Genomic DNA, 72,089 nt, shown 5'->3' with positions numbered 1-72,089 from the left:
AACTCTACTCAGAATTTGGGCAGATATCAGACTACAGTTTTCCAAGCCATGTTCTTCCTTTAAAAATATAGCCATACAATTCTTATCCCTGTGCTTTCATGAAAGTGACAGGATTCCTATTGCAAACAATGAAAGATGTACAGAGTTATGATTTGAGAAAGATAAACAGACCCTCTTTGCTATTATGTCCTAACAAGGCTTCTGTTATACATTACTAATTACTCTGGAAGTAACTCCAGAATGTTTAATACTTTTTCAAGTGATTTTAAGAAATTTTCCTCACTTTCAGAGCTTATTGATTTTTTTCTTAAAGCTTTGAGTTTGGCATTAAAAATCAAAGCCTGTCAGTTGATGCTGAAGATAATCATTGAAAATTACAGCATTTAAATTGGTGACACTGCTGGTGCAGAAATAAACACAGTCCTGACCTACCCAGTGCTCTTGTATCTTCTTTGTTTTACCAGTACAGATTCTTACTAGCAAATCTGAATTAGCTACTCCAATTGCCTTTCCAGGATATGGTCTCTTTCCTCTTAGCTGGTAAGAAATTTTTAAAATACTTCCTTTGTCTCAATCAGAGTATGAGTGATGAAATTTAAAAACAAACAAACAAAAAACACCTTAGATTTCTTTCTTGTCTGTCTGCACAAACCTCCTTTCAACTTCATGATTGTTTCTTCTAACTGGATCTGGTTTACCAGGACACAGGACTAAGCCACCCACCCTCTTGATACACTCAGGTTTGAGTTAGAGGCTGTCACAGCAGGAAGAGATCTTAAGATTGTTTAGTTCAACTCTCTCATTTATAAGATGATGAAACAGAACCAGAGATGTGAAGGGACTTGTTCAAGGTCCTGCAGCCAGATAGTGGTAGGCTTGGTTTAGATTTTGGAGGTGGAGTGGGGCATTCTTCATTATACATTCATTGGGTTATGCACCTCCTCTTCTTTATAATTTTAATTGTTTATTATGTAGATGTTGTTGAAAAATGGTCAAGTACCCCTTGCCTCTTCACTGAACGATATGAACGGAATTTGCTCTGGGTATCTGACAGGCTGATATCTTCGGTGGTGTTGGTTGCCTGTCATGTGTACCCCTTTCCTTCCTGGGTAAGGAAGGAATGGGGTAAGGGATTACCCATTACTCTTGATGTCCACAGAAGTAATAAGTGGCAGGTGCCTGCTATGACAGCTTTTGTAGCAGCCAGAATAAAGGATCATAACCTTAATATTGCCAGACAGTCTCAACCAATAAACCTACACTAGGGCAAGTGATGTGAAGATACAGGGACGAAGATTTGTCCTGGTGTAGGCAGCAGCGATGACGGTTCCTGGGTGAGCACTGGCAATGAGGCCAGTGGCAGGCAATGTCCAGGACTGACAAGGGTAACGTCTGGCGTCCTTCAGGTATGGCCATTATGCCCAACCTGATGTTTTCCGAGGAGCAATTTTAGCTGTGTTCCTGGTACTCAGGCTTTCTTGGTCCCTACTCCTTTCCTGTGCTTAATATTCTAGTTTTCCTGGAAATTTTGTGAATATCTAGTAACCTTTTTGAGAAATTCTTTTTGGATTTAGCTCATCCAGAGTCAGTTCTGCTTACTTCCAAGAGGAACTCTGATAGTTACATGGCTTGAATAGAGAAGTTTTGTTTTCTGGATCTTGGAATACCCAATAAACATGCTTGCTCCAGTATAGAATTCACTAGCAGAGAGATGAATCCAAAGCCAACTGCCAGTAAGTAAAGTGATGGCTGCCATTCTAGCCTCTCCAAAATATTCCATATATAATTAGCAAAATATTTCAAGTTAGGTATGTTTCTCTCTCTTTATTTCAGGGATAAGGTCAGTTATTCCTTCTGTAATTATGCCAAAGACTTTACTTTAAAAGCTGTATGCATCATGCACAGATCTAAAAAATTTCACTACATTTATGTTATGTTCATAAAGGCCTTCCTCCCACTATTGTTCTTCCTAAGTGATAACAGCACTAGACCAGAAGTCTGGAGAATATAGATCCTAGTTCTTATCCTTTTTCCAATTAATTTGTCACCTTTGTAAATGATGTCATCTTTCTGGGCATCAATTTCCCTGGTGTAAAATGTGGGAAAGGAAAACCTGAGGAAAGTGGGTTGTATCACTGCTTCTTATATTATTACTTCTTGCTTCACAGACTCTGATTTTACAAGAAAATGTTGGAACAGGGAAAAATCTGTCCTATTCCTTTCTCCCCATCTCCCCTAAGAAAGGATCGTTATCCATCCGTCAATAAAATACAAGGAACAATATAAGCAGGGGAAAAAAAAAAAAAAACTTGTGTTTGTTTGTTTGTTTTTTATATAGAAGCTCATGAAATACAGCAACTCAGTTCCAATTTTCTGGAGCTTTGCACAATAATTAATCTTAATTATTGCTTAGAGTAAGCAAACATGCACAAGTCCAAGTTTTAAAAAGAATTCCATTCATTAAGATAAAGGAAACAGGCACAGGTAGAGTGATATTTTTTATGAAGCACTTGACTTGAAATTTTCTAACATCTGTAGAGAGTTAAAAAACAATCACTACAGTCATCTTAGTTACTCTGAAGCCAGCAATACATGAGTAATCCTTAGGCACTTTATAGATCCTACAAAATCATCAAATAGATCTTCAAAAGTGTTTGCAGGAAGAACCACACCTCTTTTTTTCTAGGCATGGAAAAAACCACGTAAAATAGACTCTCAGTGAAGCCAGCATTGCAAGTAACAGAGTTTATTTTCAGAGACTGGGTTGCTATTAGGACATAGTTGGACACTTTTTAGTCTGATTTAAACATACAAGAAATACCTTTCTGATCATTTTTAAAGTCTTGTCTCCACCCTACACAGAATATAAGATGTAAAGGTTCTAATAATAGGGACACAGTTAAATGCATTGACGGGTGCTTTCTCCTTTAACACAATTAATTTGGCCTAAGCAGTATCTAGTTAATGAGGCTTAAAGTGTCAGGAATGAATAGGTGTGCTCTCCCCTAACTTCAACATAAGGCACTGGCAGACACTGCTCTTTTCAGCTTATTTAAGCTTATTTGGATGCCTTTCCTATTTATTCAGTGTCCCTTTAGTGAGAGTGGTCATGGATTTCGAGCTGTCTCCTCCCTAAAAGACTGGCTTCACTGTCAGGAGTTCCACCCCACCCCTCCACCCTTATTGGAAACTGACACTGTACTGCTAATGAAGAACTGCTGGCAAACAGCTGTTAATTAGGAAGTATAAACTTGGTAGTATTAGGTAAAAGCAGCTTAGTTCTGAATTACCCTTGAGCATTTTTAGGAGGCGTGAAGTACTTTTTGCTTCTAATTAAAACCAGAGGAAATACTGAATGAAGGCCAGCTTTAAATGTAAAGAAGGTGTGTATTTGGACAGGCTTTCTCTCTGCTATTTACTTCATTGAAGACCCGACTTCTCAAATTTCTTTAATAGGGACAAGCCACTTCATTCAAGCTTTCAAACTAAGAAGGAAGATGGCCAAATCCTTAGGAGGGGCAATACAGTGTTTCAAATTCATATTAAAGGACACATGGCTGACAGGAGACTATTTTCTGAAGACTGACTAAGAAGAAAAAGGATAGGAAGAAAAAACCTTAAGATGCTAAGAAACCTTGGAAACTGGGCAGGAAGCATAATTCATCCACCAAGAAACATGGGACAAGCAGGTATTTCAGAGGAAGTTGTAAACTAGTGTGATGCTTACCCATTGGGCTTATTGAGAGGCTGCTAGGCAACTTCTGTATTAATGGAGGCTCCTTGGTCAGGTGTGGTTTGATGTCCAAAAAGTATATCAAACAAATGTTGGCAATAGGAATCGCAGTAGGACTTTTTTTTCTTGTCTCTCTTCACCTCTGGCATGTGAGCTCCTTGGGGTAAGGAGTATTACTGTTTTATTCACCACTAGATTGCCAATACCTGAATGATCTGGTATATATTAAGGACTTAATAAATATTTGATGTAAGAAAGAAGGGAAGGAAGAGAGGGGGGAAAAAGGAGGAAGGAAGGAAGAGTGGAGGACCCCTGAGAGCAACTAGTGGCAGGAAATTTGGGGGCGTGTGGTTTTCAGTAGCCCAGTGAGTGTGTAGGTATCTTTAAGAAGTCTTGTCTGTGATGTGTGCAAACACCCAATACTTCCAGCTGAGTGTGGTTATAAGATAGCTGACACAACATCCTCTTAGCTGAATTTGTCCACTGTGTTCACTCACCCCAAATTCCCTCTGGCTTCCAACTTGCCTCTTACTCCTTAGTTCCTCCCTCATGGAGCATCTAAACAATGTGTGCATCACCCATCAAGCTGCCCTTGACTCGGGTTTGATTGCTGGTCCTCAACTGAGGTCCTCCCTCTTTTTTTTTTTTGGAATTCACCACAACATCTGCAGAAAACCTGTGACTATCCAGGTGTTTTAGATTGAGCAGCAACTTTTATTCTCAACTGTGACCCCAGCCTGGCCATTGCCCGATCTTGTCAAGTCCTGTGTTCACAATGTGGTCTAAATATTAGGGTGAGATGGAGTCTTCAGAGAAGGGAACTAAAGTGTCAGCCTCTGTGGAGCTAGCAACAGCAGAGGCTGAGGAAAGGGGAAGAGAGAAGAAAGGAGTTCTATGGGATGAGGGAGCTCAGAAAAAGGGGATGGGAGTGAAAGAGCTTTACATACCTTAAAATCTGCCTCTGGATTTGTCCTGTCTCAAACGCTGACTGTACCAGCTCATAAAACACTTAGAGAGATGCACAACTGTGCAAATAGAGTGAGTTGCAACCAGTTTTAGTAATTTCTCAATGAAGGGATTGCCCTGTAATTCTCTGTGAACCAATTTTGCAAGCCCAAAGGGAAAATGGTTTGTTCTAGACACGTGTATTAATGCTGGTCCCGTCCTCAGCTGGTTGGAAGGGAGGATTCCATTGCCTTCAAGTCCCTGCCCAGTATGCACAACCATGTTCTCTGGCCTCATCCATAAAATACGGTCAAAATAGTGTCTGCTTCCCAAGTTGTTATTGGGATTAAATGAATCATGTCTAGAGCTTTTAGGAGGTTGTCTGGCACATAGTAAGTATCTATTAAGTGCTAGCAATGGTATTGACTGTGATGATATGAGATGACAGTGATGATGATTATAAGGATGTTAACACAACATTGGCTGTGATTAATTGGACAAGACAATCAAGGCCCAAAGCTTAACCCAAAGCAAACAATCCAGAAGTTGTACATTGCTTTATGATTTATGCAATTGGTTTTGAAAGAGGAGCTAGACCAATCTGAGACCTTCCTCAGACAACCAACCAATGGAGACTGACAAAGGTCAGGGGCTGGAGTAGCCACAGTGAGAAGATTACGACTGGGAGGAGAAACTAACTGAAATAGGGGTGGGGTGGGTGGGTGAAGAAGAGGCATTGTAAGAAATCCTCTCAGAAGCAGGGATACTTTGCATGAGATTGGATGCAGCCAGTACCCAGTCAGCTGTTCTCATTACTTACTATTTCTTGAATGTCTCTTAGGTTCCAACCCTCACTCCTGGCTTTTAGCTTTAAACACATCTGGGTTTGAGTGTCTGTGTTTATGAGTCCAAAGCATCATGACTGAACTTTAAAAATACTTTTTATAGTATAACTAATCATACTACAAAAAAAAAAAAAAAATGAGTCAGATATTATCTGGCTATAGGACTTCCTTTCAGTTGTGGCTTAACAGTTTTAGAGCATACCAATGATCACAAGGGGCTTCCCAGGTGGCACAATGGTAAAGAATCTGCCTGCCAATGCAGGAGACACAAGAGACACGGGTTCAATCTCTGGGTTGGGAAGATCCCCTGGAGGTGGAAATGGCAACCCACTCCAGTATTCTTGCCTGGAAAATACCATGGACAGAGGAACCTGGTGGGCTACAGTCTATGGGGTGGAAAGAGTTAGACATGATTGAGCATGCATGTGCACACACATACATACCCAGAATTACAAGCTGATAAAGATTCAGCTGTTTATGAAAATTAAATTTCTATGGCTGGGCTCTTCTATGTAAGTCTACCCTCATCCCCAAGTATAAGATATTGCTAGATATTAGTGATCTCACCAGTGACTGAGGCGGCAGAAGAAAGCGTCAGCTATACAAACTCTAATGTCTACAGGGATATTAATTCATAGACTGGATGCCATACAATACAGAGTAGTAGGCATGCTGCCAATCAAAGAGGCACACCCACCTGTGCCTTCCCAAAGGGAAGGAGGGCCCACCTGGGCCCCTCCCCAAGAAGGGACTTCATCCTCATATCAGTCTTTTCTTAATACAAAACTTAAATCTGAATACAAAAGCTAAAAATCCAAAACTTAAAAATTGCAACCTTCTGTTTGTTGAACACTGGAAACTATTAAAAAAAAAAAAAAAAAAGACATGGGCCAAAGAAAATGTATCTGCAGACTAAACTTTATCTGAGGCTGTCAGTTTGCTCCCTCTGATACAATATATAGGTTATGAAATACACTCTGGTAAAGAAACAGATGCATCACAGTTTATCACATTTCCTAAGTCCCCAGCCAACTATGTGGTTATACTTTAGAAAGACAAGAGAGGGAAGACTTTGAGATATTTTATCAGAAGTAAATGAAAACTGTATATCAACACGTCAAAAATTAAAAAAAAAAAAAAAGAGTTAGCATAATTTTGTCTGGGGAGTGTGTAATTTCCTCAGTTCTGTATCGTCACACAAAAATTTGAAATGACGGATCAGTGTTTCAGCCCTCGGAAGGACCAGTATTACAGCTCTGTGTTACAGCTCAATTTTATTTAGAAAGCAAAGGAAAATACATCCTGAGGCGTGAGGGCATGCTGACCCAAAAGACGCTAACAAAAGAGAGAGATCCGCAGCCCTTTGGCTCCTCTTTCTATGTGTTTTTTCTCCCCCCCCTGGGCCTGCCATATGTAAATTGGGCTAGCCAGGAGTGCTGTTCGTTTTACCTGAGGTCCTCACTCCAGTCCTTGGACCTTCCTTTGTTCTATTTTCTCAGGCTTTCCCCTTCCTTGTCTTTAGCCACTGCCATTCTGGACTCCTTTTTCCTATTCTAACTACCTAACATTTCCCCCTCAAGAGATGGGAGGCCCAATTGGGAATAGGGGCAACAAGGTCTCTCTGGCTACTTCCTGCTGAACTGGGATGGCGAGGGGCATTGGACCTCCCCCTCTTGCTAGTCTCAGGCCTCAGAGTCCTTCTATCACTGTCCATCTAAGGGTGAGTGATATTTTCTGTGGTCGGCTGTAGTTTTATATATCCTTGTTGAACTGGCACTGCATGTTGTAGCTTATTGACCTGGGCAGAGACAAAATGTGTTAGACAATTGATAATACAGGGAGAAATCACAAGCAGCATCAATATGGTGATGACAGGGACTAGTCGGGGCATTAGCCAACTCCAAATTTCCATCACCAGGAGGATCCCCCAAAGAGAGATTGTGGCCACCCTGAGAACACTTCAGCTCATTCTTTGAGATCCTGTAGGGTCTGAATATTTTTCTTGAGGACAGTGATACTTTCTTTAACTTAGCTGGAGGTATCTACCCAGAAACTACATGTCTCATTCAAGATGGCTCAAGTCCCTCCTTGTTCAGAAATCAGAAGATCTACTTCCTGTCTGTTTTGGAGTACAACCCCTGCCAAGCTGTGTTGACCCTTGAGAGCTGTCCTGAGAAACCTTATCCCCAGAAACTTTATTTTGGGGGTGTTCATTAGAATGGCACTTATTTGTGGTGGTGAATAGGTATCTGAGATCTCCCAGGGGCTCACAGGTGTATTGAGTGTCCTCTTCTGTTTTCTTCCACGGCTTGACTCATGAGTAGTGAATCCAGGAGTCATGTCCTGGTACCTCGACTGCTGTGAGGGTAGAAAGTATTACAGGGAAGGGGCCCCTCCATGTGGGCTGGAGTGGAGCCTTTGGTGACCCATCTTTCCAGACTTTAATTAGGACTTGAGTCCCTGGAGCATATAGTGGTGACTCTTTAGAATCTTTTAGGTCCTATTTAATACCCCCACAAGCATATATCCTATTGGAATTGCCCAATGGCCATGATATAAGACTGGAGGGTCTGAGCCTCTTGATCTAGGAAGAGGTCATTGACTTTAACAAATGGTCTCCCATATAGCATCTCATAAGGACTAAGACCAACCTGTTCCTTAGGGGCAATATGGGTACGGAGGAGAGCTATTTGTAAAGCCACCTTCCATCCCAGGGAGGTCTCCTGGGTTATCTTTTTTATCACTGATTTTAAGAACTGGTTGGCCCTTTCTACTTTTCCTGAAGACTGGAGATAATCTGAACTCCCAGATAAGTGACCTTTGTCTCGACCATCTGTGCCTTAGCACGGGAGACTTTCTATCCTCTCTCTGCCACAACTTGCATGTTGTTGAGCATTTTTCTCATCTAGAGAGCAGATTAGTAGGTTATCTATGTATTGTAATATTTCCCCATTAGGTCCCAGGTCCAGATCTAGGAGATCCCGGCTAAGAGCCAATCCAAACAGGCGGGGGATATCTCTGAACCCCTGAGGTAATACTGTCCAAGTCATCTATTGGTGTTTTTCTCCTGGAGCCTCCCACTTGAAGGCAAAAAGATATTGGGATTCCTTAGCCAGTGGTATGAAAAAAAAAAAAAAAATGCATCTTTGAGATCCAAGACTGTAAACCAATTGGCACTGTGTGGGATTTCTCCCACGATTACATAGGGATTGGGTACTGTGGTGTGGAGGGGGACTACAACTTCATTTATGATCTGGAGATCTTGAACCATTCACCAGGTTCCGTCCTTTTACTTTACAGGGAGGATTGGGGGTGTTACACTGCGAATTGGTGGTGACCAATAGCCCACAGGCAAGAAATGTATTTATTAGAGGCTGTAGTCCTTCCCGAGCTTCTCCTCTGAGGGGATATTATCTCCCATTAGGAAATTGAGTGGGATCTTGAGAACAATGATGGGGTTCAGCTTGGTGGGCTCCTCCAGGAGTCCCCTGGTCCCACACCTGGGGGTTAATTTTGTCCTCCCATAGTTTTTGGTTCCTCTCTATTGGAGAGGGTGTAATGGGTTCTTCAGTAGTAACCAGAAGCTGTAGGGCTCTAGGGGCTGAAAAGCTTCCCATCACAAGGGTGGTCCCCAGTTTAGTGAGTATATCTCTTCCCAATAAGGGAGTAGGACAGTCAGGGACCACCAGAAACTGGTGGGAAAATACTTGTCCATCCCAACAACAAAGAAGTACTCGGTCAATCTTTTAGTAACTGTTTTCCTGTAGCAACCAAAATGGAACAGGTTTGGGAGGAGAAGGCTCCAGAGTAGGAGGTCAGGATAGAGTAGGTAGCCCCCGTGTCAACCAAGAAATTCTTGGACCTACCTGCCACATCCAGTTGCAACCTTGGCTCCAGCCCTGTGATGGTTATCTGTGACAGGCAGGCTGGCTGGAGTGGGCCACTTCAGTTCTGTTGAATCATCGTGAGGGAAGACTTGGTGCTTGACCTTGAGCCTCTTGGGTCCTGAGGGCAGAGTGCCGCCCAATGTTCCAATTGATGGCATTTGTAGCAAGCTGTTTTAGGAGACTTGTCACGGTTTGGATACTCTTTGGTCTAATGCCCTGCCTGTCTACAGATTAGGCATTTGCCTCGTGCCTTGTCCTTCAAGGACTCAGGGTGTGCCTCCTTCTCTGGAGGGCAGCCAGCATCTGGGCATGCCTTGTCTCTTTCCTTTTCTCCCTCTCCTGGGCCTTGGCCTCCCTCTCCTGTTCTCTGTTATAAAAGGTATTGGTGGCTGTCTGGACCATCTCATCTAAAGAGGCAGCAGGGTCCTGCTGCTGTAGCTGTTGTAACTTTATCCTGATGTCTGATGCACACTGGGACAGGAATTTGTCCTTTAAAATCACCTGTCCTTCATAAGAGTCTAAGTCCAGATTGGTAAACTTTTGTAGAGCCTCTTTTAGGCTTTCCAGAAAGGCAATGGGGTTCTCTTTGGGCTCCTGAGTTATTGCTGAGACCCGGGCATAGCTGATTACTTTTTGCTGGGCTGCTTTCAGTCCTGCCTTCACACAGATCGGAAAATGATGTTCTCAGGGTCATTATAATTCCAGTTAGGACCTGAGGAGGGGACTACAGTTTCCCCTACTGGGTATTTGTCACTTGACATGTGAAGCCCTGTTGCATACCTCCGGGCTTCCTTTAAAATCCTAGTATGCTCAGGGTCAGATAAAGTTTGATTAAATTTGACCATGATGTCCTTCCACATCAAGTCAAAGGCCAAAGTAAAGTGTTGGAATGTATCTATAGATTTGCCTGGGTCATCTGTATAGCTTCCCAGGTCTTGTTTGATCTATCTTAGTTCTAAGAGTGAGAATGGCTTATGGACCCGGGTTGATCCGAATTCTCCTCCAGTTTCAACTAAAGGACATACTCGAGTTGGCTTTTGTGGAGGGGGTGCTCCCAGATATGGGGGCACGTTTGGATACAAGGAAGGTGTACCAGGCAACTCAGGAGCTGTGGGAGGTGAGCCTTCACGGGGGCGGGGGGTTCCTTCTCTTGGTTGTCTATGCCTAACACCATTTGCCTAGTAGGTTCACTTTTACAACAATCCCATACTTATGGCAAAGTTCCTTCATATCTCTTAGTCAGAAGAAAATTTGGACATAGAGGATCTCTGTCCATTTCTCTTGTCTTTTGCAGAATAATTCTAGCTGCAGGATGCTATTATAATTTAAACGTCCATCCTCAAGCCAGTGTTTCTTGTCCCCCAGAGGATACCAGGGCCACGCAGTGGCACAAAAGAATTTTAAGTGACTTCTCCATAGAATTAGAGGATCGAATAGCTTCCAGTTATCAAGGGTGCATCTCAAGGGTGTCTGCCAGGAAGTGGATTGGTTATTTCCCATCTGAAAGACAATCATGACAGGGAGGAAAAGAAAAAAAAAAAAAAAAAAAATCTAAGAGGCCTCCTTCAATTTCCATGGGTGGACTTCTTTTTGAAACTTATCCTACCCAGTACTGTTGCAACCTGAGAGCCAGGCATCCCCTGGTCAGGGTGAAGATCCCCAGGCAGGCTGAGGCATGACAGCCTCCTGGAGATCGAATCCCAGGGCAGGTCAAGGCATGTCGGCCTCCTGAGAATTGGGTCTCTGGGCAGATCGAGGCATGTTGACCTCCTGGGACCCTTGGACTGCCATATCCCTGAGCAGGTTGAAGCATGACAACCTTTTGAGGACCAGATCCCTAGGCAGGTCAAGGCAGGTCAACCTCCTGGGACCCCTGGACTGGAGTCGGCCATCCCCAAGGTCTCCCCTGTGACCAGTACTGGGTAGGATTAAGGGGTTGTAATTTTAACTCATTGCCAGTTTGTCCACCACAGGTGGGAATAGATATCATGATGTAAAGCAATCCAAGCCTGTGCCCTGAGACTGGGAACCTGGTGAAGCAGCCATAATAAGCCTTATCCTCTTACTGCTCTAAGGAAATATAAGTCACTGATTTCTTCCCCTAGTCCTCTGTAAGAGCGGGTTAGGGTGTCTCCAGTGGTAAACATTTCACTGTCATAGGCCCATTTTAGGTGATAGCAGAAGTAATGACCAAGGTGTGGGTTATCTGGTCCTGTTAGGAGCATTAAAAGTATTTTAATAATAAGCAGGGTGGAACTATGCTGCCTACAAAGGGGCAGGGTCCTGGTTGTAGGAGTTAGTAAGTGGCTTAAGAACAAATTGATAAGAGGCAATAGAGGAGATGTTCCATAAAAGTGGAGTGGATATTTGATCCAGGGGTATGTTTGTAACTTTAGGAGAAAGGTGGCAAGGGTTTGGGCCCAAATGGCCTGCAGGGCTAACTCCCAAATTGGCAAACACTATCCTCAGAAGCCCAATTGCCCCTGAAGGGATGCCAACAGATGGACTTCTAGCAGACATTGTGTGCCTGTCAACGGCCCTCATGGGTCCACTGAGAGATGCTGTTGTTGCACAGTTGTAGGAAACATGGGAGACGAAGGCCTGAACATCTAGAGGGATTGGATGTTACATAGTATTTCCCTCTCAAGGGCCAGCTATCTTTGGCTGTCCCTCCAGTAGATTGTAGAGGCAAACCTGTGGGCCCGGGTGGAGCTCAGGAAGAGCATGAAATGGGAGGGAAGGGAGCAGGGCACCACTTTTGAAAGAATGACATAGAGCAAGGGCATAACATAAACCGATTAAAATCAGATGGGTCTAAGATGACAAGTCCAATTCAACTAAACCTTAGTCCCCAATCTGCAAGCCAAGTGACATGCCCAAGGGGCAGGACAGCTCCAAGGCACTGTCAAAAGAAGGAGGGAGGAATGGGTGGTTCTCCAATGGTTGGGATGACCCTCCCACTCATTAGCATATGAATTCACCTAGCTGTAAAAACCTAGCCACACCACATTCCACTGCCAAAGCACTTGCCCTCTGCAATGGCCCACACCCTGCGGAATGTGCTTCTCTCTGAATCCGAACAAATCCATCTCTCTTACCTATTGCTGTGTCTCTAACTGAATTTTTTTTGCAACGAGACATCAGAGCCTGAGCTTCATTAAGTCTTGAAACCAGTCATCATGGGTTTTGTCCAGGCTCAAGTCCTGGGAGAGAGGAACTGAAGGACAGAAGGAAAAAGCAGTGGGAAAAACATGCTGAGGAATCCCCTTCATAACCTGCCGGAAAATCTGCTAAATACCTGACCTGTGCTCGCAGTTTTCATTGGCCCGATCCTTGGCACAAAAAAGATTAAGGACAGAAGAACCCCTACCAGCTTGGGTAACAGCTATTGGAGCCCAGCAGATAGTGGAGCCTTTAGGACACGCTGAGGAGTAGCCTCTCCAGAGTCCCTCAATTGCCCCCACTGACACTCGCCTGTTTGCGGGGGATTCGAGGAAACAAGAAATGAGAGATTGTAAAAGAATTAAGATTTTGTTAGGCATATGTCCTTCCAGCCATAGGAGCGAGGGTCTCTCACCTTCACTGTCTTCTGGAATCTGAGACTGAGTTGTGTGAGCCTTCTGCTGAGTTCATTTGCCGCAGTCCTCGTTTCCAGCACGCTGGCCTTCTTGTCACTTCCCCTGCGCTGGGTTTTCTTCACGTTCAGGTTCCACTGCAGGAGCTTTTGCCAGTGGGGCTCCTGTGTGCTTGGCCTCCGCTTTGCAAGGGCCACACTGGGGTGGTTTCAACCAGGTTAGATCCGAGAAATGGCACCATAGATGTCAGGGGAGTGTGTAATTTCCTCGGTTCTGTCTCGTCACAACAAAAATTTGAAGCGACAGACTAGTGTTTCAGCCCTCAGAAGGACCAGTGTTACAGCTCCATGTTACAGCTCCATTTTATTTAGAAAGCAAAGGAAAATACATCCTTGAGGCGTTGAGGGCATGCTGACCCAAAAGGTGTGAAGAGAAGAGAGAGACCCCCGGCCCTTTGGCTCCTTTTTTTATATGTCTTTTCTCCCCGCTCTGGGCCTGCCCTATGTAAATTGTGCTATCCAGGAGTGCTGTTTGTTTTACCTGAGGTCCTCATTCCGGTCCTCAGAACTTCCTTTGTTCTATTTTCTTGAACTTTTCCTTTCCTTGCCTTTAGCCACCACCATTCTGGACTCCTTATTCCTATTCTAACGACCTAACAATGAAAGTGAAAGAGGAGAGTGAAAAAGTTGGCTTAAAGCTTAACTTTCAGAAAACTAAGATCATGGCATCTGGTCCCATCACCTCATGGGAAATAGATGGGGAGACAGTGGAAACAGTGTCAGACTTTATTTTTCTGGACTCCAAAATCACTACAGATGGTGATTGCAGCCATGAAATTAAAAGACGCTTACTCCTTGGAAGGAAAGTTATGGCCAACCTAGACAGCATATTAAAAAGCAGAGAAATTACTTTGCCAACAAAGGTCCGTCTGGTCAAGGCTATGGTTTTTCCAGTGGTCATGTATGGATGTGAGAGTTGGACTGTGAAGAAAGCTGAGCGCCGAAAAATTGATGCTTTTGAACTGTGGTGTTGGAGAAGACTCTTGAGAGTCCCTTGGACTGCAAGGAGATCCAACCAGTCCATCCTAAAGGAGATCAGTCCTGGGTGTTCATTCGAGGGACTGATGCTGAAGCTGAAACTCCAATACTTTGGCTACCTCATGCGAAGAGTTGACTCATTGGAAAAGACACTGATGCTGGGAGGGATTGGGGACAGGAGGAGAAAGGGATGACAGAGGATGAGATGGCTGGATGGCATCACCAACTCGATAGACATGAATTTGAGCAAACTCTGGGAGTTTGTGATGGACAGGGAGGCCTGGCGTGCTGCGATTCATGGGGTCGCAGAGTCAAATACGACTGAGCGACTGAACTGAACTGAACAATTATCATCAAATGATGGATCCTGGTGATTAATAATGCATGCACAATAATGCAATAATGCCTTTCATACTTCAGTGAAATCATATTAAGTCCCCAGCACACCTGCATGCCCACATGTAAGTTTGCAATTGTTTTCTTCATTATGTACAGCAATAGTACAGTACAGGCATAATTTTCAAATCTTTTCCCCTATTTCTAAGGTCACCACTAAACCCTTAGCTTTTAGATTGTATTTAAACATGCTCTTTGACTATGACCAGAAAGTAATTTAAATGATATGCACACATTTTTAAAAATTTCCCTGAAATAACGTGCTCTAGGATTTTAAGTTTTCCAGATTAACCCAATTAATTGAATACATTTTCATTGAAATGAAAAGCATGTAATAGATGATACAACACATAACTTTCACATTATGATTCAGTGATAAGTCTTCTTGTCTTCTTTAACTGTCCTCTTATTTTCAAAAGACTAGGTGAAAGACTACTTTTGATTTCTGTGAAATGTAAATCTTTTATAGCATACTTTTTGCTCTAAATTCCTCAGATTTAAAGCAAAGTCTTTATAATGGAGAGATCATCTTCCTTTCACATCCTCTCTCTTAAACTTATGTGTCTAATGCTGAAGACAAAAACTATGAGAATCAGCTACTGCTATGTGAGAACGATGGATCTAGTATGAAAAATTACTACTTTTAGTGTTGGTCGAGATTACATAAAGAACTTAGAAGTCATTGCTCCTGTCCTTAGAAAAAGAGAAAACTGGAAAAAAAAAAAAAAAATTGTCAATGATTTTAGCCCAGTGAGACCCACACAAATTTCGTGTGTTGCTTTAAGACATCACACTTGTGGCACCTTGATACAGAAGCAATAGGAAAATAAAACATGGATGAATCCAGAGAGTCATACCTGGAGCAGAAACCAGTAGGGCTATCAGCTGGTATGTATGTTGGCTGCTCAGTCGTGTCCAAATCTTCACGACCTCATGAACTGTAGCCCACCAGGCTCCTCTGTCCATGGAATTCTCCAGGCAAGAATACTGGAGAGGGTTGCCATTCCATTCTTCAGGGGATCTCCCTGACCCAGGGATTGAATTTAGGTCTCCTGCATTGCAGGCAAATTCTTTACCGTCTGTACCACCAGGAAGCCCCATCAGCTGGTTGGAACATCAAAACGCTAATTTTTACAAATTGCTGGAAGCTGGGTGTGGACTAGTGAGAAAGTCCTGAGAGCCATGGACCTCTCAGAGAGGTCTTAACATTGTTATGGGTTTCACCACTTGGCTCTCATGATGTAGATCTAAGAAAGATCTCCCGTGGCTCTGGCCAGAGTGGGTGGGAAGACCAACCAACAAAATATACCAAGAGCTTTCTCTACAATAAAGGCTTATAGGTGAGGTTGACCCCTGTGTAAAATATACATTTTATTGGTTTTTCCTTGTACCTTAAGGTGAACAATTGAGAAAATACTGGTTTAAGCCAGTAGTTCACAAAGGTGGGTTCTGGAATAAGCAGCATCAGCATCTTCTGGGAACCTGTTAGAAATGCAAGTCTTTGGAATCCACTTCAGGACTACTCATCAGACACTGTAGCGTGGGGCCAGACATCAGTGTTTTAACAAATCTTCCAGGAAATTCTGATGGAGCTAACAGTTGAGGCATAAGAAGTCTGAGGAAAAAACAGAGCCCAAGACAGATCCTTTGCATTAACAGGGGCTTTTCTGTGATGTAAGGGCATCTAGATGTTTCCTGTGCTTCTTTGGTATAGGGAAGGGGGTGAGGAAGAAGGCTACTGAAAACCAGAATTTAGAAAGATGGTAACGATAACCCTGTATGCGAGACAGCAAGAGAGACACAGATGTATTGAACAGTCTTTTGGACTCTGTGGGAGAGGGCGAGGGCGGGATGATATGGGAGAATGGCCTTGAAACATGTACATTACCATATGTGAAACGAATCGGCAGTCCAGGTTCGATGCATGATACAGGATGCTCGGGGCTGGTGCACTGGGATGACCCAGAGGGATGGGATGGGGAGGGAGTTGAGAAGGGGGAAAAAGAAAAAATAAAAATGCTTGTAAAAAAACAAAGAAAACCAGAAGACTTAGAATGGCCTTTCAGAGTCTGGAATAGATGCGCAGGGAGTAGAAGCCACAAGCAACTCCCCTAAACCAGGGTTTTCAAGGGGTTGGCAGCATCTGAAAGAATCAAGGGGAAGCCAAGGCAGCAACAAGGTGGACTCACCAGCCAGTTTTGCACATACCGGCACCCAGGGAGGGTACCAGTGAGCTTCTGGTGAGGTGTTGATAGAAGGGGAAAGAAGCATAAGCTCTCGGAATGTTTGCATAAAGTAAAACTGTTTTCATGTTTAACATGGAAACATGTGGGTATAAAGTTATACCCACACCCCTTCCCTACCTAAACCCTAACCAGTTAACTTGGAGCTCATGAAGCAGTCACACACAAATTTAAAGATGACAAAACCAACAATTTTGAAATTGTTGTAGAGAGTGCACATATTTTAACACAACTACATAAAGCTGCTTAATAACATTTGGTTATCAAATATTTGAGAATTAAAGTCTTTTTTTTTTTTTTCAGATTTCTTCTCTCAAATAGTCTCTGTGATGTGAATTTGATGGAAATATTGACTACTGAGGGCTTCCCTGGTAGCTGAAATAGAGAAGGTGCAGTGATAAACCAAAACCACTTGAGGGCAGTGAAAGCACATTTCTTGTTTGTTGCAGTTGATTTAATTATAACTTTAACTCAAACACTACCAAAATGCTCTTTTTAGTATTTCTTCCTTGGTCTAGAGTTACACCTCACCTCCACAGTTCAGATTCCTAGAGAATTTCTCCATGTAGGAAAAACAACAACAATTATTTTCAATGCACACATTTTTGTTTGTTTATCAGCTCTATTTTTGCTGTGGCTTGTAATGATATAAATCTGAAACATTGCTCAATTAAGTCATAAGTGCAATGTCTTCTCCTCAAATAACCTATTAGGTTCATGGACGTATATCCCCAAATTCATCTATGTATGTGGACACCCATGGTTGTGTGCATGTGTGCTTATCCAGAAAAGTTTGAGTAAATAAATAAAATACTGGATGTAACCATACAGTGAGCCAGCAGAATTCTTTGCAGACACATTCATAAAGTATCTTTATTCTTTCCTATCACTGTCCTGTAAACTCACTGTCAAAACTGACCTCTTTTTCATGACCATCTTGGATAAATCTTGGGCAAGTCCCATAATTTCTCAGAAGTTAAAAAAAAAAAATTGTCAAGTTATTTTGTTTCCTTCTCAACTTATTTCAGTAAGTAAAATGTCCATCTTATAAAATACTTAAAATTCCAAACTCCGTGTAAAGTTAATCGTCTCCATTTTGTCTGCTCTTGCAGTGGGGAGAGGTGGTGGGGTGGGGACACACGTTCAGGTTGATTTCTCTGCCTAGTTTCTGCTCATCTGGCTGCTTGCTAGGCTGCCTCTGACTCCTGGAGGATTGAAAGAAAGAGAGGGAAGAGAGGTACAGAGATGTCTTTCACTGAAATCTGTGATCCACACTGATTTTCTCTGGCTGTGGAAGAAGTTTATGCCTAATTTCTCTTGAGTGAACTTTTGGGAACCTCGAGAGCTGTGTGATTTCACCACTAGGTCTAGGGCCAGCTTAAGTGGTGTGAGGCCTGTGCAGATTCTCAGGACCACAAGCTTAGGGGGGCCTCAGGCTTGGTTTAATGCCCTGTCATCACCATCTTGAAATTTTTTAATTTTGAACAAGAGCACCCTGCATTTTCCTTTTTCACTGCATGCTTGTGTGCTAAGTCGCTTCAGTCATGTCCAACTCTTTGTGACCCTATGGACTGTAGCCCTCCAGGCTCCTCTGTTCATGGGATTCTCCAGGCAAAATGCTGGAGTAGATTGCCACGCCCTCCTCCAGGGGATCTTCCTGACCCAGGGATTGAACCCCCATCTCTTGCATCTCCTGCATGGGCAGGTAGGTTCTTTACCACTAGCGCCAGGACCCGGCAAATTACAAAGCAAGTCCTAACACCCACTCCAGCTTCAGCTCCTTTGCTGGGCAGCGCCTCTCCTTCAGCTGAAAATCTAAAATCTCCCCCTCGGCATCTTTCTGGTCAGATTACCTCTAAAGCAGAAACCAATTTGGGCGGGATTCCATGAACTGAGACCACGAGCCAATATCCCTACTTAGGTTCTTTTGTTGTAGAAAAGCAATCGCTTTGGGAAATGCAGTGATTGGAAACCTCTAAGCTAGTGCTACAAGTCCTCTGTGGAGCCAAACCCTCCCAAGAAACTTTTATCTTCAAGCATGAGTCAGATGATTCTGTTGTTTTAAATGGCAATGGTCTCACTGAAGCTCTCCTTGAAACCCCCCCTCCTCCAGATAATTGTCAAGTCAACCCTTCGTCTAACTCCCTGACTTCTTCAGCTCAATTCTTTTATATCCTCAAGAGGAATGAGGAGCTGAGGGTCTAAACTTCAGGTTTTGGCTCTCCTATGCAGGGTCTCTAAAGGGGTTTAACTTCTGAAAACTGCTGGTTCTTGCCCTCTGCTCTTCTGTTCTCAGCCTTTTAAGAAACTCGGCAGAAGCAGAGTCCCAGGACAGTGCTCAACCACATCATTTATAACAACAAATTCTTATTTAAAGGGAGAGATGTTGAAACTAAAATACTTGAGAAACATTTTAAGTAGCACCAATTCTATAAAGATATTAATAACCTCATCGATAGAAAGTGAAAGTGAAGTCGCTCAGTCGTGTCCGACTCTTTGCGACTCCACGGACTGTAGCCCACCAGGCTCCTCAGTCCATGGGATTTCCCAGGCAAGAATACTGGAGTGGGTTGCCATTTCCTTCTCCAGGGGATCTTCCTGACCCAGGGATCGAACCTGGGTCTCCCGCATTGTAAGCAGATGCTTTACCATCTGAGCTACCAGGGAAGCTCATTGATAGAAAAATTCCATTGAAATATTCTGAGCATCTCTTTTGTCTAGGAACCATCATTAAGTTCTATTGATATGCAAATTAATAAGACACAGACGATTTTGTGAAGATGGGTGATAATAAAGTTTTGTCATGGGTTTTGTACAAGTTTCCTGAGCTTGTGGGTGAGACTGGGGTTGTGGAGCTTCTTCCCTGAAGGTTCCTGGTTGATAGATCGCTTTAAAGAACCTCTTTCATAGAAACACCCCTCATAGCTGAGTCTCTGGCTCCATGATATCCACAGTGGAGTTGGTACAGGATGAAGTCCAAACTTACACACTTTTTGACAAGGGGTTCCATTTTACCCATAAACTATTTTATGCCTATTCAAAACTAAATTCCATAACAAAGCTTTGCTTAGGGCGTCTTGCATTTTTTCTATCTCGTTGCTATGAGGAATCAGTATTACAGCCAACAGACAAAAACCTTTTTTAGCTTCTCCTTCAGTGAGTGACAAACAGTTCACAAAGAGAAGTGGGTGGATGTCAGACTCTGTGCGTTCCATTAATGGATAGAAAAGGGAAGCCAATAGCCGCATTCTCAGCGACACTTCATGTCTTAATGTGGAATTTTGTCCCCTCCTTTTTACTTCCCCCCTTGGAAAGTTCCTAGGATGATTAATAAAATCTTATTAACTCTTTCAGGTTATGAACCCCTTTCAGAATGAAGGGGACACTTAGATCTCTATCAAAGAAAAAAAGTTCCTAAGTTCACTGAGTTAAAAAAAAAAAAAAAAAAATCCCATTTAGTTGGAAAGGAAATAGGGGATAGAGTGGATTTCAATTTGGAATTTCCTGGACATAGCAGTTATAAAGTGATTCACAACTTGGAAACATCTGTCCAGATTTTGTCTTTTTGCTACTAAAGAAAGAAAATCAATGCATACCGATCACAGAGTTTGAGAACTGGATCATTTTCTAAATAGGCTGACTTAACTGGGTGTTATTTGTGCGTGTGTGTGTGTGTGTCTGTGTGTGTGTGTGTGTGTGTGTGTGTGTGTATAACTCAGCCATGCAGTTTTTCCCGGGGGAGGGAGGGAGTCACATTTTGCGTAAATATCCTCTGCCCTAATGGAGCCAAAACACACCTCCTGGTCAGCCCTGATGTGTTTCTTCCCTGAAGCACTGAAATAATCTTGTACCACTTACGAATCACTCTCAGTACAAAGGAGCAGTATTTCTGAAGCAATATCAACTGCTTCCACAGCCCGTGCATTGGGCATTAGTACATCATCATTTACTTTTCATTAATGATAACTTCTCCCATTCTAACAATAGGGTTCTCACAAATTGAGGAAAGATGTCAGGAAGGCTCATTTCTCATCTGTACCTGCAAATCTTCCCAAAGGCTATCTGTTTTTCTGTCCTGCCTTTCTATCTAGATATATACTAGAAGTAAAGCTGTAAAACCCTCACCTGCTTTGGTGAAACCTCTGGAGGAAGGCCCAGACTTTCAGTCAGGTCTCTGTCCACCGCAACTGTGAGAGGTCCAATCAATTTATACCCCAGTGGAGGGTGTCAGTGGTCTGAGGGTCAAAACTGTCTTACAGAGCATGTGCCTTTTCTGGCTGAACTCTGGACAGTAACAAATGATTAAGTCATCCTCTTATGGCTAGAGTATTTGAATGCAGAGTTCCAAGAATAGCAAGGAGAGATAAGAAAGCCTTCCTCAGTGATCAATGCAAAGAAATAGAGGAAAACAATAGAATAGGAAAGACTAGAGATCTCTTCAAGAAAATCAGAGATACCAAGGGAATATCTCAAGCAAAGATGGGCTCAATAAAGGACAGAAACAGTATGGACCTAACAGAAGCAGTAGATATTAAGAAGAGGTGACAAGAATACACAGAAGAACTGTACAAAAAAGATCTTCATGACCCAGCAAATCACGATGGTGTGGTCACTCACCTAATGCCAGACATCCTGGAATGTGAAGTCAAGTGGAAATATCACTACAAACAAAGCTAGTGGAGGTGATGGAATTCCAGTTGAGCTATTTCAAATCCTGAAAGATGATGCTGTGAAAGTGCTGCACTCAATATGTCAGCAAATTTGGAAAACTCAGCAGTGGCCACAGGACTGCAAAAGGTCAGTTTTCATTCCAATCCCAAAGAAAGGCAATGCCAAAGAATGTTCAAACTACCACACAATTGCACTCATCTCATACGCTAGTATAGTAATGCTCAAAATTCTTCAAGCCAGGCTTCAGCAATACGTGAACCGTGAACTTCCAGATGTTCAAGCTGGTTTTAGACCAGGCAGAGGAACCAAAGATGAAATTGCCAACATTCACTGGATCATCAAAAAAGCAAGAGAGTTCCAGAAAAACACCTATTTCTGCTTTATTGACTATGCCAAAGCCTTTGACTTTGTGGATCACAATAAACTGTGGAAAATTCAAGAGATGGGAATACCAGACCACCTGACCTGTCTCTTGAGAAACCTGTATGCAGGTCAGGAAACAATAGTTAGAACTGGACATGGAACAACAGACTGGTTCCAAATAGGAAAAGGAGTACATCAAGGCTGTATATTGTCACCCTGCTTATTTAACTTATATGCAGAGTACATCATGAGAAATGCTGGGCTGGATGAAGCGCAAGCTGGAATCCAGATTGCCGGGAGAAATATAAATAACCTCAGATATGCAGATGACACCACCCTTATGGCAGAAAGTGAGGAAGAACTAAAGAGCCTCTTGATGAAAGTGAAAGAGGAGAGTGAAAAAGTTGGCTTAAAGCTCAACATTCAGAAAACTAAGATCATGGCATCTGGTCCCATCACTTCATGGCAAATAGATGGGGAAACAATGGAAACAGTGTCAGACTTTATTTTTCTGGACTCTAAAATTACTACAGTTGGTGACTGCAGCCATGAAATTAAAAGACGCTTACTCCTTGGGAGGAAAGTTATGACTAACCTAGACAGTATATTAAAAAGCAGAGACATTACTTTGTTAATAAAGGTCCGTCTAGTCAAAGCTATGTTTTTTCCGGTGGTCATGTATGGATGTGAAAGTTGAACTATAAAGAAAGCTGAGCACCAAAAAATTGATGCTCCTTGAACTGTGGTGTTGGAGAAGACTCTTGAGAGTCCCTTGGACTGCAAGGAGATCCAACCAGTCCATCCTAAAGGAGATCAGTCCTGGGTGTTCATTGGAAGGACTGACATTGAAGCTGAAACTCCAATACTTTGGCCACCTGATGAGAAGAGTTGACTCACTGGAAAAGACCCTGATGCTGGGAGGGATTGAGGGCAGGAGGAGAAGGGGATGACAGAGGATGAGATGGCTGGATGGCATCACTGACTCAATGGGCATGAGTTTTAGTAAACTTCTGGAGTTGGTGATGGACAGGGAGGCCTGGTGTGCTGCGGTTCATGGGGTCACAAAGAGTCGGACATGACTGAGTGACTGAACTGAACTGAACTTGTGGCTAGGTAATACTATAAATACTAAGTTTATAGTATTATCCCATCCAGTTTAGGACAAGTAAGAAATGTTACCAGTCTACTCTTCGAAAGACTCTCCAAATGTATACGTTTAAGTTAACCATGTACCCCACTTCAGGTCTAAAAAGTCTAGCTTATGAATGAGAGATTGAGCTTTTAGCCAAGACTAGCAAATGGCAGTGTTTTCTTTGTCCACATATTTAATTTTTAAAAATATAATACTCCTGGTAAGGCTCATGAGCCAGTAGCCACATATGATGTGTAATGCTTATTGAAAGTAGTAGAATTCAAATGGTGATGTCTTGGTAAAGAGAGTTTCTTGGGTGTGACACCAGCATCACGGTACTGTGAGACATTCTGTCTCTCCCCTTCACATAAGGAGTAAAACATCCATTACTCAACGAAAGTTCCTCCTACCAGGACATTGGTGAGTTCCGCACATCTGTATATCAAGCGGTGGGTGGACTGAACATATGGAAGAGGCAGAACCCGGGGAAATGTAGAAGTGGGGCCCGAAACCTTGGATTCCCTGCCATATCAGGCAAACCTGCAGTCCAAGAGAACCCAGGGGCAACAGGGAAGCCGTGCGGGCGACGCCAGCTTCCCGCTTGCAGCGGCTCTCACGACCACAGGGGGCGGCGGCAGCAGCAGCAGTGGGACTTGGGACCCCCATGCCTGCATCTGCAGTGGCGCCTGCAGAGGCGGCATCTGTGAACACAACGCCCCGTGACCCCGGCTCCCTGCACACCTTTGTCCCTCCCCTAGGCCTGGCTCCCTCCGCCCAGGCAATCCTGGTCGCAGTGGAGGTGCCTGCCATCCTGGGGTCCCCCGCAGCAACGCCAGTGCCAGCAGCGACACTGGCGCGTCAAGACACCAGCAATCCCGGGCCAGAGGCGGTGACGACGAGGGCGTCTCACAGTGACGCCTCTGGCGGAAGTGCTGGAGGGCGGAAGGTTCTGGTTCTCGAAGAGCAGGCGGAGGAAGCGCAGGTAAGAGAGTCGCGATTTGTGCTATAGTGCCGTCTGCTGAAAGAGAAAAGAAAGGCCGCTAATTACCCATCTGTTGGATTGTTATAAATAGAAACAAGGAGAAAAAAAAAAAAAAAAAACACACACACTTTACTTAGGAAATGTTTTCACTAGTTAAAATGGACCATCAGAACAGAAGCTCATCAAACACCATGAAGAACCACGGTAACACTGTGCCATAAAAAAGAAAATGACAATTCTTCAGAAGCCAAACTTAAAAGCATGGAACATTGCAATCTAACTGAGAGAAAATTCAACATAGTTGTGAAGCTCAATAAGTTACAAGAAAATTCAGAAAGGCAATTCAATCAGCTCATGAATAAAATTAATGAACAGAAGGAATGCTTTGCCAAAGAGACTGAAACTCTGATAAAAACCTGAACAGATATTATGAAATGAAAGAACTAAAAATATCAGATAAAGAAAGCATTAGAAAACATAGAAAATAGAGCAGACCATAGGGAAGAAGAACCATCAAGCTGAAAAGTAAAAATCTAGGAATAATTCAGGTGGAAGAGGAGATATAACTGAGATTTAAAGATAAATGAAGAAATCTACAGGTACTACCTGATGTCATTGAGAAAGGTAACCTAAGGATAACAGTTATCCCAAGAGAAGAGAGGAAGGAGGGGACAGGAAGTTTATTTAAAGAAATAACAGTTCAGATCTTCTCAGATCTGAAGAAAAAATCGGATATACAAGCTCATGGTGCTAAGAACAACTATTTAATCAATGCGAAAAGACCTTCTTAAGACACATTATTTGAAAACTGTCAAATATTAATGACAAAAAATGTAAGGCAACCAGGGGGAAAAAAGACAGTAACCCACAAAGGAATTCCTATTAATCTATCAACAAATTTCTTAGCAGAAACTCTACAGGCCAGGAGAGAGTGGAATGACATAGAGAAAATTTAAAAAGGTAAAAGCTATCAGCCAAGAATACTCTACCCAGCATTTATTTTTCAGATATTATGGAGAAATGCTTTTCCAGATATATGAAAGCTGAGGGAGTTCAACATCACTAGACCTGCCTTACAAAAAATGTGGAAAGGAACTCTTCCACCAGAAACAAAAGGGTAAAAGAACAGAAAATTTGAGTAGACAATAAAAAGACAATTAAAAAAGAAAACAACAGCACCAAAAAACCCCACAACTCTGTATCAGAATGGGCTTCCCCGGTGGCTGAGCAATGAAGGTGCCAGAGCAGGAATGTGGGTGTGAAAGGAAATGACAGCCCACTCTACTCTTCTTTCGTGGGAAACCCCATGGACAGAGGAACTGGGTGGTGGCTACAGTCCACGGGGTTGCAAAGAGTAGGATGTGACTTAGTGACCAAACAATATCAGAATGCTTGTTAAACATTTAATTATAGCATAAAGGTTAAGGAGGAAAAAAGCAGTGAAATTAACTACCAGTTCAGTTCAACCATTCAGTTGTGTCTGACTCTCTTCCATACCACGGACTGCAGAACGCCAGGCTTCCCTGTCCATCACCAACTCCTGGAACTTACTCAGACTCATGTCCATCAAGTCGGTGATGCCATCCAACCATCTCATCCTCTGTCATCCCCTTCTCCTCCTGCCTTCAATCATTCCTAGCATCAAGGTCTTTTCCAATGAGTCAGTTCTTCTCATCAGCTGGCCAAAGTATTGGAGCTTCAGTTTCAGCATCAGTCCTTCCAATGAACATTCAGGAATGATATCCTTTTGGATTGACTGGTTGGATCTCTTTGCAGTCCAAGGAATTCTCGAGAGCCTTCTCCAACACCACAGTTCAAAAGCATCAATTCTTCGGCACTCAACTTTCTTTATAGTTCAACTCTCACATCTGTACATGGCTACTGGAAAAACCATAGCTTTGACTAGATGGACCTTTGTTGTTAAAGTAATGTCTCTGCTTTTTAATACACTGTCTAGGTTGGTCATAGCTTTTCTTCCAAGGAGCAAGTGTCTTTTAAATTCATGGCTGCAGTCACCATCTGCAGTGATTTTGGAGCCCCCCAAAATAAAGTAACTCTCACTGTTTCCATTGTTCCCCCATCTATTTGCCATGAAGTGATCGGGTCAAATGCCATGATCTTAGTTTTCTGAATGTTGAGTTTTAAGCCAAACTTTTCACTCCCTTTCACTTTCATCAAGAGGCACTTTAGTTGCTCTTCACTTTCTGCCTTAAGGGTGGTGTTATCTGCATATCTGAGGTTACTGATATTTCTCCCAGCAATCTTGATTCCAGCTTGTGCTTCATCCAGCCCAGCATTTCACATGATGTACTCTGCATATAAGTTAAGTAAGCAGGGTGACAGTATACAGCCTTGACGTCCTCCTTAGCCTTTGTTTTCCTTTAATCTGCATTGTTTCCTTTTCCTGGTTGTTTATGTCTGCCACTTTGGTCTGGCAGTTTTCTATGATATTTTGCTTCCGTTTTTCTGTTTTTATAGCTACTTCATTTGGTAACAAACTCAGCCTTAGAAGGAGGTTATTTGAGACAACAAAGCATAAAAGACAAATAGGAAAAGGATGGAAGCCATGCAGGCAACTGAAGATAAGATGCTATCACCAGAAAAGGGACTATCTTACCCATGAGACATTTTATGTGAATCTCATGGTAATCAAAAAACATAAATTTAGAGCAGAGACACAAAACATAAAATGGAAGCTGACAAAATATTATAGAAAACTGCCAGGCCAAAATAGAAATAAACACAGGGGAAAAGAAACAATGCAGATTAGAGGAAAATGAAAGCTAAAATGACAGTACTAAGTCTTCATTTATCAGTAATCCCCCTTAACATAAATGGGTTAAATTCACCAGTAAAAACAAGTAGAGTGGCTGTGAGAAAGGCAATGCCAAAGAATGTTCAAACTATTGCACTCATCTCACATGCTGGCAAAGTAATGTTCAAAATTCTCCAATGAGGCTTCAACAGTATGTAAACAGAACTTCCAGATGTTCAAGCTGGATTTAGAAAAGGCAGAGGAACCAGAGATCAAATTGCCAACATCCTCTGGATCATAGAAAAAGCAAGAGAGTTCCAGAAAAACCTCTCCTTCTGCTTTATTGACTATGCTAAAGCCATTGACTGTGTGGATCACAACAAACTGTGGAAAATTCTTAAAGAGAAGGGAATACCAGATCGCTTGACCTGCCTTCTGAGAAATCTGTATGTAGGTCAAGAAGCAACAGTTAGAAATGGGCATGGAAAAACAGACTGGTTCCAAATCAGGAAAGGAGTATGTCAAGGCTGTATATTGTCACCCTGCTTATTTAACTTCTATGCGGTCACCATCAGCAGTGATTTTGAAGCCCAGAAAAATAAAGTCGCTCACTGTTTCCATTGTTTCCCCATCTACTTGCCATGAAGTAATAGGACCGGATGCTATGGTTTTAGTTTTCTGAATGTTGAGTTTTATGCTAACATTTTCACTCTCCTGTTTCACTTTCATCAAGAGACTCTTTAGTTCTTCACTTTCTGCCATAAGGGTGGTGTCATCCGCGTATCCGAGGTTATTGATCTTTCTCCCGGAAACCTTGATTCCAGCTTGTGCTTCATCCAGGCCAGCGTCTCCTCATTTTAAAGATAAACTCTAGATTTGCTCATGCTAAATTCAGTGAAAGCTGCAAAAAACAGCCCTCTTCCAGTGTGTGTAGATAAAACACTAGGTAGTTTTCTTATTGAGCCTGAATGCTCTTCCTCTGGGCCCATGAAATAACTCTGTGCTATGCTGAGTTGCTCTATCATATCTGACTCCTTGCGACCCCATGGGTCGCAAGAGCCTGACTATAGTCAGTCAGGCTCTTCTGTCCATGGGACTCTCCAGGCAAGAATACTGGAGTGGGTTGCCATTTCCTTTTCCAGGGAATCTTCCTGACCCAGGGATCAAATCCACATCTCCTGCTTGGCAAGTGGATTCTTTACCACTGAGCCCACCTGGGAAGCCCCTACACCCTCTTAATAATTTTCTCAATTTTGCCTGAAGTACTTTATGAGAATCTCTTGTTACTTGCATCCAAACGACCCCAGACCTGAAGTACTGCAGTCTTAAGTAGCTCATTAGATACCCACACCACTTTCCTTTTCTAGTCAATATCTAATAAAAGTAAGTAGGAACACCTAGGGTAACGGGACCAACCTCAGGAAGGTTATGGAAGGACTTAAGGTCAAAATGTGGGCAGACTTAAGGTCAAAATGTGTGCAGACATAAGGTTCAGGTGATAACTCAGTCATCCTGACAGCAAATAAAAATTGTCAACCCAGCAATGCAGGAGAGCAGGCATACCCTAAAGACATGGGTAATGAGGGGTACATCTCAAATTTGTCACCAACAGGCCCCACTAACAATTCCCAGGAAATAAAAATAGAATCTAGGTAATAAAGTCTAACCTTCTTTATTTTTTCCTTTGTGCTTCATCTTGTTTCATTTGCTCATAGAGGCCTTTCTTGGTGAACCTCAGGCCAGAGTTCCTAGTGTGAAAGAGCTTTGCCAGATACTTCAGCTCATCAGGCAAGGGCAGAAGAACTGCCCAAGACATACTCAATTTACGATGGCAGCAGCAGGCCTGATGTGTGCAGAGACGCTGTGCTTAACACTAGGAGATCTGGAACATGAGCTTTGCAGCTACACCCGCCCCACAGAAACCTCCACCCCCCCGCCCCCCAAAAAACTGCTGAAAGGACCCTGGTGAAGCAGCCCCACCCACAGCCTGTCTGGGGAGATCCTGGGCTCTACAGCTCCAGCTGGTGCCTCCTCATTCTCTGACATAAAAATAAAGATTTCCTTTGTTTTGGAGGCAACTTACCCTTGTCCTGTTGGCTTGAACAACATTGGGCAGGAGGACTCTTGGTGGAGACCAACTTAGGTGGGTTAGAACAAGCCCTGTCAGTTATTATTGCTGATATATGTCTTACAGTCCATATACCATTTTACATGTATTATCTTCCTTATAAGACTATGACCCTCAAAGGACATAGTTCCTAATTCATATTTTCCAATCAATCAACGAGGAATCTTGCTATTTAGTATTTAGATGGCACTAGTGGTAAGAATGGGAAAGACTAGAGATCTCTTCAAGAAAATTAGAGATACCAAGGGAACATTTCATGCAAAGATGGGCTCAATAAAGGACAGAAATGGTACGAACCTAACAGAAGCAGAAGACATTAAGAAGAGGTGGCAAGAATACACAGAAGAAGTGAACAAAAAAGATCTTCACGAGCCAGATAATGACAATGGTGTGATCACTCACCTAGAGCCAGACATCCTGAAATGTGAAGTCAAGTGGGCCTTAGAAAGCGTCACTATGAACGAAGCTAGTGAAGGTGATGGAATTCCATTTGAGCTATTTCAAATCCTGAAAGATGATGCTGTGAAGGTGCTGCACTCAATATGCCAGTAAATTTGGAAAACTCAGCAGTGTCCAAAGGACCGGAAAAGGTCAGTTTTCACTGCAATCCCAAAGAAAGGCAATGCCAAAAAATGCTCAAACTACCACATAATTATACTCATCTCACATGCCAGTAAAGTAATGCTCAAAATTCTCCAAGCCAGGCTTCAGCAATACGTGAACCATGAATTTCCAGATGCTCAAGCTGGTTTTGGAAAAGGCAGAGGAACCAGAGATCAAATTGCCAACATCTACTGGATCATAGAAAAAGCAAGAGAGTTCCAGAAAAACATCTATTTCTGCTTTACTGACTGTGCCAAAGCCTTTTACTTTGTGGATCACAATAAACTGTGGAAAATTCTGAAAGAGGTGGCAATACCAGACCACCTGACCTGCCTCTTGAGAAACCTGTATGCAGGTCAGGAAGCAACAGTTAGAACTGGACATGGAACAGACTGGTTCCAAATAGGAAAAGGAGTACATCAAGGCTGTATATTGTCACCCTGCTTGTTTAACTTATATGCAGTGTACATCATGAGAAATGCTGGGCTGGATGAAGCACAAGCTGGAATCAAGATTGCTTGGAGAAATATCAATAACCTCAGATATGCAGATGACACCACCCTTATGGCAGAAAGTGAAGAAAAACTAAAGAGCCTCTTGCTGAAAGTGAAAGAGGAGAGTGAAAAAGTTGGCTTAAAGCTCAACATTCAGAAAACTAACTTAATGGCATCTGGTCCCATCACTTCTTGGGAAATAGATGGGGAAACAGTGTCAGACTTTATTTTTTTGGGCTCCAGAATCACTGCAGATGGTGATTGCAGCCATGAAATTAAAAGACGCTTACTCCTTGGAAGGAAAGTTATGACCAACCTAGAAAGCATAATAAAAAGCAGAGGCATTACTTTGTCAACAAAGGTCCGTCTAGTCAAGGCTATGGTTTTTCCAGTGGTCATGTATGGATATGAGAGTTGGACTGTGAAAAAAGCTGAGCACCAAAAAATTGATGCTTTTGAACTATGGTGTTGGAGAAGACTCTTGAGAGTCCCTTGGACTGCAAGGAGATCCAATCAGTCCATCCTAAAGGAAATCAGTCCTGGATGTTCATTGGAAGGACTGATGCTGAGGCTGAAACTCCAATACTTTGGCCACCTGATGTGAAGAGCTGCCTCATTGGGAAAGACCCTGATGCTGGGAGGGATTGGGGGCAGGAGGAGAAGGGGACGACAGAGGATGAGATGGCTGGATGGCATCACCAACTCGATGGACATGAGTTTGAGTGAGCTCCGGGAGTTGGTGGTTGGACAGAGAGGCCTGGCATGCTGCGGTTCATGGGGTCTCAAAGAGTCGGACATGAGTAAAAGACTGAACTGAACTGAGTAGAAAAAAATTTTCCGTTTCCTGGGACAGTGTTCTATGGAAAGAAGTTGGGCAGTTGACTCATTATAAACACTAGCTATCTTAAGAGTAATGCAAATTATTTAGGAATTTGAGCAAAAGGTGGGGAGTAGATAAAACAAGTACTTTTCAGCTACCAAGTGCTTGATACTCTGCATTTTACCTTTTGTTGTGGGATATAATTTTGGGGAAAAGATCATTGTTTTTTTCCTCCTATATGTTGTGATTGCTGCCCTTATTTCCACCTCTCAAGTAAGTGACTTTCATCCTTTTGAAGAGGGACACGTGCAGCTGAGAAGGCAAAAATCAATTGAGTTCCTGAAGATATGTTAAAACTCCTCTGAACCAGGCATTTTGAAAGCCAAGACTTTCATGAGCCAAGTTTTTGAGATCACAAAGTATTTTTAAGCCACGAAAGGCTAAGCCTCTGGAGACTGTTGAACATGGAGTCTTGAGGATAAAGTTAGAGGTGGAGAGGAGCTTGCTAAGAAAAATGTATTTTCCCACGCTAAAGGAGATGAAGTTTAATAAGTGACTGTTATCTGAGGGGAAGTGTTATCTGAGGTGAGTGTTATCTGAGGAGAAGAAGGTAGAGTATAGAAACTGAGGGTGACTGAAACAACACACAGTACCCCATTGTCACCCCAACTAAGCTTTGGATGGGGCAAATGCAGACTGCAGGGAGGTTTGGATCAGAGCAGACAAATTTTCTTCAAAGCCCAAGAGAGTTTAAACCACAGAGATGTCCTCTCAGTGTAACCGTTCCCAACCAAAATCATCATCATCATCTAGCAAAAGAAGGGTAGAATCAGAGACATTTCATCAGAAATGGTCACAGATACAGTATGCCAACTCTCTCACTAATTCAGACTAATACAGACAAGTTTTCAACAGGTTTCTGTGTTCTTGAGAAGAGATAGAAGAGAGTTGCCTGGGAATTTGGACTGTCCTTACAAGTGGGATACGTAGGATGTGAAGTTATCTTCGACATGGCAGAGGGAGATTCAAGGGGGAGGCGGATATTGCGGCAGTGGGTATAACTGGGCTAGGAGTGGATGAACAAGTAGCAGTAGACCCCAGCATAGGTCTGAAAGGATGTGAAGAGAAGAAGCAGGTGCATCTGCTCTTCAACAAATACCAATATATGCGGAATCTCTTCCCCAAAATAATCTTCATCAATGCTGTGAAGAAAAAGAGCAGAAAGCAATGAAAACAACCTGGAATCGACTATTTACCCCAAAGAAATGAGGAAAAGTCTCATAAGCCTTCTATATAAATACGCAGTGACCTCCAGAGGAGGGAGGTGAGAAATCATTCAATGATCCACAAACTCTTGCCTAGTTATGAGGGTGTTTTCAAGAAATGGATTCTGAACAAAAACAGTAGTTTTGACAATCTAAGTGTTAAAAGTGGGCAGGTAAACAGAAAAGTAAATATTCTTTGAACAGGATGTAGAGAGGTAAATGTGGTTGGATGCATTTTGGAGATGTCTGAAATTTCCCAACACCTCCCCAAATATTCTGATGCCCCGATCATGGAATACAGGCATCTATTGCCACAGAAGGGGGTCAGATAGAGTTGGAAATAAATTGTCAATTAGTCCCTACACATGATTAAAAAATCTAATTGCACAAATAAGAATAATGGAAGCCAGAGTTTACTGGGACAGGAGTCAGAGTTATGAGAAACAAAAGATATCAAAGGAGCAACCACAAGAAAAAAAAATGAAGATTTAAGGATAGTTTTCTCAATCTAAAGAGAAAGAAGTTCAACCTGTGGCTTGGGGGGAGAGTCTTATAGGACACAGGGCTGGGCTTAAAGGTTTATGTTATCTGAGAATGGGAGCTTTCATCTTTCCTCCCCACCTGCACTGATCCCAGATCTGTGTGCAATGAATAAAGCCAAACAGAATCAGTGCCACTAAAATGATATAAACATACTCTGGGTGGTCAGGCTCACAAAAACAACCACAGCTTATGTAGAGTCAGGTGTCACGTTGAATGAAAACACAGAAACATCTGTGAGGAAATTTTAATATATGACACTTTCAAATGTACAAAACACCCATAAACAGAAAAGACACCTGTATAGCTTCCTCCAAAATTACCAAAAATTTTTAAAAATTGTCTTATTTTCATTGAATTTTTCAGGAAATTAAGTGAAACTAATTCAACTACACCCCTATCCCTCCCCTAGTCCATTCTTAGAAACACTGTTTGCCTGAGCATAATGAATCCCAAGTCAAAAGACAAAGAAAAGAGTCTAGAGTTCAGGAGCCAAGCTTGGAGCCTGTACCTGAGACTGGGCTTGAGTCTGGGTCTGGGGATACTGAGCCTGGGTCTAAGAGGTCTGGGTCTGGGTCTAGGACTGGGCCTGGGCCTGGGCCCAGGTCTTAGGGTGGACTTGGGCTGGGAGAGACTGCCACTGGGACCAGGACCAGATATGGGGCTGGGACAAGGCCCAATCCTGAGCCTGGGCTTGGGACTGTGCCTCATTCTGCAGTATATCTGGGCCTAGATTTAAGTTGGAGATGGGGCTGGATCTGGGGCTGGGCTGGGGCTGAAAAATGTTTGTCTGTAAGAGGAAGTTGGGGCTGCTGCAGAGCTGCAGAGACTTTGCTCTTGGTTAGTAGATATCAGGAATGTATCTAGATTTGCTCTGATAAGGTCATCAGTGACTAAGAATTTCTCATGAACAAACTCACTAACCCCTTTCAGACTCAGACTTTCCTCTAGTCCAGAAATCTTGCTATATGAATTCAGACAAAAGTTCACCAAAAGAAGAACAAAAGTGAAAATACAGCTTTAGTTATGGCAGAGTCTTAACAGTTTGCAGTTAGAAGACATTCAGGTTTCTTAGCTCTTTTAAATCTTAAAAAAGTTTCAGTTATTCATATTTTATGTTTTAAACTAGTTTTTTATATTTTAACAAAACATGTTACCTTTGGTTGTTGTCAATATTGGTTTTGAAATTAAGCATTACTGTAATTTTCTAAAATCTTGTGGATCTATGATTTTATAAAAATGGGCTACGCATTATAGTCATTCATGTTGGAGATGGTATGGCTTGCCTTGGGAACAACTCTTTGAATTCCACTCATCCTTAACTTAACTTTGAATGTCTCAGCTACTCTTAGAACCCCACTTTTGACATAACAGCATTGCCTCGTGGGGTTTTCAGTGGTCCATAAGCTAGTAAAAACAGTGTACAGAATAGAGAATAGACAAGCTATACTCGGTAAGTATCCATTCCCTTCATAGGCACCACCCTCCACGAGGTTTCACTATTGGAATATTCTCCTGAGGAACACAAGCTACTTTGAACAACTCAGTGTTTTGAGTCATGCAAAAACAGTTGTGAATAAGGTAGAGACTGTAAAATACCCCATACTAAGTTGCTAAAGTGTATGTTACTATCCCATGTTGGACTCAATTGGCTTCTTCTGTTTTTTTTATTGGTAAGAGAGAGTAACCGTTATGGGTTTCCATGATGTCTGGCACTTAGAACTCATTTACTCAATTTTCATAGTGAGCTGAAAAGGTGTGTTATTATCCCTACTCAATATACAGTACGTGAGAGTTGGACCGTAAAGAAGGCTGAGCACTGAAGAACTGATGCTTTCCAATTGTGTTGCTAGAGAAGACTTTTGAGAGTCTCTTGGACTGCAAGGTGATCAAACCAGTTAATCCTAAAGGAAATCAATCCTAAATACTCATTGAAAGAGAGGATGAGATGGTTAGATAGCATCACTGACTCAATAGACATGATTTTGAGCCAACTCCAGGAGAGAGTGAAGGACAGGGGAGTCCGCCATGCTACAGTCCACGGGGTTGCAAAGAGCCGGACACGACTTAGTGACTGAACAACAACCATCTGAGGAATATGAGCCTGAGAAAGATTTAATCACTTGCCCCTAGCTGTGTAGGTATTCCTGACTGAGCCAGGATCTGAAGCAGATACCTTCTAAGCCTGGGTAGGAGCCCCCAGACCTATTCCAGCTTTCTGAGTGTGTGGGCACTTTCCAGAGGTGACGGTGCTCCCTGATTCACAGTCAAGCGCTGGCCTTCGGTTTCTGAACTTTACTAGGCTCCTCTGACCCTTGGCTTTCTTTCAATATTATGATTTAGTTTCTTTTGTCTTGAGTATAAGCCCCATGTCTGTGAGTCACTGTTAGATCTTCTCTCGGTTGGGTGCCTAGGGGAAGAGTTTTTCCTTTTTTGCAAGTTCCATGCATGAAGCAGGGCACTCAAAGCTAGTGCTCTGGGACAACCCAGAGGGATGGGGTGGGGAGGGAGGTGGGAGAGAGGTTCAGGATGGGGGTACACATGTGCACCTGTGGGAGATTCATGTCGATGCATGGCAAAAGCCATCACAATATTGCAATTTATCCTCCAATTAAAATTAATTAATCAATTTAAAAAATAGAGTTTTTAACATATGTAAAAATTGATTTAATTTGGACTTGTGTAATGATGTAGAAATTAAGACATATTATATATAAACTAAGAATAACTACACCAAGTTCTTGATTTTCATGAGAGTCTGTATGTGTGTGTTATTTAAGATAATCACAAACCCTGAGGCAATTTTTTTTAATCCCTATCTAGTAAAATACACTGCCACCTATGCCAGTCTCTTTGTTTTTAAAGAATGCAAATTAATTTTAATATTGGAGTATGGCATTTTCAAGGAAGGAAAATCTGTTGTTAAATCATATAATTCAAATTTCATTCGTGTTTCATTTTGAATAGTATTGCCTGTGGTATTGCTTCATCTAGGAGCACAGATGGTGAAAATATGCTTATATATTCCCATTTTTTGTATTCCTTATCGATTGCATTCGTAATCTTTGGCACTGTCAGCTAACACAGTTTTATTTACTGAGATTCTAAAATTTCTGTAGAAATGACCTGTTCAATTGGTCTGAGTAAACAAGTCCAGGAAATTCAGAGTCATGAGAAAATCATTAGTCTCAACCTTGACAAGTTAATGTAGCAAAGAAAATCAAGAAGAAAGATTCTGTTGACAACTGATTATTACTGAACATCAGTTTCTGGTGAAAGACGAAAATACTAAAAGGTGAAACAGGAAGCCTTATCAGCACCACTCTTGATGAACATGCTCAGCGTGGCTGGCGTGGGGTTGATTGTTGTCCTGGCCACCAGAGTCTGCAAGGACACATCAGTACCTCACCCTCTAGAGCTACACTAGAAAAGAAGTGAGAACGCTGCTGTTTCGTTAGTGTTTTTTTGGTTTGTTTTTTACCTGTTTTTTTCTTTCGTGAATTGCAACATCAGAACAGTAGACTTGACCAAGCGCTGGCTATTAGAAACCAATTGTTAAACAGTGATGAAAAGGAAAAATGAGGATTTCCCTGTCAGTCCATGGTTAAGACTCTGTGCTTCCAATGCAAGGTTTGATCCCTGGCCTGGGAACTAAAATCCCATATGCCATGCAGCCAAGAAAAGGAAAAATGAGTGGAGAGATTTATCAATATCATCAAATCTTAAGGTAGCAGGAAAAAGGAATTTGGTAGTCAGAGCCAGATTATATATAATAAGTTATCTAAATACTAACCTGTTATAAATTCTGTGGTCTTAGGAATATAAAATAAGAGATTGACTCATGCCTAAAATCTTATGCCACCTTTGTTTTCCCTTCAGGTTAGAGTTTTGAACTCTAATCAATTGACTATCTCTTCTTGAGAGGTAATGTCGCCCAGAAATTGGTACAAAGTTGCTTAAAAGAGAACCAGAACAAGATGCTGGGAGTGATCCCATGAGGCAGAGTTGCTGTTCAAGATCTTATGTATTGATTGACTTTGGGGTTGCCAGTTTGTTAAACCAGCATGGAAGTAGGTTTACCTAGGACAGAGGAAACAAAATAGAGTTGGACCACACCAGAAGAAGATAATGACATGAAATAGGTAGACCACAGCTGCCTTAAATGATATGAAGAGCACAGTATTTAAGGACAAGACTTTGGAAATTACACACGCTGGGTTCAAATCCTTCATCCATCAACCATTCATTGAGAGAAAATACATAACTATGCTATGATACAGACTCCTTAGCTATATCTGCCAGGATTGTGGATAAGATTAGAGAAGATAAGCATCATGAACATAGTATAGGGCTTAGCTCTACAAACAGAAAATAACTGGTTTTTGGTAGCTAATATTAATTCTATTATTATCATCATCACCTCCATTGCATGGCCGGAGTACAGGTTCTGGAGCCAGACAATTAGGTTCAAACCCTTTCATCATCATTTACTGACTCAGTAACTCTTGGTAGAATATGTACCCTTCATGTACCTTGATGTCTTAAGTTGTAAAAAGAAGATAATAATATCTATCTTGTGAATTTGTTAGGAGGATTCAGTGATTTAATACATGTGGACTATTAGAATCACTAGCACTCTGTTAGTTGATATTCCATCTATATAATTTTAACTGGTATAGAGAAACTCTGAGAGATCAGTGACAACTTGAACATAAGAGAAGGTGCTTTTTAGCATGAGGAAAATGATTTTTTTCTTTTTTGTGTGACTCTCCAAACTAAGTTCAGGTGCCCGAAGGTCAGGATTAATTTTTTTCCTAGGCCTCTGTTATGCTAAGAGGAGCACCTTTGATCATCAAATCTCCAAGTAGGAGGAAACCTAGTGGTTATCCTAGCCCATCTAAGACATGCACACTCTTTACAATATTAGTACTTCCAACAACACACGGCATCGCCAATGAAGGTGAACACATTACTTTTCAAGGCAACCAATTTTCAATCATAGGAAAGAAAGTTTGCTCTTCTCTGGAACTGAATATCAATTCCCTTCTAACCACCAGACAAGTCCAACCCTAGAAATCATCACAGACTAAATATAGTTTCTCTTCCTTATGACAATTATTCAAATACTTGTAAATAGAATCCATATCAACTCCTCTCCCCCTCGCATTAGGCTGTTTCCCTTTTCTTGAAGAAAGTACCTTCCACTGTTCCTTGTATAAAAGCAGCATGGAACCCTTTGGAATCAGACTGAGTGGACCTCAAATTTCCATGTGCTTAACTTGGGTGGTTTAGTAAATCATTCTTGAATGCTTCATAGAAATGGAAGTGGTAATACATAACTTTAAAAATTGCATTAAGAATTAAATGTATGAGTATGTGCATAACACCAGACACAGCATTAGTGTTCCAGAATAACAACACTTGTGTTGATAATTATTGGTGTAAACAGAATATTTCTCCTGCTATTCTTGGCCTTCTTTGAGGACAGTGTTCAATGTGTCGACATGTGGAAGAGAGAAAAACAATTACTTTCCTGTTTTGTACTGTTCCTAAATTTGGTTTAATCTTAATTTTTGAGCTTAAAATGTCACAGAGACATTTGAAATCACTCCTAAGGAATGCATGTGGTGAAAGTTGCAGAGTGCTTATTTTGTATCATTCACTGTGTTAAGTGCATTGGGTGCATCATGCACTGTCTCCCATACAATAATTCTATGTGGCAAAAGGTCACTACTATCCTCATTTTATATCAATAGAAAAGCAAATGGAGATTTAGTGTTATGATTAGGATTGACTGGGCTTCCCTGATAGCTCAATTGGTTAAGAATCCACCTACAATGCAGGAGATCCTAGTTTGATTCCTGGGTCAGGAAGATCTACTGGAGAAGGGATAGGCTACCCACTCCAGGATGCTTGGGCTTCCATTGTGGCTCAGCTGGTAAAGAATCTGCCTGCAATGCAGGAGGCCTGAGTTCAATCCCTGGGTTGGGAAGATCCCCTGAAGAAGGGAAAGGCTACCCACTCCAGTATTCTGGCCTGGAGAATTCCATGGACTATATAGTCCATGGGGTCCCAAAGAGTTGGACACGACTGAGTGACTTTCACTTTCACTTTGGGATTGACTATATATATGAATATGTATAAAGTATGTAACTAATGAGAACCTGATGTATAGCCCAGGGAACTTTACTTGGTGCTCCATGGAGACCCAAATGGGAAGGAAACCCCCAAAAAGAGGGATGTGTGTATATGTATGACTGATTCACTTTGCTCTAGAAATTGACACAGCAGTGTAAAGAAGCTATGTGCATGTGTGCTCAGCTGTGTCTGACTCTTTGCAACTCCATAGACTGTAGTCCGCCAGGCTCCACTGTCCATGCAATTTTCCAGGCAAGAATACAGGAGTGGGTTGATACTTCCTTCTATAGAGGATCTTCCCAAACCAAGGATCCAACTCACATCTCCTGCATTGGCAGGTGGGTTCTTTACCGCTGCCCTACCTGGGAAGCCCAGAAAGCAACTCTGTGTGTGTTTTCAGTCACTAACTCATGTCCCACTCTGTGCAACCCCAGGGACTGCAGCAAGCCATGCTTCCCTGTCTTTCACTATCTCCCGGAGTTTGCTCAAATCCATGTCCATTGAGTCAGTGATGCTATCTAACTGTCTCATCCTCTGCCACCCACTTTTCCTCCTGTCTTCAATCTTTCCCAGCATCAGGATCTTTTTCAATGAGTCGGCTCTTCGTATCAGCTGGCCAAAGTATCGGAGCTTCAGCTTCAGCATCAGTCCTTCCAATGAATATTCAGGGTTTCTTTCCCTTAGGATTGACTGGTTTGATCTCCTTGCAACTATAATCCAATTTAAAAAATGAGGTTGTGCAAATTCACATACCTGGTAAGTAGCAAAACTAAGATTATTACCCAAGTTTCTCTGTTATAGCATATTGCACAAGGGGTCCACAGTCAGATGTGGGTTTGCTGGAACAATTCATGGTCTTATGAATCTTTTTGAAATCAATCAACTGAAGCCGTCTTCTAGGATAAAGTCTTACCCTGATGGGGAACTTAGAATTCAAAATGAGAAAGACAGTGTCAGTGGGAATAGAGGAAAGAAGAAGACTGCCAATAAGAGGAAGGGGTGGGAGGGAGGGCAAAACCAGGAGATCTCAGGAAGTATGTAACAAATTTTAAATTTAGAAAGAACAGAGAAGAATGGGCTCCAGACTTGGAGTGCTGGAAGACCTGGAGGGTCCAAAATGGCTTCATTCATGTGGTTTGTTGCCATTTGCAGGAGCCTTAACTGAGACTTTCGTCAGAGATCTCAATCTTCTCCAGATGGGTTTATTGACAAGGCTTCTTGGACTCTCTCAAACCTCATGGCTGAGTTCCAAGGAGAAAGTGGAAAGCAGAAGCTAACAATTCTCTTAAGTCAGGGGCACAGAAATTCCAGGAAATCACTTTCACTGGTCAAAGCAGTCACAACATCAACCAGATGCAAAGTGTGGGGAAGTAATCCAGCTGTCAATGGGAGGGTACCACATTCATTATGTGAGAAGAGAACTGATGGAAGCCATCACTGGAAACTATTTACCATACATGCTTATATTAAAAATGCAAAGAATGAAGCTAAAAGTGTATCTACTTGTTGATATAACTATGCTGACAGCAGGCTTCCCAGGTGGCTCAGTGGGTAAAGAATCCACCTGCAATGCAGGAGATGTAGGCTCTCCTGTCCATGGTGGGTTGCTATGCCCTCCTCCAGGGGATCTTCCTGACCCAGGGACTGAACCTGTGTCTCCTATGTCTCCTGCATTGGTAAATAGGTTCTTATCCATTAGTGCCACCTTGGAACCCCATATACATTATACAATTATTATATATATACACACATACGTATCGTATGTATAGATATATATGTATATATGCCTTATATACTTTATGGTATATATCACATTTTTGGCAGAATTGAAAATTTTAAAACTGGATATTTGGTATTCAGCTATACTAATTAAGCAGTTAAGCAATAGTTGCATCTAAATCTCAAATCTCAACACATATTTCTTTCTCTTTCCCCCAAGTTAATGCATTGTCTGGGCAGTTCTGCCTCAGGCTGTGACTTGTGTTTAAATGTGGTCCATGAATTCCTCGGTCTCCATAGATTGCATATTCTTCTAATGACAGATAACAGGAGCTCAGAGGTCAGACTTAATCTCTATATAGTCTTTGCTGGTGTTATGAGCACTAATATTTCAAGCTATTTTCATGGTCAAGTTCATTTCTCTACAAGTGAGGACAGAAACTCTGTCCACAGGGTTGAAACTGTAAAGTCACATGGTGAAGGTCATAAATGGGTAAGTCTATAATAAAGTAAAAGTGAAGATATGGGCACAGTAATCCATTCTACCATTTACTTATAACTATGTTAAAGACAAGTTTTTATCTCTTAGAGATAAATATTAGCATTTATGTAGTAAATGGTATGTTATGAAATCTGGCATTTATTTCAATATGATAAAGGTGATAAAGGGGAGAGTCCTTATGAAATAAAGTCTTCCATAAATTGATGACCATTGTAGTTATGTGATGGGAACACTGGGAGTTCATTTTACTATTGTTTTTGCCAAAATATAAAGCTAAAAAATTCGGAGTAATTGAAAAGCAAATACTCAATGCCTTTCATCATTATTATTTGTAGATCATAGAATCATGAATAAATATTTGCTAAACATCCTTAGAAATACAAATAGTTTTAGATACCATCTTAGGGAAGGAGGATTTCTTAAAAAAGAAGTAATTTTGAATTGTGAAAGCCCAGATGACAAACTAAGTATGTTTGTTCTTTCTGAAAAACTTTTGAGTAATATATACTTAGAACATAAATGATTAATGCATCTCATTAAGTCATTTCAGTTCTATAAATAGATATAGCTACAATCATCTCTTTAGTCATTATTCAGTGATTCAATAAAGAATGATCATTTGTCTTCTCAACATATGACCATTACTGGATGCAATAAAAAATAAAGTTCTAATCCCCTTTTCCATACTTCATGCTATAGAAGCTATTTAGCTCATTTTATTTATTTAAATTTCAAAATATGTTATTTATAACTTATAAGGTACTTTAAGCTTATAAAATCCATTAGGTAACACTTTCTGAGATTCATCTTCATTACCCTACAAAAGCCCACTAAACCTTCCAACATGTGTAAAAACAGAGATGAACAAAAAATTTTAGTTTTATAAACAGTGCTTTTCCTAATTACTAGGCAAACATTTAGAGCTGATATTTCTTCCCAACTCATTAAGTCGGTATCATAGTTCCTTCAGTTTAGTTCAGCTCATCACCTCCCTCATGTCCAACTCTTTGTGACCCCATGGACTGCAGCTCACCAGGTCTCCCTGTCCAACACCAAATCCCGAAGTTTATCCAAACTCATGTCCATTGAGTCAGTAATGCATCCAGCCATCTCATCCTCTGTGGTCCCCTTCTCCTCCTGCCCCCAATCCCTCCCAGCACCAGGGTCATTTCCAATGAGTCAGTTGTTCACATCAGGTGGCCAAAATATTGGAGTTTCAGCTTCAGCATCAGTCTTTCCAATGAACACTCAGCATTGATCTCCTTTAGGATGGACTGGTTGGATCTCCTTGCAGTCCAAGGGACTCTCAAGAGTCTTCTCCAACACCATAGTTCAAAAGCATCAATTTTTCGGCGCTTAGCTTTCTTCACAGTCCAACTCTCACATCTGTACATGACTACTGAAAAAACCATAGTCTTGACTAGATGGACCTTTGTTGGCAAAGTAATGTCTCTGCTTTTTAATATGTTGTCTAGGTTGGTCATAACTTTCCTTCCAAGGAGTAAGTGTCTTTTAAATTCATGGCTACAGTCACCATCTGCAGTGATTTTGAAGCCCCCCAAATAAAGTCTGCCACTGTTTCCACTGTTTCCCCATCTATTTGCCATGAAGTGATAGGACTGAATACTACGGTCTTAGTTTTCTGAATGTTGAGCTTTAAGCCAACTTTTTCACTCTCCTCTTTCACTTTCAGCAAGAGGCTCTTTAGGTTCTTCTTCACTTTCTACCATAAGGGTGGTGTCATCTGTATATCTGAGGTTATTGATATTTCTCCAAGCAATCTTGATTCCATCTTGTGCTTCATCCAGCCCAGCATTTCTCATGATGTACTCTGCATATAAATTAAATAAGCAGGGTGACAATATACAGCCTTGACGTACTCCTTTTCCTATTTGGAACCAGTCTGTTGTTCCATGTCCAAATCTAAATGTTGTTTCCTGAACTGCATACAGGTTTCTCAAGAGGCAGGTCAGGTGATCTGATAGTCCCATCTCTTCCAGAATTTTCCACAGTTTATTGTGATCCACACAATCAAAGGCTTTGGCATAGTCAATAAAGCAGAAGTAAATGTTTTTCTGGAACTCTCTTGCTTTTTCGTTGATCCAATGGATGTTGGCAATTTGATCTCTGGTTCCTCTGCCTTTTCTAAATCCAGGTTGAACATTTGGAAGTTCTCGTTTCATGTACTGTTGAAGCCTGGCTTGGAGAATTTTGACCATTACTTGACTAGCGTGTGAGATGAGGGCAATTGTGCAATAGTTTGAGCATTCTTGATGCTCAAGCTGGTTTTAGAAAAGGCAGAGGAACCAGAGATCAAATTGCCAACATCTACTGGATCATAGAAAAAGCAAGAGAGTTCCAGAAAAACATCTATTTCTGCTTTATTGATTATGCCAAAGCCTTTGACTATATAGATCACAATAAACTGTGGAAAATTCTGAAAGAGATGGGAATACCAGATCACCTGACCTGCCTCTTGAGAAACCTGTATGCAGGTCAGGAAGCAACAGTTAGAACTGGACATGGAACCACAGACTGGTCCAAAGAGGAAGAGGAGTACATCAAGGCCGTATATTGTCACCCAGCTTACTTAATTTATATGCAGAGTACATCATGAGAAACGGCTGGGCTGGATGAAGCACAAGCTGGAATCAAGATTGCTTGGAGAAATATCAATAACCTCAGATATGCAGATGACACCACCCTTATGGCAGAAAGTGAAGAGGAACTAAAGAGCCTCTTGCTGAAAGTGAAAGAGGAGAGTGAAAAAACTGGCTTAAAGCTCAACATTCAGAAAACTAAGATCATGGCATCTGGTCCCATCACTTCATGGCAGATAGATGGGGAAACAGTGGAAACAGTGTCAGACTTTATTATTTTGGGCTGCAAAGTCACTGCAGATGGTGACTGCAGCCATGAAATTAAAAGATGCTTACTCCTTGGAAGGAAAGTTATGACCAACCTAGACAGCATATTAAAAAGCAGAGACATTACTTTGCCAACAAAAGTCCGTCTGGTTAAGGCTGTGGATTTTCCAGTGGTCATGTATGGATGTGATTATGAAGAAAGCTGAGCCTAAAAAATTCATGCTTTTGAACTATGGTGTTGGAGAAGACTCTTGAGAGTCCCTTGGACTGCAAGGAGATCCAACCAGTCCATCCTAAAGGAGATCAGTCCTGGGTGTTAATTGAAAGAACTGATGCTGAAGCTGAAACTCCAATACTTTGGCCACCTGATGTGAAGAGTGGACTCATTGGAAAAGGCCCTGATGCTGGGAGGGATTGGGGGCAGGAGGAGAAGGGGATGACAGAGGATGAGATGGCTGGATGGCATCACCGACTCAATGGACATGAGTTTGAGTAAACTCTGGGAGTTAGTGATGGACAGGGAGGACTGGCGTGCTGCGATTCATGGGGTCACAAAGAGTCGGACACGACTGAGCGACTGACCTTAACTGAAATGAACTGGCATTGCCTTTCTTAGGGATTGGAATGAAAACTGACCTTTTCCAGTCCTGTGGCCACTGCTGAGTTTTCCAAATTTGCTGGCATATTGAGTGCAGCACTTTCACTTTCACAGCATCATCTTTTAGGATTCAAAATAGCTCAGCTGGAATTCCATCACCTCCACTATCTTTGTTCATAGTGATGAACAATGGCCCACTTGACTTCACATTCCAGGATGTCTGGCTCTAGGTGAGTGATTACACCATCATGATAATCTAGGTAATGGAGATCTTTTCTGTATAATTCTTCTGTGTATTCTTGCCACCTCTTCTTAATATCTTCTGCTTCTGTTAGGTTCATACCATTTCTGTCCTTTATTGAGCCCATCTTTGCATGAAATGTTCTTTTGGTATCTCTAATTTTTTTGAAGAGATCTCTAGTCTTTCCCATTCTATTTTTTTCCTCTATTTCTTTGCACTGATCAATGAGGAGGGCTTTCTTATGTCTCCTTGCTATTCTTTGGAACTCTACATTCAAATGGTTATATCTTTCCTTTTCCCCTTTGCTTTTGGCGTCTCTTCTTTTCATAACTATTTGTAAGGCCTCCTCAGACAGCCATTTTGCTTTTTTAATTCACTAAATGGCAATAAAAGCAACCATACAACAGGGCAATATTCTAATAAATTAAAGTATTTCATCGGAAGTATTTTGTGCATAGAAATTTATTATATAATGCTGATTTGAAAATAGGTTAGATTTTTGACTCTTATTTGAGTCAATGTGTGATTTGAGTATGAAAAATCTATAAAAGTGATAAAATAGGTTTGGTGATATTTACAAACTATAGCTCACTAAACACGAGTACTGGAACTGAATTTGAAAAATGCAGTCAGGATACTCCGTTATTCCTTTTCAAATCATCTGTTAGGGATTGGTAAGAAAAGATTTCAAACAGCTGCCTGGGTTCATTCTCTCCTGTTCTGCTAAGCAGAAAAACTTATAGGAGAAAAAAAAAGGCTAGTGATGACTTAGTCTAATTTTATAAACATGATGATTGACCCTCCTGGAAAATAGATTAGTGCTATTCATTAGAGAGTGCTTTTCTATGGAATATTTTTTTAGCAGAATTCCCATGGTTTAGGTCAGACATTGAAGGCTTTGTGAAACAAAGCTTCCTGTGAAGTGTGACACAAGCTCTAAGTATCTAGGAGACAGACGTCAGTCTGTGGCAATGCAAATGCCAAGCGCATGGTGAAGTCTCTTAGACGCCTCATCTATTCCTTTGGGTCCTCAGGGCTTTTCCTTCAGGAGGAGAGAGGACCTGGGGAGGAGCTGTCAATGCTCCAGAGCATTCTCTGCTTTGCTGATGCCCTCTCTTCCCTGGCGTCTCAGCTGATAAAGCCCCTTCCTGCAGCGCAGGAGACCCGGGTTCAATCCCTGGGTTTTGTGAGCCCCTGGAGAAGGGAATGGCAACCCACTCCAGTATTCTTGCCTGAGAAATCCATGGACTCATGGGCTATATAGTCTGTGGGGTCGCAATGAGTCAGACACAATTGACTGACTAATACTTGACTGCCCACAACCTTGAAAATATGAGCAAACCTTGGTACTCTGTACGGCCTTTTATTTATTTATTTTTTAATTTAATTGATGTATTTCAGTAAGATTGATTTAACACTACTTTAAAACATTTAAACACTTTTCTAAATTAAATCATGGGGTTTCCCAATAACTGATTTGGATTATGTGGTTCAGAAACAGAGTAATGGGTGTTAATGCTTGATGAGTTGGTTAAAACAACAAAACAAAACTGTTCCTCTCCATAAGCAATTAGAAGCAATAATTAGTAAGAAGATCAGAATCTACTTCTAAGAAATATGTATTTTACTGATAATTGATCGTAGGCTGATGAATAAAAAAATTGTGTGGGTTGCATACTGAATATTTTATCTGTGATCTCTACAAAGGAAACCATAGTTACAAAATGAGGTTGCTTGCTATAATTGATAGCAGGGTAGATGTTTCTATATTTTTGCATTAACATTTGGAGGCTGCAAACTGGTGGTCTTTTTCATTCAGAGTGATTCCATCACCTCAGAAAGGGAATAACATTTTTCATAAATTTGAAAATAATATTTTGAGATTTGCAGGTAAAGTTGATCCCAAGCCTCTTTTTATGTATCTTAAGAAACATTGCTGTAAATAGTGATGCTCTATTGATTATTTGATGTCATAAATAATATACCAATATTTCTAAAATATATCTCTTCCAGTTCAGTCACTTAGTCATATCTGACTCTTGTGACCCCATGAACCACCACACACCAGGCCTTCTTGTCCAGCACCAACTCCTGGAGTTTACCCAAACTCATGTCCTTTGAGTTGGTGATGCCATCCAACCATCTCATCCTCTGTCGTCCCCTTCTCCTCCTGCCTTCAATCTTTCCCAACATCAGGGTCTTTTCAAATGAGTCAGCTCTTCACATTAGGTGGCTAAAGTATCAGAGTTTCAGCTTCAACATCAGTCCTTCCAATGAACATCCAGGACTGATCTCCTTTAGGATGGACTGGATGGATCTTCTTGCAGTCCAAGGGACTCTCAAGAGTCTTCTCCAACACCACAGTTCAAAAGCATCAGTTCTTCTGGGCTCATCTTTCTTCATAGTCCAACTCTCACATCCATACATGAATACTGGAAAAACCATAGCCTTGACTAGATGGATCTTTGCAGACAAAGTAATGTCTCTGCTTTTTAATATGCTCTCTAGGTTGGTCATAACTTTCCTTCCAAGGAGCAAGCATCTTTTAATTTCATGGCTGCAATCACCATCTGCAGTGATTTTGGAGCCCCCCCCCCCCAAATAAAGTCAGCCACTGTTTCTACTGTTTCCCCATCTATTTGCCATGTAGTGATGGGACCAGATGCCATGAAGTTAGTTTTCTGAATGTTGAGCTTTAAGCCAACTTTTTCACTCTCCTCTTTCACTTTCATCAAGAGGCTCTTTAGGTTCTTCTTCACTTTCTGCCATAAGGGTGGTGTCATCTGCATATCTGAGGTTATTGATATTTCTCCCGGCAATCTTGATTCCAGCTTGTGCTTCATCCAGTCCAGCATTTCTCATGATGTACTCTGCATATAAGTTAAATAAGCAGGATGACAATATACAGCCTTGACGTACTCCTTTTCCTATTTGGAACCAGTCTTGTTCCATGTCCAGCTCTAACTGTTGCTTCTTGACCTGCATACAGGTTTCTCAAAAGGCAGGTCAGGTGGTCTGGTATTCCCACCTCTTTCAGAATTTTCCACAGTTTATTGTGATCCACACAGTCAAAGGCTTTGGCATAGTCAATAAGGCAGAAATAGATGTTTTTCTAGAACTCTCTTGCTTTTTTGTCAATCCAGTGGATGTTGGCAATTTGATCTCTGGTTCCTCTGCCTTTTCTAAAACCAGCTTGAACATCTGGAAGTTCTTGGTTGATGTATTGCTGAAGCCTGGCTTGGAGAATTTTGAGCATTACTTTACTAGCATGTGAGATGATTGTATTTGGGCGGTAGTTTGAGCATTCTTTGGCATTGAAATGAAAACTGACCTTTTGCAGTCCTGTGGCCACTGCCGAGTTTTCCAAATTTGCTGACATATTGAGTACAGCACTTTCACAGCATCATCTTTATTGACATTTAAAATATTGAAATAAGATTTAAAGATAAAATCATGTTTCCCTGTAGGAGTGGTGTTGGCGTCAATTTAAGCTCACAGATAAGATAGAAACCAATGAAGTTTTCTGGGGGGAAGAAGAGAAAGCTGAAAAGACCAATATTTAAGAAAGAAGAGGCTGGGATAAGAATGACAGAGATGGCAGAGCAGTGAAATAAAGAAAGCAAGACAGAGTATGTAAAATTAATGATCTAACTGTTCATTAAATTTTATTTTGTCTAAGCCTCCATAAAATAACCATGTTGGGGAAAGTTCTAGTTGGACAACTCTTCGATGGTTCTGTATATACTGAATTGCAAGCTGAACAGCTTTGCATACGTGTATGGTTTCTCCTGGGGCTTCACTGATGGCTTAGTGGCAAAGAATCTGTCTGCAAAGCAGGAGACGAGGGTTCGGTCCCTGGGTCAGGAAGATTCCCTAAAGAAGAAAATGGCTATCCTATCAGTGTTCTTCCCTGGGAAATCCCATGGACAGAGGAGCCTGGTGAGCTATAGTCCACGGGGTCACAAAGAGTCAGTCACGACTGACTGACTGAAGAACAAATGGTTTCTCTACACCCAGAAAGACACTACTGACCATCTCATCTCAAAATACACATTTAGACAGAAATGGATCCTCATGGGGTCTGCCTGCGGTCGTCTACCTTCCAGGGCTTCCCAGCTGGCACTAGTGGTAAAGAATCTACCTGCCAATGCAGAAGACATAAGAGATGTGGGCTCAGTCCCTGGGAATACCATGGATAGAGGAGCCTGGCAGGCTGCAGTTCGTAGGGTCACGCAGAGTCAGACACAACAGAAGTGACTTAGCACACGCGTCTACCTTCCAGGCATATGCCTTTATGCTTCAGCTCCCCCTTCTGCTGCCCTTCTCCCCACATGGCAGCCCTCAGCAGGATTAACATCTCCTCCAAATCATACCCAACCTACTATGACAGAATCAATGCCTGTACTTTTAGCAATTTAGGCACATCTGTTTTTGTCCTGAACTTATGCCTGTCTGTTTACATGTCTGCTTTCCCTAGAAGACCGTCAGCTAATTGAAGGCAAGAAATATTTGCTATTCATAGTTTATCCAATGGCAAAATTTCTGGCAAACACTGGAAATATTTGTTGAATAAGTATATTTTTTTATACAAGTGGAAAACTGCCACATACTTCTGCCTGCATAGATAACACATAATATGATTTTTATTTTAAATGTATTCAAGGCACATCTCAGTTTAAGTCTTAGCAGTCTCCTGGCATAGACAAAGCTTGATGAGAAAACATCACATAGAAACTGAGTGGTTGCATAGCTGATGTCGTGAGCTTTACTTTCCTGTTAACATGTATTAAATATGTGTGTATTTATCTCTCTATATAGCAAATTTATATATGGATACCAAGACTTTCTCCAGGTTCACCAATTTGGGAGCACAAATAATAATGCTTTTACTTGGCTATGCTTCCTCTACTCATCATGTGTAAAATCCTGTCCAGGTATATATTTTTGTAAAGCCACTGGGATGTGTCTCATTTAGGCTCATAAATACGCTCATGTTTCCTTCTCTTCTGATGCAGATTCTTTTTCATGGCATCCTGCTTGGATTGCTGAAGACCAGAGATCTGACTGTCTACTTTGCTCTTGATACTTCCACTTGGTACTTGATACTTCTACTTAGACCTGGCATCTAAGAACCACCTATCACCAATAAATATTAAATCACTTAAGCTTCAAAACAGCATGATATTCCTAGGTGAAGTGTGTGAAGATCTTTCCTTTTAAAGAGCTTATAGTCTGGATGCTAGTCCTTGTCAGGTGATGCTGGTTTGCTGAAATCCAGAAAGAAACCTGTTTGTCTATTTGGCATGAGAAAGAAAAGACAAGTTCAGGATGAACTCAGCAGCTGGAAAGTAAATGGGTGAAGATCCTATGGAAGAGAGAGCTTACATATGTTGTACATAAACTGTTCAAATCTCTAGCCAACCTCTGAATTTTGGGTATGCTGGGTAGATTCTAAACAACTGAGTTTCTAAACTGGCTAAAATAAATGAACTGAGATTTCAGAGATTTGAATTTGAATTTCAGCCATGAAATAAAATATCAGTATTTTTTAGGAACATAAAAGAATCCAGAGTCTCCATAACATATTCATAATGCTGAGATAGCAGTCTAAATTTATTAGATGGGAATAAATTGGAAATTGTCACCCATGCTTAAAGAACTTAAAGAGAAAAAGCTATTGGTGGTGACCAACTTCAAAATAACCCAGATTTGGAACTAACAGGAACAAATATTAAGCATCCATTAAAACAATATGAAAAAGTATAGAGGAAAATATAAGGGTCAAGGCAATGGCAGCTGGCCCATGTATTTGTGTATAAACACTCTTTCCTTCCTATAAAGTAATGTTCATTATAAAAGGCGTGAGGACAGAAAATAGCTTGACATACACACTCAAAAGGAGCATTGAATTCAAATTTGTCCTATAAGACATTCATTCATAATGAAGAATCATTTAAAATGTACCTTGTTTGGTGTTGTGAAGACAATAAAAGATTTAAAAAATCAGATACAGTTTTTCCATTAATAGACCTAAGAATTGACTTTAATCTGAACAACTATAAGGCCAAAAATAATGCATTTTATGAAAACAATAGTCAAAAGCAGTCTGAAACCCCAGAGGTAGGCAGATTTATTTTCAGATTTGGGGAGAAGTCCTAATAGTAAGGCTTTAAGATGGAGAGACAGATGATATAGACCTTAAAAGAGGCTTAGATTTTTTTAATTTGTGGGCTTGATAAAACAAGGGTGAGCATCCAGGTGTCCGCAGTAGAGAAAGTTCTAAATATAATGAAATGAAGTAGCTATCTTGGTTGAAAGGTATAATTCATGACAACAGTGGTGAGAGAGAATGCACAGGGAACAGGTGGGTCCAGATTGCAAAATGCTGGACCAAACACTTTAGTCATGGTTCGGGAAGATAACCAGACAGCCAATAAAAGACAAGTTATAAAAGCCCAACATTTTCTCCCTTGCAAAACACAAATGCAGAAATGATATCCATTATTATTGATTGAGATTCCATTTATTACTTATTGTTTGTGATTCCATTCATTACTTATTGCTTGCGATTGTAATCACCTGGTACAAAATGCAAATGGAATAGTTCTTGTAACTTCCATGCAGATCACTTTAATCAGTTAAGGATTAAGTTATCAGATGACAAATTTGAACAAAAAATAAGAAATATGTTATAAAATTAACATTTTGCTTATAAAACATGTGTGAGAGTTCATAGTTTCACAAAACATTTCAGTATACTATTAGAAAAGCTTACCCCTGCCACTTCTTGGGATAGGTGTGGCACAAATTTAATTTCATGTTTACAAATGAAAATCAATGCATCAAATGCAAATTACAGCTAAATTATATGTTTGCAGATAAGCAAATATTTCTTTCTTAAGACCCTTTCTTGTGGCTTTTTCTTTTCTTTTTTTTCTTGTGGCTTTTTCTAATGAAAAAAAATTCAGAAGATCAACTTTTATCAGGACGTTATAAAATGACATTGACACTTTAAAATTATTGACAAACATGAAAAAAAATTTTAAAGCCTAAGGTTAGGTAGGAAAATGAGTACTGTTTTTCTACAATATATCAGTGGAAACATTTTGGGTTTTTGGAATGTCAGAATATAATGTTACCAGGAAACCTTAAAACAGGGAAGTCATGGAATTTTATGTCTTTGCTCCTATAATGCTTATTTTTATCCTCATTACAGCTAATGACCTTAAGGAAAAGAGCATAGGCATGTGGCCATGCGCACATTTTACTGCATGTAATATGTAAATTATTATATGATACTTTTTAACTCTAAATAGCTAATGCAGCATTCATTCCCCCTCTTCAAATTTGATTTGTGGCATAGGATAGCGTTTACATAACCCTCCTGGAATAATCTATATTGATAGGTAGATAAATGTTCTGCACATTTTGCAAATTCATATAGTGAGTTTTGTTTAAAACATTTCCTCCAATGGTCTTAGGTAATAATCTATGAAAATAAGTCTCATTGCAGATATGAGTCACTCAAGATAAAATTGTCCTTTTAAATTATCCCATTGCTTAAAAAAAAAAAAATAAGTGTGTGTGTATTTGGGGCAAGGCGGGGGGTGGGGTGGGGTGCCGGCGGGGAGAAAAACTGATTTTTCCCTCCAAAAAAGGAAAATAAATAACTCAATAAGTTTTGACATTACCATTTCCCTTCCTCTTATATGCTGGTTTTATGATACTAATATATTTCAAAGTTTACTATTTAATCAAGAGCAGGAAGGCTAATGAACTTAATATACTTCCATGCACTGAAAATCACATTGTGATCATAAAATACCAGATGGTACACTGATTATAAAAACTGACTTTGTTTTGTTTTGTCTTCCTTTGAGTTTCCTGGTAGGTGCTTTGTGTTCTATGACTTTGAAATTTTTACAGTTATCCTTGGAATCTGACTCTATTATTTTTATAAAGCCACTTACACCTAAGTCCCCTGAGAGCTGAGCTCAAACATGTCTCTCTTTAAGAAATCATCTCTTTGGGTTCTATTTAATATGATTTTTTGCACTAAAAACCATATAACAACAAAAAAGGACTTATAATTACAACTGGACTCCATTTCTTAATCAATATAAAGAAATATAGGCATATTTGAACCAGTTATATTTTCTCTGCTCTTTGTTGCTACTATTATCTCTAAATTTGCTCAAGAGCACAACTTCTAGCAACAATACTTAACAACACATGACTAATCTTCTCTTATTTGGTCCTCACAAAAAATTATGGGATTGTATGAGTAACCTTTTATGGGCTTCCCTGGTAGCTCAGTAGTAAAGAATCTGCCTGCAATGTGGGAGACCTGGGTTCGATCCCTGGGTTGGGAAGATCCCCTGGAGAAGGGAGTGGCAACCCCCTCCAGCATTCTTGGCTGGAGAACTCAATGGACAGAGAAGCCTGGCGGGCTCTAGTCCATGGGGTCACAAAGAGTTAGACACGGCTGAGCAACTAACACACACACACATGAATAACATACAGAATATTGTCAACACAATTTTTTTTTTTTTTTTGCAATCTAAGTAGTGATTAAACACAAACAACTTGCGACTTTATCTTCTGTTCCTTTTACACTGGTTGAGAGGGTCTTATATCACCTAGAATTTTGGACTTATGTGCTCAAACATTAGACAGTGCTAGTCCAACTCCTTTCAATGCTTAGGTCAAGAAACCAATAAATACCTTCCATCATCTTCTTTTCACACACCCTGGGTCAAGCATGCCTTTAAACCAGGGCCAAGTCTGTGGGCCTCTCTGATTTATGTCTGAGTTAAACTCTACCTGGCCTACAGCTGCTTCTGTAAAACAATGTTACACGGGCACCTCACTATTCCCGAGTGAAAATGTCCGTCCACGAGCTCATCTTCTGAAGGATGTAAGGGCCTTGAAGTGATGCCACAGTTTATTCACCAACATCTCCCTGAAGTGATCCCCCAGAAGGAAATAGAAGACAGGGTTGATGACACTGTTCAGAAAGGCCAATGGTCTTGTCAAGATGTACAAGGAGTTGATGATGGCTTCAGTGCATGGCGACTTCTTCCAGGTCTCCAGGCGTGAAGCAATCCGGACGTTTCGCATGACGTGGTAGGGAGTAAAAAGCACAGAGAAAATCACAACTGCCATGATGACTAAGTGGAGAGGCTTCTCAAGGGGCAAAGCTGTAGTGAGCTGCCTGTTCCTCTGCTTTAGAAAGAGAGCAATCTTGAAATAAAAGAAGCACATCACAAAAAGGGGAATGAGAAAGCCCAGAAAGGTCAAACACATGCTATAAATGAGGCTGTGATTGGGGTCCCCAGAACCTGCATAATCAGTACAGTTGGTGCCATTGTCATCAGAATGTATAAAAAGAAGTATGGGCAGGAGCTCTAAGGTTACTAAGCCCCAAATGGCCAAAGATATTAAAATAGCAAATGCTTTCTTTTGCAGGAGGTGTTCCCGGAAAGGATAGTTCATGAGCAGATATCTATCGATGCTGATAAAAGTGAGGAAAAGAATACTGGTATAGAGGTTGGCATGAAGTATGTATCGGTTGCTTATACACAGCACATACCCATAGGGCCATTGTCTCTGGGCATACTTTCTCATCAGCATGGGAAGGGTACACAAAAATGCCAAGTCACAGATAGAGAGGTTGAAGAGGTAGATGTTACTGCTGTTCCAGCTCTTCAGGCAGAAGAGGTAGCCGAAAACGACGGCCGTATTCCCAAGGATTCCCACGATAAACTCAATGCCATACAAAATGGGAAGGTAGCAGCTTTCCAGGGCAGTCTGTGCGGCCTCCCAGTATTCACAAGTTGCATTCCATTCCTAAAGAAAGGAGAGAAAACATAAGGATGAATCACTAAAGTAAGACTGAAAGCAAAACTGTACAAAAGATCATTGCCTTCATTATTAGCATCATGATCAACATCACCATCATCATCAAATAACACTTAAAATCTGAACTGCAGAGAGTTGGTTACATTAGTAAGAAGTGCATATGTGTAATACATAACTATATGCCTACATATAATTAATATATTATTTTTACCTATACTTATTGAGATCCTTTGAACTCTATGCTAGACACGGATGACAGTTGTGACTAAAATAACATTCCCCATCTCAAATAACTTTTCCTCTTTTGGGAAAAATCAAGAAAGAAGTAAGTGCATGTCAAGTCATGATAAAGATTGTCAGACATAAGGAAAAGCACATGCAAAAGTCCAGAGGTGGAAACATGCGTAGAGGACTTGACAAACAGCAAAGAGACCAAGAGAAACTGCAGTGAAATAAGTGAGAAGTCAAATTAATTATGTCTTCAGGATTGACTGTGGTCCATAGCAAATCGCAGTAGTTCAACAAATTCTCTGAGCTACGTTTAACTGAACCATAGACTAGAAGAGGAAAAGGATTCTTTCAACTTCAATCTTGCAATATTAGTGGCTTTGATTTTGTTTCCATATTGACAAAGGATTATGCTTATTGTATTATGCTTATAAAATACAACTCCACTCTTTTAATTTTTGCAACAAGAGAACATATTTATTGACATATAAATCACAAATATTATCTCTCATTTTCAGAAAAATCCATTTAACTCAATTCCACTTCCATCCCACTAGACATGAGAAAAACCTGGGTTGAAGAATTAAATTACTAATCACAGGTCACCAAATGCCAGGGCCAGAATTTGCCCATGGCAGCCCATAGCACCGCACACAGTGGATCCTTCACTGTAAAATTGAGCAAGCTAATTTGAAGAAGCAAGCAGATTGGTTTCACTCTGTATTTGAAGTTATGTGAGTTTACTGTTCTCTCACATTACCAGCAATTTACTACATTTCTCATTGTCATACCTTTCCAATTTTTTCAAACCTCTGTCCTACTCATCATTAGCAGATGGTTTTGCCTGGGAATCCCTGAGAAGAACCTGGTCATTGGGCGTCCACTCTCTGGTTCCCGCCTCTCTTACTATCCTCTCCTCCTTCCTTCCTGTAACAATAGAAAATATCTATTTCTCTTGGCTTACTTCAGATTGAACTCATCCCTGAGTTCTTAAGATTCCTACATGTTGCTCATCATCTTTTCAGCCTCTCCATCTCACCTGCATCCTTCCCAATGGCTCTTATGTACTCATCCTGTCTTAAAGACAAGGCATATATGAGATGTAAACCACTCTCCCTGGTTTCACATGTTTCTCTCCTTGTCGTACATGGATCAACATTGGAGCTGTCTTCACTAATTATTTTGACAGCCTGACACCCTATTCCTTTTTCAGCCTACTTTAGTCTGGCTTCTGATCCATCACTCCACTAAAGTGGCTTCCACATTACTCCATCTAACACTCATTTTTTCAGTCATCTTATTTGACATCTCTTCATACAGCTATGTTTTTTCATTATTCATAGAAGTAATCCCTTCCTTTGCCTTCTGTGACATGAAAATCTCCCAATTTTCCTTTTTTTCCCTCCCTGGTTGTGTTTTGAAGACTCTCTTGTGGTCTAAGCCTTCAAGGTCTAAGCATTAAATGTTGACTTCCTCAAGGATCAGTACTGGATCCCTTCTTTATCTAAACTCCTTTCTTTATCATATCCCTTCTTTTCATGTCCATGGTGTCGATGGCATTGTCAATACCATAGACGTGAGTTTGAGCAAACTCTGGGAGATAGTGAAGACACAAAAGCCTGGTGTGCTGCAGTCCATGGGGCCACAAAGAGTTGTTTGCATCTGAACAAAAACAATCTAGATGCCTGGATGATCCAATCCACTTTCTATCTTTAATGACCATCCATATATCCACCTCTCAGTGTGCATCCCAGCCCAGCCCTGTCTTATAAGCGCTAGTGGTTTATAGTTATTACCATAGACTGATCTCTCAGAGGTGCCTGTCTCTGAAAATCCTATATAAGTTCTCCAACTTCTTTCTCAATCCTGCTGTACCTCCACCTAACTCAGTAAATGGCCACACCGTTTACTGAAATGTTCACTTTAGACATCTGAGCAATGTCCTTGAAGTCATCTGTAGCTCACCTCCAATAATGAATAAACAACCATGTGTTGTTGACTTCAATGTCTGGATATTTCTCTAATTCATCACTATGACTTCATCTCTTTCATCACCATTCTAATTCAGGCCACCAGCATCTTGGACTATATGATATTCTCCTATTGTCTTCTCACATCTTCCCTGGCCCCCTTTTAGTCTACTTTCAACATGATGGCTAAACAGTATTTAAAACCTGCAATCAAAATTCTGATCATATGTCTCTCTACAACCAAAAAGCTTGAATGATTTTCACAGTCTAAGGAATAAGTCCATAATTTTTAGTGAGACTTCAATGCCTGCATGGTCTGGCTCCTGGACTCCATTTCAACCTCATCTAGAATTATTCTCCTCCTTTCTCATCTGTCTTCCTGTTGTTTGCACACACAGAGAATTTTCCTAATGTTCAGTTTGCTGAATTTTTCACTGACCTTTTATATGATCTTTACTCCGTCACATCCTGTCTTATATCTCCGCTTCTTTCAGACTTCAGTTTAAGTGAGGTTCTCCAGGATAGATTCTGACTCCCCAGTCTCATTAGCTCCCTGCCCACTGTATACTTAGCTTTTTCTTAGCATTTCTCACAACTTTATCTTTCATACAGTTTATCTTCTATACCTGCTACTGGTCTATAAATACTTAGTGGAAAGAGGAACATAAGCACTTGACTTTTTACAAAGCATTTTTATAAATATTTCCTCTGAGGTCTAGTAAGTGGTAATTCCACAAAATTAAGCTCCTTGTTCTATTTCCCCATAAAAGCTGATGCTATATATAGTATGAAAGTGAAAACATTAATCACCAAGTCGTGTCTGACTCTTTTGCACCCCATGGACTGTAGCCTTCCAGGTCCTTCTGTCCATGGGATTCTCCAGGCAAGAATACTGGAGTGGGTTGCCATGCCCTTCTCCAGGGGATCTTCCTGACCCAGGGACCAAACCCAGGTTTCCCACATTGCAGGCACAGTCTTTCCCATCTGAGCCACCAGGGAAGCCCCATATATACCCCATATATACTATACTATATACCCCATATATAGTATGACTAATACTCAAAATTGGCAATTGTAGTAGTGATATCTCTGATTTAGACATATAGTTGCAGAAGGTAAAATTTAATATATATCTTCTAGGATCAATTTTAAAAATTTAAATTAGCTAAAAAAATTGAAATTTACATATGAAGTTATTAAACCTCAGAAAGTTCAGGACAGATACTAAAATATTCCTACTGATGAGATTCCAGATAATTTTTATTCTGTCCTTTCTGCTTTTGGTTTATTTGGACTGTCTATGTTTACCTCCAAATCAGCATGTGTGATATTAAAAATATCTAGAAATACAGTAGAAGTTCAATGGTATTTACAAAATATAGGCTTTATTTTTCAACTCACTGGTAATTTTTCAACATTACTTTTTACTCTATTCTCAGTGACTTCCCATTCCATGATTATGGAAGTTCTCTCTTCCTTGCCTTCTGTGACATGGCAATCTCCTTGTTGTCCTTTTTCCTCCCTTTGTAGACCCTTTTACAGTCTAATCTTTCTTTGCCCATGTTGTAAATATTAAGAGTTTTTCAAGGTTCATTTCTAAGCAACTTTGTAATTTGGGGAATACTCAAAATGCAGGTGCATGCACCCAAATGAATATTAAACCAATAGGAAGTTTCATTACGATAAGAAGCTTACTTGTTTCATTTTTGAATTTCCTCTTTTTCTAATTATAATTCTTTCTGCCTAGTCAGTGCTTAAATATACTGACTTACGTCAGCAGCTTATGTGTAGCATAAAGGTTTGGCTGCCATGGAAGTAAGGGTAAGGTTGTCTAACATTCTCAGACCCCTGTAACTTCACCTGGACCCACTATTTCTAGATTTCAGTTTGGATGAGTATGTCTTTACTGTGGTCATCACAGTTCTACAAATTGAAGTAACCTCATCCTTTAAGCAAAATTCTTGTTGAAGATGAACTTCCCTCAGGAAAAATTAATATTCTCTTTGCCTTTTAGTAGTTAAATTCTTAAATTTTGGAAATAGAAATCATGATAAATATGTTATAGCTGATTTGGATGAAATACTTTTAACAGGTTTTTTTTTTTTTCTTAGATGTTGGCAATTAAAGTTAAACCTTTAATTATATTTATAAAAATATATCTAGACTTCTTAGAGATATTAAACTATAAATAACATTCAATTTACATAAATAGACCACTAGTTCTCATTTTTAATTTGGGAACAAAATATTACTTTAATTGTTTTCAGCTTTTTAAAAATGTACATTTTTGACACAAATTTAAAACTGTTTGATAGTCTATTAGCTTTTAAAGTGTTTTTCTTATAATCATCACAGTAAGATAAAGAACATTTATGAAATTTAAATTCTTAACTACTTCAAGACTATATAGCAATATAAGTATTCATAAACAAGTTGCTTTTTCACTGATAATTTGAATGAAAATATTTACACTGCAAAGATATAATCATTCTTATTGAATGATTTTATATATTTTATATATTTTTGAGTATTCCAGAAATATACCAGAAATCAAAGGATTAAAGGCTGATAGAATGGTTTCAAATTGTGTGTTTATGAAGCTCTTTAAAAATACTTCAGCAAATATTGAAAGTTCTGGAAGTTATAATAGCAACAGTTTCTGCAATTTTTTCCTTTTCCTTGGTGTACTATAAATATCCTTAAAGAATATAATTTTTACAAACAAATGCTAAATCTCATTTTTAGAATGCCTTAAAATTTCTTCTAACATGTTATTTTCTGAGCATGCAATTATTATACATTATAGATTGTTTCATCTGATTTAGAGACTTTAGTTATTTTCTGTAAGTATGTATATTTATCTAAATAAGTCCAATTATTCTTTTTGTTGAAATATGTTACCAAGAATTAGCAACTTTTAATAAATTAGATTTATATTTGGCAATTAGAACAAGACATATAATTTGGCAAAAAAAACATGTAGAGGAAACAGCTATGACTTTCTTTTGGCTTCTTTTGCTGTTCTTCATGGACTTACACATGACAATTCAGACAGCTCATTTAAACATTGCTTACAATCTTAATTGCTCACAGACCACTGTTAAAAGAAACCCCTAACTAATAGGAGGCCTAGAGTTACTTTATATACCTGGACAACACAAATTGCATTAGAGCTTACCATTTTGCCAGAAGGCTTGATCCCTTGGCAGAAATTTTTTGCCGGCAACCTGATGCAGCTTCTGATCCAGGGCTGTGCTGATGAGCAGAGTTAGTGCAGCCTCATTTGTATATCACGTGGCCAAGATTAATAATTCAAAAGCTCAGGAAAAATGTATTCCGTCAAACCTCCAAGTCAGCAGTTCATGTAAGGAACTTCCTGAGAAGTTGAGACATAAACTAATCATTCATTTCATGGAAAACACATTTTACAAATAGATTTTGAAAGGTTACTGTTGAAATTATTCCTTTTGCTAGCAAAACAACAGAGAGGCACTCATTATTTCCATGTTTATTTGCTTATTTAAATAGTAAGAAAATGTAAGCACTGTATGTTTGGTTTACAACTGCTTCTGCTTTTTCTCCAGTATTCAAATTCACAAGTTTGGTGAATTCTGTATCGTGCATATAATAACTAAACAACTATTATCAACAAGTTTGAGAGAAATATAAAGCTGAAATTTGAAGGCAAATCTGGATATTGCTGTCAGAGTGCTATCAAAAGGGATACTAGAGCTTTAGGCATTTTCATTTTATTTTCAGTGGTTAAAAACAAGAGACACTTAAAAAAGAATGCATCAGGTGGCCAGGGATTAGGGAGAAAGGCAGCAGCTAAGTAAGATAGCCTCAATAGAAGGCAATTTACACATCCCAAGCAATGCTCTGCATAGCACCTGGAAACATGCCCACCATTTCAAACAGGAAACACACCTGGCTTTCTCTGAGGATTATGTTAGACTTACACTCAAACACTCAAGTCTGCTTTATTTGAAGCCTAGTGATGATGCTGAGAAAGATCCTAAATTGTGCAGGCTGTAGTCATTTAATTTGAATGCCTTAAAAGTTTAATGTTGAATTGGCAGTGACAGGCAAAAGACCCCAAAGAAACTATTGCATCCAGCCCTCCTATCCAAGCATTTCACCTTTTCTGATATATAAGAGCCCCAAACTCAGAAACCTAAAAAATACAATTCATAAATAAATACATACACATAAGTATGGCTTCCCTGGTGGCTTGGATGGTAAAGAATCTGCCTGCAATGCAGGAGACCCAAATTTGATCCTTGGGTCAGGAAGATCTCCTGAAGAAGGGAATGGCTATCCACTCCAGTATTCTTGCCCAGAAAATTCCATGGACATAGGAGCCTGGTGGACTACAGTCCATGGGGTTGCAAAGATTTGAGCACAACTGAGTGTCTAACACAAACACACGTTATATATTTAACAGTATATGCATACATTGAAATACAAATGTACTCATATATGAAATGCATGTATATTTATATGAAATCCTGTCTCTATAATTTGTTGAATTCTTGTGATGTGCCAGGCATTGCACTAAGCACCTTTTTGTATTGAATATTTATAAAGATCCTCTGAGGTTTTTTACTATTTCTAAAATATTTTCACTCTACAGATGAAAAAAACACTGAGGCTTAAAGAGGTTAGTTAACTTTTTCAAGGTCACAGAGTCAGTAAGGAGTGGGATCTTAGTTTAAACATATATATTTTAATTCTAAACACACCTACTCTGATTCTTAATTGCCTCCAAGAAGGAGTGATGATACTTTTGATGGACACCACAGATTGAATCAAAGACCGAAAATTAATGCAACTATTTTTCAGAAATTCAACTCTTTTTTACTTTTAGAAGAAAGACTAAAAACATCATTTTCTGTCTACAATTTTAAAGGGGCAAAAAGCAAAGCATTTGAATGACCCATACCAAGCCTACTAATTTTAAACAAATTAGCATGGACCCCCTCTACGGTACATGGACACATTTCACAGGTTTCTGCCATCATTCTGAGGGGATGCAGGGCAATTCCTTCTTTATGGGGTGGTGGGAGTTCCCCAGAGCTTCCTCTTTCTTCTCCCCACATCCTGACCATCGTCGCACTCTGGACTGTTGAGATGAAAAGTGGTCTTCACTTCTCCTTTCTCATAGCACCAGTAATCATTACTGGTAGCCTTGCTTCCCTCCCAAGTTTTACTTCACCAAAGGTCGCATTGCCTCAGGATGTTCTCACTGGAGAAACCAGGGGGCTTCTGAGACAGACTCAATAAGAGATCTCTACCACTTCCGTTCTATTATGAGGCTTTATTGGAGGGCTTCCCAGGTGGTCCTAGTGGTAAAGAACCCACCTGCCAATGCAGCAGATGCAGGAGACCCAGGTTGGATCCCTGGGTGGGGAAGATCCCTTGGAGAAGGGAATGGCTACTCTCTCCAGTATTCTTGCCTGGGAAATCCTGTGGACAGAGGAGCCTGGTGGGCTACAGTCCATGGGGTCACAAAAGCAACAGCAACATGGGGTAGATGTTAATAGCAAAATAAATGCTGGCTATTATAGAAGTTTATAATAAATGAGAAGATTTCTTCAGAATAATCCTATCAATCTAATGCCATTAGTGTTAGAATATTTGCTGCCCAGGAATATCCATTTGAAAATGACCTTACAAAAGGCAGCTTGGTGAAAAAAGATTAGTGAATCCTCACAAGGCTTTGCCTTTTAGTTCCTGTATGCACCTTGAAAACGTAATGAAATTTTGTTTTCTTGTTTGGAAAAGGGGGATAATCATTCCTATCCCCTAAATCTCAAAATGTTCATAGTATCAAATGAGATAATATGTGAAAATTCAATGAATGCGGCAGCAGTTCATACATACCAGGGGCACCACTCAGGAAATTCAACAGAACAAAGAATAGAGTGGGAAAGACAATCAAAGTATTAATTAAATCCAGCGTGAATAATAACTTTAATATTTTTGAGCACCTAGTCCATAACAACGTGGTGTTTATTTTCGGTTTTATTTGTTTATTCTCTTGGCCGCACCACACCACGTGCGGGGATCCCCGAGCAGGAACCGAACCTGCTTCCCACCACAGTGGGAGGGTGGATCTTAACCACCGGCCCAGCAGGGAAGTCCCAACCCCGTGTACATTAATTCCTTTAATATATAGAAGAACTGAATGCAGCGCATATTATTACTGATCTTGGGTGGCCTTGGCCTGCAGTTACTTGAAGCAGGTTTTTGTTCCAGGCCAGAGATTGAAGTCAGGCTGCGGCAGAGAGAGCTCTGAATCCAAGCTGCTAGACCACCAGAGGAAGTGGCCAGTGGCAAGGCCCCGGCCTGTCAGCTGTGTACTGATGAAGTTCCTGGTAAAGATGGAAAGGAGTGAAACAGGCAAAGTACTTATTATCAGGAAGAAGGGCACATGTGGATAGATACACAGGCAGACTCAGAGAGCTGTGCCTTTGTGGTGGTTTGAATCACTTTTATGGGGCATTTCTTCCTGTTTCCCTTTGGCCAATCATCCTGCTTGGCCTGGTTCCGATCCCGTATTTGGTTTACTTCAGGATCCTCCCATGCATGTCTTAGCCAAGATGGATTCTAACGAAGAGGCCTAAGGGCAGACTGACATCACTTACTAGGGTGATGCCCCCTCACTGTTAACCTCCTTGGAGCCTTTCTGCGCAAGTGTCTCCTTGACTTCAATATTGAGGAATATGTGTCTTTTATCTTTTATCACTGACTCAATGGACATGAATAGGAACACACTCTGGAAGACAGTGGAGGACAGAGGAGTCCGGCGTGCTGCAGTCCACGGGGCTGCAATGAATCAGACGCGACTTAGCAACTGACCAACAGCCTCTCCTACTTGGGCAGGCTCTGGCCCCCTCCCACTCCTGCTAATTTGGAGGATCTGTCCATAGGGGATGAACTCCAGCTGCTTAGCCTTGGGTCTATTTATCTGTGGTCCCATTACTACGTCTGATTTTCAAATAAAGAAACCAAGGCCAAAAAAGATTAAATAACTTTCCACAATCACACAGCTAGTAAGTGACTGGGCTGTAATTTGAAGGTTTGTGTGTTTGACTACCGAACCCAAGCCTTTATTAATTTGTTGCCCTCATGGTAAAGAGGAAAATATTAGGTCAAAATATAAAATGACTGACACTGGACAATGTTTACTTTACATATGGCAGTTTACTGTGTTTTAACCTAATAAAAATTAGTTAAAACTAATATTCAGTTTAATTGCTAGTTATCAGTTTTATTAGTTATCAAATTTAAGTATTGAAGTCTGACAACTAAAGATAACAGAACAATTTAGATAAGAAACCAGGCAATTAGACACATTTAAAATAAATAAGTGTTTTTGGAAAGATTCTACTAGCAACAGCCGTAGGCATGTTTACCAGACACATTTTTTTTCAGCAGCAGGAACAAGTCTGAGTGGAAAACAAGCTTGTCTAAGGGTCATACTGACCATCAAGGAATCACAAGCAGGGACAGAGGAGAACAACTGATTTAATCCAAAGAATTTCTCCTAAGCCCTTCTGGGTAGCAATAGTAACAGTATGACTCCAAACAAGTTGAAAGGAAACAAAAAGATTATTTTGGTGTTACTGTGCTAGGAGGATTTACCCAAGGAAATCTAGGTATATCTCAAGTCAAAGAACGGATTTAGTTAGGAAAAGAAAAATTAAGAGAACAGCAGAACAGAAAACATAATAGAAAGTATATGTAGACTGTCTCTAAAAAGTGAAAGTGAAAGTGTTAGTCACTCAGCTGTGTCTGACTCCTGGCGACCCCCTAGACTGTAGCCCTCCAGGCTCCTCTGTCCATGGAATTCTCCTGGCAAGAATACTGGAGTGGGTTGCCATTCCCTTCTCCAGGGGATCTTCCCAACTCAGGGATTGAACCTGGATCTCCTGCACTGCAGGCAGATTCTTTACCATCTGAGCCACCAGGAAAGCCCAGATTGGCTCTAAACTCTTCCATATTCTAAAATTCAAACAAACCTCTATTGGCCAAATTTACTTTACCATGGAGAGTAGTCCATCCAAGATAGGCATTCCAGCTGAGGCAAAGCAATCTATTTCTTCTATATATAAAAATCCTTGGGACTTCACTGGTTGTCCAGTGTCTAAAACCCCATGCTCCCAACGTGGGAGGTCAGATTCGATCCCTGGTCAGGGAACAAGGTTGCACATGCCGCAACTGAGTTTGCATGCCACAACTAAAGATCCTGCATGTTGCAGCTAAGACCTGGTACAGTCAAATAAATATTAAGAAAAGATCCTCGTCATGTAAGAGTCATATTAGTAATGAGAATTTGTACCACATTGATGCTTCTTTCTTTCTTATCCCAGTGAATAAAATATCATGTTTATTATTTCTCAGCAAAATTCAGAAGAATTATTTCTGCTAAATAAAAATGTTACTTGTTAAAAATATCTGGCTATAGCTGAAAAAGGTTCTAAGTTTTTTGAGCTAGTAATAGTCCAACATACAGCAAACTCACCTTTTAATTTCCAGTTTATACTCCAAAATTCCAACAGCTAAATGACTTTCTAGTGATATATGATAAGCAATAACCATCAGTGTCTCTCTACAGAAAATAATGTTGTCTTGTTTGCCTGACATGAAAATCAAATATTTATGTGAAATTATGGCTACAATTTTTATTCTTAATTATCAATGACCAAGGCACAGACTTTTTGTTTAAAAAAGAGAGTTTGCCTGAAATATTGAAATAATTTATTCATTTAATTGGCTCTCCTACTCCTCAGTGTTTTTCAGTCCGATTTATTGTATTTTGTACAAATCTGCTTGATTCTTGTAATGTTTTGAATTACCTACAAAAACAAAACAAAAAGCAGCTAGTTCCCTGTTTTGATGGACATATAAGCACTTTTCAATTGGACACTAATTAACCACTCCTCATCTTGCACTTCTTGCTCGTTCAAATATTTACCTTTGGAATATATAATAAGAAATCAGTATGATTGAATCTCTCTGAGCATTTTATAATTGAATCAAGAGATTTTCATAATTCCCCTGAGTATGAAAAACATGTTCACTAAGAGAGTTAAACTCTCTGTGATTTCCTTAGGTATTAAATTTTAAAAATTACCTGTTTCCACCTATATATTCCTGGAATACAGTGTCAAGTGGGCCTTAGGAAGAATCACTATGAACAAAACTAGTAGAGGTGATGGAATTCCAGTTGAGTTATTTCAAATCCTGAAAGATGATGCTGTGAAAGTGCTGTACTCAATATGCCAGCAAATTTGGAAAACTTAGCAGTGGCCACAGGACTGGAAAAAGTCAGTTTTTATTCCAATCCCAAAGAAAGGTAATGCCAAAGAATGTTCAAACTACTGCACAATTGTAATCATCTTACACGCAGTAAAGTAATGCTCAAAATTCTCCAAGCCAGCCTTTAATAGTACACGAACCGTGAACTTCCAGATGTTCAAGCTGCATTTAGAAAAGGCAGAGGAACCAGAGATCTAATTGCCAACATCCGCTGGATCATCGAAAGAGAGTTCCAGAAAAACATCTATTTCTGCTTTATTGACTATGCCAAAGCCTTTGAGTGTGTGGATCACAATAAACTGTGGAAAATTCTTTAAGAGATGGAATATCAGACCACCTGACCTGCTTCCTGAGCAATCTGTATGCAGGTCAGGAAGCAACAGTTAGAACCAGACAGGGAACAACAGACTGGTTCCAAACAGGAAAAGGAGCACATCAAGGCTGTATATTGTCATCCTGCTTGTTTAACCTATATGCAGAGTACATCATGGGAAACGCTGGGCTGGAGGAAGCACAAGCTGAAATCAAGATTGTCAGGAGAAATATCAATAACCTCAGATATGCAGGTGATACCACTCTTATGGCAGAAAGGGAAGAAGAATTAAAGAACCTCTTGATGAAAGTGAAAGAGGAGAGTGAAAAAGTTGGCTTAAAGTTCAACATTCAGAAAACTAAGATCATGACATCTGGTCCCATCACTTAATGGCAAACAGATGGGGAAACAGTGGAAACAGTGAGAGTCTTTAATTTTCTTGGGCTCAAGAATCACTGCAGATGGTTATTGCAGCCATGAAATTAAAAGATGTTTGCTCCTTGGAAGGAATGCTACAACCAGCCTAGACAGCATATTAAAAAGCAGAGGCATTACTTTGCCAAAAAAGGTCTGTCTAGTCAACTGTGGTTTTTTTCCAGTAGTCATGTATGGATGTGAGAGGTGGACTATAAAGAAAACTGAGTGCCAAAGAATTGATGCTTTGGAACTGTGGTGTTGGGGAAGACTCTTGAGAGTCCCTTGGACTGCAAGGAGATTCAACCAGTCAATCCTAAAGGAAATCAGTCCCGAATATTTATTGGAAGGACTGTTGCTGAAGCTGAAACTCCAATACTTTGGCCACCTGATGCAAAGAACTAACTCATTTGAAAAGACCCTGATGCTGGGAAAGATTGAAGGCAGGAGAAGAAGGGGATGACAGAGGATGAGATGTTTGGATGGCATCACCGATTCTATGGACATGAGTTTGAGTAAGCTCCGGGAGTTGGTGATAAACAGGGAAGCCTGGCATGTTGCAGTCCATGGGGTTGCAAAGAGTCAGACATGACTGAGAGACTGAACTGAACCTGTAAAACACTTAGTGATGTGATTCACTTGTAGTTTTGTCTCTACAACATACTCATTGATGCAATTATTAATTTTAAAGTATGTTTTACTGAAGACTTCCCTGGTGGCTCAGTGACAAAGAATCTGTCTGCAATGCAGGAGACCCAGGTTCAATCCCTGGGTTGGGAAGATCTCCCAGAGGAGGTTGTGGCAACCCACTGTAGTACTCTTCCCTAGGTAATCATGGACAGAAGAGCTTGGCAGGCTGCAGGCCATAGGGCTGCTGGGAGTTGAACACAACTGAAGTGACTAAGCAGCAGAAGCGTGTTTTACTGCTGGCTTATTATACTGCAAAACTAGTAAAATTTGACTTCACTATTAGGTCAATATTGTAATATAGTAAATGAAGAACTTTCAGGCTATAGAAATTTTGATAGTTATATTTAAACAATCTAAAAGGTTACAAAAATATTTCAAGTATTACCTTTTAAAATATCCTCTCACCCTGTATGTATTATTTATGTGTCTGTAAGTAGTATTTTTTTTTTCATGTTTGCCTAACTTTTTTTTTTTTAGCCACACTGTGTGGCTTGTGAATTCTTAGTTCCCCAACCCGGGATTAAACCCAAAGAACCTTCAGCCATGAAAGTGCAGAATCCTAACCAATGGACCGCCAGGAAATTACCCTAACTTTGTGTATTTTAAGTAACAGAAAAGAAGGAAAGAAAAATAACACCAAGCGTGAGAAAGGATCCAGCCATTTGACATTCATGATGGCTCCATGGTCAAGGGGAGGGATGTGACAAACTTGAGCTGATCAGGAACTTCTCACTGCCCCAAAACCACAAAACAGGAAAGCTTAGCCAAAAGACAATTCACTCTACGCAGAATTCTTTTGTGTTGGTATGCTGTGACCATAGTGAAATGCCCCAGCTGCATCTGTTTTACCTCTGATTGGGACTTAACCCTGAAATACCAAGCAAACTTTTTGAATAAAAATGGACCATTTTCTCTATTCTGCCATTCTTTCACTTTTATTCAACATCTTTTAAAGGCCTCCAAGTATATCTACAGGGAACTGGAAATGGTGAAATGCTTATCTGTAGCAGAGATTAGCATACACAGAAAATAAAATACATTTTCCCAATGACATTAGACTCTTGAATGTTAAATACCAAGCATCAGGGGTAGCCCGAGGAGAGGTAGCCCTTATTATTTACCATTCATAACTCAGCCCACCAATCTGCTTATTTTTTAGAAAATTAAGGCTCAGATAGTGTAAATTTTGCAAGGTCACATGCTGCCCAGGTAGCTCAAATGTTAAAGAATCCACCTTCAATGATGGAGACCTAGGTTCAATCCCTGGGTCAGGAAGATCCCCTGGAGAAAGGCATGGCAGCCCACTCCGGTATTCTTGTCCAGAGAATTCCATGGACATAGGAGACTGGAGGGCTGCAATCTATGGGGTCACAAAGAACCTAACATGCCTGGCTCACACTTCCACTTTCACTCCTCCTGCTAGAGTCCATGGTGGACATCAGTCACGCTGTTGCTTCTGATTGCTGAAAGCTAATCTAACAGTATTTCTTGGCAATGTGCTCCAGGAAGCCCCTACCAGCTAAAGATATCTTGGTGTATCTTATCTTGAATATGGTAGCTCTTGTTTAAATTGTCTAGTCCTACCATATGATAATGTCCTGTTAAAAAGGTAATGCTGTGTCGCTCAGTCGTGTCCAGCTCTTTCTGACCTCGTGGACTATAGCGCGCCAGGCCGCTCTGTTCATGGGGATTCTCCAGGCAAGAACACTGGAGTGGGCTGTCATGCCCACATCCAAGGGATCTTCCCGACCCGGGATTGAACGCAGGTCTCCCACATTGCAGGCAGATTCTTTACCATCTGAGCCACCAGGGAAGTACCGACTGAGAATTGCGAAAAATTTCTCTCTGCCATTACATATTTCCATATTGTCCCAGGCTCCTAGAAAATTCCTGGTTGTGAGTTTGATTACAGTTTCTATATTAGCTAGATTTATCTGATTTTATTGCTTTTGTTATATCTGGAAATTATTATAGACTGTATCAAATCCTTTCCATAAAATGTCAGCTTCTAAATAATAAGCAAATTATTACTTCAGTGATTAGTAAGGTCTTTACAATCTTATTCAAGTCTCACAGGGTATCAATTTCAACTTAAAGTAGTTCAGAGAATTAGTGTGCTGATTCAGAATCCAACATGTAATGCTTGAAATTTTCACAATTTGTTTTTGTAACATATAGATTCATGACTAATGCAAGGACCTTGTCCATCTTTGGTTATTACTCAAGCCTCCTTTCAAATAGCATAAAGACTTGTGTATATAGGACAAAGGCCAAGAATAAGTTTCCAAATATTATTCCCTAGAGTAATGAAAACCCAGCCTCTAAGAAAATCTGGGAAGGGAAGGAATGCAAAAAAAAAATCTATTACGTAGTACCATGCTTTGTGAACTCAGGAAGAGAATCGAGAAGAAAATAAATAATAGAAATGGAGAGAAAATCCTCTGAGAATTCAAGACATCAAAAAGTGGTGCTGACTTGGGGAATGTTTGTAAGCCCATACAAGCCTGTCAAGGTCAAATAACAAATATTAATGGGAAAAATAAGTACTCCAATAATAGCAAGCAATAAATTCACTACTGATGGTAAGAGTGAACAAAATTCAAGAAATCCAGCTTACTTTTCTCTTAACTAGATTTGTTGCATATTTATTTTAATGAAGAAAATCTATTGCCTCTATTAAACTTATAATTGTTTAATTTATACAGATAGGAAGATTTTGCCAGGACTAATATGCTTTTGTTAATTTTAGTTTGTATGCTATACTTTTATGAAATTGGAAATAATTGTAGATAGTAATTTTTAAAGTTTATTTATAGATATTCTACCAGGCAAAGTTCTAAATTTACATACAAAATTTTATTATTTTTAATTTTAAGGAAATTAAAAATAATAACATTATATTTTCTAAGCAGACAGTCAGTAATGTAACATCTATTATTAAACTGAAAAATAAAGGGAAAAGAACAAAGATTGGACTGTGTGGCATAAAAGAGATGGCAGGAAAATATTGTATGCACAGAGAAAAGGTTAATGTGAACCAGTGAAAGAGTCTCCAGCTCAGTCAGGGCACTGAAGCAAGTACTAAGAATACTGCCCGCTGGGGCTCCTCTGACCCCACTCCAGCGGGGAGTAGGGGTTGGGGAAGGGCCTTGCTGCTGCCCAGAGGGGATGCAAGTCCTGCCTCCATAAAGAGCGTTTGAGGTGCCTTTACAGCCTGCAAGGGTGGGGTCTAGGATGCTCCTCAACCTTTGCTGGTGTGGTGGGAGTGGGCCAATTTTTCTCTTCTGGTGTTTGATTCAACTAGAGTGGTTTTAAAAGGTTTGTATCCTGCCAGACTGTCCCTTTCCTATCACCTGGGCTAGAGAGAACAGGCTTTTATAGTACTTTTTTTTTTTTTTTTTTTTTCTGTTTATGCCTATTGGCATGAGTTTGAGTAAACTCTGGGAGTTGGTGATGGACAGGGAGGCCTGGTGTGCTGCAGTCCATGGGGTCACAAAGAGTCGGACATGGTTGAGCGACTGAACTGAACTGATTGCCATTTGTAGGTCGTGCTTCTTTTGCTCCATATCTGATCTACATGAGGCAAATAACAAATAAACAAAACAACCATTATCTTTGATATTATCTTTGCCCTCATATTATGTTTTAAATCTGTCTAAAAAGTACTTTTAAAAGTTTCAATGATATACCAAGTATAACCAGAGAATTATTCTGGACATAAAATTCAAATACATTAAACTGGTTCTTTTTTTTTAACCTTTAATTGTTGTGACAGAATATATGTCAGTTAAAATATTTAAAAATAAATTATGCATATTGTCTGAAAATTAAGTGTTTCTAACTTCAAAAGAACACTGATAAATGGCTAATTTTGATGAAATTATAATTTGATTTATTATATTATGACATAGGTCACAGAAAGCCACTAGCTATTTAGAATAATGAGTAATGTGAAACAAAAGAATTAATTTCCTCTGATATTCAGAAAACATTTTCATGTAAACATATATTAATCCTTTACATTCTATATACTAACATATGTTAGCAGATACATACATATATAACATTTCAGCTCAAAACAATCTATTGTTAAATTTTCAGGAATTTTTGAAGCTAGTAGAAGTCAAGGTAACAGTTTGAACCTGGCCATGGACGTGAGAGTTGGACTATAAAGAAAGCTGAGTGCCAAAGAATTGATGCTTTTGAACTGTGGTGATGGAGAAGACTCTTGAGAGTCCCTCGGACTGCAAGGAGATCCAGCCAGTCCCTCCTGAAGGAGATCAGTCCTGGGTGTTCATTGGAAGGACTGATGCTGAAGCTGAAACTTCAGTACTTTGGCCACCTGGTGTGAAGAGCTGACTCATTAGAAAAGACCCTGATGCTGGAAAAGATTGAGGGCAGGAGGAGAAGGGGATGACAGAGGGTGAGATGGTTGGACGGCATCACCGACTCAATGGACATGAGTTTGAGTAAACTCCGGGAGTTGGTGATGGACAGGGAGGCCTGGCATGCTGTGGTTCATGGGGTCGTAAAGAGTTGGACACAACTGAGCGACTGAATTGAACCGAACTGAACACTATAAATTCTTGTATTTATCATCATTACTAACTGGCACATATATATTGAATAAGTGCATGTAAATTAAATATACATATATTTAATAAATGCATCTAGCAAATATGTATATGGCGTTTTCATTCCAATCCCAAAGAAAGGCAATGCCAAAGAATGCTCAAACTACCTCACAACTGCACCCATTTCACATGCTAATAAAGTAATGCTCAAACTTCTCCAAGCCAGGCTTCAATAA

At 40.4% G+C, this 72,089-nt stretch overlaps 1 protein-coding gene across 1 annotated transcript; it reads right to left on the bottom strand.

Moving 5' to 3' along the window:
- Nucleotides 1–50,612: 50,612 nt before the first annotated feature.
- SUCNR1 (succinate receptor 1) lies at nucleotides 50,613–59,780 on the bottom strand. The gene is made up of 2 exons (XM_061168140.1): nucleotides 59,717–59,780; nucleotides 50,613–54,328 (listed from the first exon to the last, which is right to left on the bottom strand). Exons 1-2 carry the CDS (start codon nucleotides 59,717–59,719, stop codon nucleotides 53,381–53,383), a joined length of 951 nt encoding a protein of 316 aa, XP_061024123.1. The 5' UTR covers nucleotides 59,720–59,780; the 3' UTR covers nucleotides 50,613–53,380.
- Between the last annotated feature and the right edge of the window lie 12,309 nt (nucleotides 59,781–72,089).

Source organism: Dama dama, chromosome 19, assembly GCF_033118175.1.
Source record: "Dama dama isolate Ldn47 chromosome 19, ASM3311817v1, whole genome shotgun sequence".
NCBI classification, from domain to species: Eukaryota; Metazoa; Chordata; class Mammalia; order Artiodactyla; family Cervidae; genus Dama; species Dama dama.
This window is presented reverse-complemented; position numbering and strand designations above follow the sequence as displayed.